Source organism: Rhineura floridana, chromosome 6 (genome assembly GCF_030035675.1).
Source record: "Rhineura floridana isolate rRhiFlo1 chromosome 6, rRhiFlo1.hap2, whole genome shotgun sequence".
Taxonomy (NCBI): Eukaryota; Metazoa; Chordata; class Lepidosauria; order Squamata; family Rhineuridae; genus Rhineura; species Rhineura floridana.
The window spans coordinates 35,744,768-35,804,863 of record NC_084485.1 but is presented as its reverse complement, the minus strand read 5'-3'; the positions used below and the strand labels follow the sequence as shown (position 1 = coordinate 35,804,863).

Sequence of the window (60,096 nt, the reverse complement as noted above, 5' to 3'; positions counted from 1 at the left end):
TGTTAATCCATTTTCCCCATAACTTACCTTACCACAAAAAGTTGATTTTTGGGGGGGGGGAGTTGTATAAAAGCTCCAAATCAACTTTAACTGTGTACCCTAAATTTGCCATTATGTGACTGAATCCCACCTGAAAACAGCCTGGAAGCCCTCTGTATTTCTTCCCCTTCGTTTTTGCTTCCTTTGTCTATTTTTCAGATAACAAGCATTAAGCAAAGATCGGTTTTTCTCCTAAAGATTGGTAAACATTGGTGGCATGATAACAGTAACAATGTTTGTTTGCTGTGGCTGGGATCCAACAGCTGCTTAGGTCCATGCAAGAAATTTGTGTTTGCCCAGCAGAAATTTTAACTGAATTTTCTTTCTTTCTTAAAGAAAATAATTATACCCTGCTTTTCACTGCATCTGGGTCTCAAAGCAGCTTACAAAAATAAAAATGTGCCATATACAAAATTTAAAACATCAATTAAACATCAGAGATTAACACAACATAGACTGAGATTAAAATATCAGAACAGCATGCATAGTGCAAAGAGGCCTCCTGCAATAAAACCCTTTTAACCAGGCACCAGAAATGACACATCCACACCATATATTTAAAGAACATTTGAAGCACATGGCTTCCCTGAAAGAATCCTGGGAATGGTAGTTTGTTAAGGGTGCTGGAAATTGGTAGTTCTGTGGAGGATGAACTACAATTTCCATGGGTTTTTTGGGGAGAAGCCATGCCCATTAAAGTGGTATAAATGTGCTTTAAATGTATGGTGTGTGACCCACATGCTATATCCCAAATTGGTTTTGAAATTCCCCTCAGTTTCAAAAGTGCTTTACCATGCAGCAATGATGGCTGGTGCCCATTGGGACTGGTGGGGTGGAAGGCAGGGAGGCCAACAGTAGGGGGACCCAGAGCCAATGGCAGGCAGACCCAACTAATTCTGGTGTTGTCATCCTCCTCCCTCCTGAGCACTATAAGGGCAACACTTAGACTAAGGAGCAGGAAGAAGATACACACAGTGCCATCCCCTAGACTAGTTGTAAGTACAGAGGTAAGCAGGTGGGAGCTGGCTGAGGGCAGAGTGAGTTTGGTGGAGCAGTGCCCCACTTGCCCTATTAGACCAGCCTCTATTGCTCTTAAAGGAAAACACATATACCATCACTGCCACCCCCCAGGTGCTTTGACAATGTATTGCAGGGGTGGGGTATCTGTGCCCCTCTCAGAAGTTGTTGTGCTTCAGTGTCCATCAACCCGAGGCAGCATGGTCAGTGGTCACTGGGCAACTCACTGGGGCTTCATGGGAGCTGTAGTCCAGGAACATCTAAAGGGCCACTCTTGATGTACTGCAGCAAATGGCTCACGGAAGTAGTTCTTCAGATTCTTTGGAACCTGCTGTAGGATCTTAACTATTTTGCCATTTGTTAAGTAATTGAAACCCCACCCCTTCTTATGCTCAGAGGGTAGATGCTAATTAGCAGGGATTCTCTACCTTCTTCACTCAGGGTTATTAATATAATGCAGGCATGGGGAACCTCAGGCCTGGGGTCCAATTGTGACCCTCTAGCCTCTCAGTTTGGCCTTTGGAACTCTCCCCAGGCTACACCCTCTGTCCTCAGGCCACACTCCTTCCGGGCCCAGCCTCACTCCCCAAGTGCTTTTGCCTAGTTGGAAGTGTCCTTGAACTCTGATAATGCCTGTCTGGATGAAGGAAAGAGAGGGTAAATGTGTGTAGAAGCTAACCTACTGTACAGAGTAATATTTACATTCATTGTTCCACCCACTTTTCTCCCTGGTCCCGTCTATCACTGGCACGTGGCCCTCAGAAGGTTGCCCAGAAGAGAAGGCAGCCCTCGGGCTGAGAAAGGTTCCCCACCCCTGATCTAATGCATTAGATATTGACATTAAACCTCCAGTTTAAGCTTGACAAAATTAATGAAATGGAATACCTGGCAGTCTTGTGAATATTGATTAGGCGGACCCTACCTGTCAGCGTTTCTCAGTGTAACACAAGAGAAACTTCTTGAGTTACTGGAGGAATGTGGCAAGTCTTCAGCATGCGAAGGGTCCTTGAGCATTGGATGGTTTGCAGGACAAGTGATCCTTTTTCTCCAAGTTTCCATTTTCTTCTATTAGTGATTTGCACTGAAAAAAAGGAGAATTCGAGTCACAGGAATCCTAAAATTATAGGGTTCTATAGGGATCTGAGTCCATCTAGGCCAATGCTCCAGTTTGGTCAAAGACCCTGATTAGCCCTTATAATCCCATATCAGGGATTGCCAATTGGTGGCATGAACGCCAGATCAAGCCCCCAAAACAACTTTAGCAGGTCCTTACTAGCTTTGCCAAATTTAAAGAAGATACGGGTTTTTTTTAAATGGCTCAGTTTCATTTGTAAGAAGGTATGTGTGTTTCACAGTGGTTGTATTGACATGATGGCTCATTAATCCATAACTGGGCAATACCTTTATTGGGACTGACCAAAATGTCACAAAAGTGGCACAGCTGATGACTTCATCCAACTGGAGAGCACATGTTCCACATCTGTGAAGATGGACAGCTAGGTGATGCCAACTTAATTCTGGAATGTGATCATAAGAGTGGGAATTGGATAGACTTGACTCCTAGGTAGGGATGGGGGAGAAATATGATTCAGCATACATTTAAAGCCAAACCTATCAAATTTACATCTTCCGAAACAACGTGAAAACTGAAATACAACAATTCTCTGGAATTCGCACCTTCCAAATTTTATGACGTAGTTCTCCAATCCAACAATGTTCACAAAAATGCACGTATCAGGGGAAAGTGTGGATAAAAATGAATATATTGGTGAATATAACATATACAAATGCATTACACTAGGAGAAACTGCAAAAAATGTGTACATCAGTCAAAACTGCATACAAAAATGCATTTGCTAGGAGAAATTCTCACTAAAATGCTGAAAATTTTTCATGAGGGTTTTTTATTTAAAAACTTGCAAACTGCATAGAGAACTGAATTTAAGACTGGAAAAATGAGAAACAGAGAGAAACAAAATTGACCGATCCTTCCCTACCCCTAGGCTACTTGTAGTTATTTTTTTCTTTAAAATTATCATGTGTTTCTTACAAAAATAACTTGAAGTGACGTAGAATAAAAAGTCAGGGTTTTTAGTTTTTATTGTTTTTGTATATGGTATTGTGGGCTGCCTTGAGTGGGCTATGTCAAAAAAGGCAGCACATAAATGCTTTCATAAATAAATATGAATTCTAAAAAATGCAAATGTGTCTTCAAATCAAATTATGGTTTACTTCATAGGACAATGGAACTGGTGTGTGTCTGGGGGGGAGGGAATAGCCAAAGGCTAGTGTGGCATGAAAGACTGAGAAATTTTCTGTATCTGTGTGGAAATAGAAAAGGAGAGAATCCACAACATTACATGGGAATCTGGGGATTTCAGTGAGGTTGGATCAAAAATGCCAGTACTTTGGTATTGTTCTCTGTGAGATTCCATTGCCCGGCAGGGAAATTCTACTGCTTTCATTTTGTCATTCTGTGTGACATCACGGTTGTGACATGCTTCATTCATGGTTACCTTTCCCCAGCAGCATCTTCTCTTTCACAGGAAGCACTGTGCAGCTGTAGGTTTTCTATGCAAAAGAGGCTGGCACAGCACTTTCCAGATAATTGGATTCTGATGTAATCAACTCAGCCATTAAGCTTGGGAAAGTCCCAGTTCAGCTACATTGGCTGCTCCTGTCAAAGAACCACAAACCACAGCACTTCCTCTTTTTGGCACTTCTTTGAAACAATTTGTTTCCATTTTCTAGTTCTGCTATGAACACTTGATCAGAAACTTGGAACCACAACCTAGTTCTCAACAGAGTCAAGAAACTATGTGTGGGCTCTACCACTTCAGATAGCAAGTGGGGACTCACGTACTCTAATGCTACTGCAGACAACAACAAAAATCACTGGTAGACATTAAGTTTCATGTGCATGTTCAAGGCTAGCCTCTCCCTGCCATGCTAGTTTTCTATGTGCAGGGAATACTTCTACATGGAGAGCATTCAAACATGTGAACCCTGCCCCCAGGACTGCAAGTCTTTTCAGTAGCTAACATGATCCCCTTTCATACTGATTGGCTCATGCATAGGGACCTGCCTGGGACCCTGCTCCCAAAAACGTAAGGGGCCTATGACCCCCTGCAACCCTGGATGACTACACCCCTGCTCTGACATAAAGCAAACAAAGCCACAGATGGGATGGATATTGGTCCTTAGAATTCCTCTGCCTATTCACACTATGCATGTTCAGACAAACATACCTCACACATTGAGGGGGGGGGGAGAAGAACTGATCCCATTGGTCATCCCATCCTCAGCCACAGGTTCAGTGAGCATGAGAAGCAGCCACATAAGGGTACAGATGTATATATGCAGAGCTCATGGATGTGAGGGAGGATTCCAAACCAATCAGGATCCCTTCTTGTGTGGAGGAGTTCTATATATGCCTTTAGCCACTAAATCTGGTCAATTAGAGTGAATGGGGCACTCCCCCACCAACCTCAGTCCGCCCTCAGCCAGCCCCCATCTGCCTGCCTTCCTACTTACAACCAGCCCCGGGTGTGGTGACACTGTTAGCTCCCTCCTGCTTAGTTTCATTGTTGCCCTTGTAGAACTCAACAGGTAGGAGGATGGAGAGAAAACTAGAATGAGTTGGCTCCACTTGTCATTGGCGCCACCTACTATTGGTCTTCCTGCCTTCTGCCTTAGCAGTCTCCTTTATCAGTATGTGCTGTTGAGAGGGGTGTTCTCACATTTGTCAAATATACAGCCAGCAAGGGCATGGCCAGCTGTACATTTGACAAAAAAATATTGGTAGTGGTGGAATAGTCTGTGCTGCCCACCAAACCCTTTGTGGGTTATTTTAATGGGTGGGTGTGGGGGAGTTCATCTACATTCTCCAGCATTTGAATCAGGTTCAGGGAAGGACTTCCATTAGAATGAACACGTATCCATGCTTGCAAAACGCAAGCTCGTGGATGAGACGATGGTGTCGGGTGGAAGGGTTTGGATTTGTTAGGCACTGGGGAACATTTTGGGACAAGCCGGGCCTGTACAAAAGGGACGGGCTCCACTTGAACCAGAATGGAGCCAGACTGCTGGCACTTAAAATTAAAAAGGTGGCAGAGCAGCTTTTAAACTGACTGAGGGGGGAAACCCGACAGGAGCTGAGAAAGGTCCGGTTCGGAATAAACCTCCCCCCTGGGATAAAAACCAAAGAAATGATGAAATTTTAAAAGGGGTAGGCCTAGAAGTAGGCATTGTGAGAGCAGGGGCACAGGATATAAATTCAGAAGAGCAAAATTACCACAGGCCTAACCACAAGTGCCAAAGACACTTGAAGAGAGACACTGCTTACAAGTGCCTGTACGCTAATGCTAGGAGCCTCCGAACCAAGATGGGAGAACTGGAGTGCTTGGTCTTAGAGGAGAGCATTGATATAGTGAGCATAACGGAGACCTGGTGGAATGGAGAAAACCAGTGGGATACGGTTATCCCTGGATATAAACTATATCGGAAGGACAGGGAAGGACGTATTGGTGGCGGAGTCGCTCTATACGTGAAAGGCGGCATTGAATCCAGCAAGCTCGAAACCCCAAAAGAGGCAGACTCCTCCACAGAATCGTTGTGGGTGGTGATACCATGCCCCAGGAGGGACGTAATACTGGGAACGATCTATCGTCCCCCTGATCAACATGCTCAGGGAGACCTTGAGATGAGATATGAAATTGAGGAAGCATCCAAACTAGGAAATGTGGTAGTAATGGGTGACTTCAACTACCCGGACATAGACTGGCTGCATATGTGTTCCAGTCATGACAAAGAAGCAAAGTTTCTAGATATTCTAAATGACTATGCCCTAGACCAGTTGGTCATGCAACCGACCAGAGGGACGGCAACCCTGGACTTAATCCTCAGTGGGGACCGGGACCTGGTGCAAGATGTAAGTGTTGTTGAACCGATTGGGAGCAGTGACCACAGTGCTATTAAATTAAACATACATGTAACTGGCCAATTGCCAAGAAAATCCAACACGGTCACATTTGACTTCAAAAGAGGAAACTTCACAAAAATGAGGGGATTGGTAAAAAGAAAGCTGAAAAACAAAGTCCAGAGGGTCACATCACTCGAAAATGCTTGGAAGTTGTTTAAAAACACTATATTAGAAGCTCAACTGGAGTGCATACCGCAGATCAGAAAAGGTACCGCCAGGGCCAAGAAGATGCCAGCATGGTTAACGAGCAAAGTCAAGGAAGCTCTTAGAGGCAAAAAGTCTTCCTTCAGAAAATGGAAGTCTTGTCCGAATGAAGAAAATAAAAAAGAACACAAACTCTGGCAAAAGAAATGCAAGAAGACAATAAGGGATGCTAAAGAAGAATTTGAGGAGCACATTGCTAAGAACATAAAAACCAACAACAAAAAATTCTATAAATACATTCAAAGCAGGAGACCATCTAGGGAGACAATTGGACCCTTGGATGATAAGGGAGTCAAAGGTGTACTAAAGAACGATAAGGAGATTGCAGAGAAGCTAAATGAATTCTTTGCATCTGTCTTCACAGTGGAAGATATAGGGCAGATCCCTGAACCTGAACTAACATTTGCAGGAAGGGATTCTGAGGAACTGAGACAAATAGTGGTAACGAGAGAGGAAGCTGTAAGCTTAATGGACAATATAAAAACTGACAAATCACCGGGCCCGGATGGCATCCACCCGAGAGTTCTCAAAGAACTCAAATGTGAAATTGCTGATCTGCTAACTAAAATATGTAACTTGTCCCTTGGGTCCTCCTCCGTGCCTGAGGACTGGAAAGTGGCAAATGTAACGCCAATCTTCAAAAAGGGATCCAGAGGGGATCCTGGAAATTACAGGCCAGTTAGCTTAACTTCTGTCCCTGGAAAACTGGTAGAAAGTATTATTAAAGCTAGATTAACTAAGCACATAGAAGAACAAGCCTTGCTGAAGCAGAGCCAGCATGGCTTCTGCAAGGGAAAGTCCTGTCTCAGTAACCTATTAGAATTCTTTGAGAGTGTCAACAAGCATATAGATAGAGGTGATCCAGTGGACATAGTGTACTTAGACTTTCAAAAAGCGTTTGACAAGGTACCTCACCAAAGACTTCTGAGGAAGCTTAGCAGTCATGGAATAAGAGGAGAGGTCCTCTTGTGGATAAGAAATTGGTTAAGAAGCAGAAAGCAGAGAGTAGGAATAAACGGACAGTTCTCCCAATGGAGGGCTGTAGAAAGTGGAGTCCCTCAAGGATCGGTATTGGGACCTGTACTTTTCAACTTGTTCATTAATGACCTAGAATTAGGAGTGAGCAGTGAAGTGGCCAAGTTTGCTGACGACACTAAATTGTTCAGGGTTGTTAAAACAAAAAGGGATTGCGAAGAGCTCCAAAAAGACCTCTCCAAACTGAGTGAATGGGCAGAAAAATGGCAAATGGAATTCAATATAAACAAGTGTAAAATTATGCATATTGGAGCAAAAAATCTTAATTTCACATATACGCTCATGGGGTCTGAACTGGCGGTGACCGACCAGGAGAGAGACCTCGGGGTTGTAGTGGACAGCACGATGAAAATGTCGACCCAGTGTGCGGCAGCTGTGAAAAAGGCAAATTCCATGCTAGCGATAATTAGGAAAGGTATTGAAAATAAAACAGCCGATATCATAATGCCGTTGTATAAATCTATGGTGCGGCCGCATTTGGAATACTGTGTACAGTTCTGGTCGCCTCATCTCAAAAAGGATATTATAGAGTTGGAAAAGGTTCAGAAGAGGGCAACCAGAATGATCAAGGGGATGGAGCGACTCCCTTATGAGGAAAGGTTGCAGCATTTGGGGCTTTTTAGTTTAGAGAAAAGGCGGGTCAGAGGAGACATGATAGAAGTGTATAAAATTATGCATGGCATTGAGAAAGTGGATAGAGAAAAGTTCTTCTCCCTCTCTCATAATACTAGAACTCGTGGACATTCAAAGAAGCTGAATGTTGGAAGATTCAGGACAGACAAAAGGAAGTACTTCTTTACTCAGCGCATAGTTAAACTATGGAATTTGCTCCCACAAGATGCAGTAATGGCCACCAGCTTGGACGGCTTTAAAAGAAGATTAGACAAATTCATGGAGGACAGGGCTATCAATGGCTACTAGCCATGATGGCTGTGCTCTGCCACCCTAGTCAGAGGCAGCATGCTTCTGAAAACCAGTTGCCGGAAGCCTCAGGAGGGGAGAGTGTTCTTGCACTCGGGTCCTGCTTGCGGGCTTCCCCCAGGCACCTGGTTGGCCACTGTGAGAACAGGATGCTGGACTAGATGGGCCACTGGCCTGATCCAGCAGGCTCTTCTTATGTTCTTATGGACAGCCACAGGTCCTCCATCCCTAGCTTGCATTGCCCGATACACCTTGATCAAAATGTGCGATGCAAAGGAGGCCTCATAACAGCAACCTGAATCCCATTACAAAGCAAGCCCACACAGCAAACTATTGGCCCTACAGGCACACAGTGACCAAACCAGCTTTGAACTGGAGGGTGCAGACGTGGGAAGGTGAGGTGAGGGGTGTCAATTTGAAGTGCCTGAGAATAATTCAACCTGCAAACAACCCAAGCAGCATATGTTGATAGGATGGAGAGGGGTGGAACACCATCCTTCATACACTTTAACAGTCTCAATCCCTGAACTGGATTGGCTTCATTGGACTGGGGCCAGTGAAGGGCCCCTCTGAGCTCCTGGGCCCTTGGCCAGTGCCCCATCTCACCCACTGCTGGAGTCAGGCCTGAAACCAAGGTTTGTTCTTGGCTTACCATGAATCCAATCATGATCCCTGGTTCAGATGTAACACTAATCCTGGGATCACAGTTTGTTGCTCCCACTGGCTAGAGGGGAGGAACAAAGCAGGAGCCATCCGTGCATTCATCAGAAGCAGCTCAGCTGGTGGGGCGAAGCTGCAGTGCTAGCTTCCTGACAGCAGCACTGCTGCCACTTACTGGGAGGGAGAGAGATGAGACAGCAGTGAGTTTGTGGCTGCACAGATGTGCTGGCGGGCATGCTGGATTGGCTAGGCTGGTGCACCTACACAGCTTCCACTTCTCCACCAACCCTCCCCATCTTTTTCCCAGTAAATGGCAGCAATGTCGCTGTGGTAAGCTGGCATTGCAACTCTGCCCCACTGGGCAAGCTGCTTCTGGCATTCATTAACAATGGTTTGCCATGATGTGCAAACTGGGCCATAAGAATTTCCCAGTATTGTGCAGCAAGGCAAGAATATGTTTTTTCCCCTGAGGGCCAGCTACTTTAGAGGACCAGCTACTCTGTATGTCAGGAAAGTGTTAACCACAGTTTTAGTATGGAAACCACATGGTAGGAATCAGTGTAACCCAGAAAGCTCTCATACTGTAAATGGAGAGAAAAACCTTCAGTGTATGTTCAGGAAATTTTACTGTATTCATGCAAATATTTCAAGGTCGGAAAACACAGCAACAGCTAAGTTCATTTCCCATTTCGTTCACTGACCTCAAACCAGAGATCTTTATTCAATCATTTTGGTCACAGACCAGAGAAATGAAGGTGTGTGCATTTTCAGTTTGATGTTTCAATGTAAGTATTGAAAGGGTACAAAATCTCCTTCCTGATGTTATTAACTGGTTCATGATTTAAAAAGAAAGCTGTAACAACCCAATGTTGCACAGACAGACATGTTGAATTTTGCTAGTGTGAATAGTAGGAAAAGAGGAAGATGGGGGAGGGGAAATGGAATGGGGTGGCTGAAATACTGAACAGGAATAACACACTGCAACATTTTGTTGCAGGTCCCAGCTTTAAATATATAGTGTACATACCATACATTTAAAGCACCCCCCCAATACTTTGGTTATTGTTTTATTAGAACAGTGAGATATAAATAACAAATAAACTACAACTAAACTAAAAGGTTTTAATCTACTGTGGAGTGAACGTTTGCAGTCTTTCAAAAAACGGAGATTTCTGCAGAACTCGCTTTTGTGAAGGACTTCACACAACAGAATGCCCTCCAGTCAGATTCCCGTCATTGCAGCAACAGTCTCCCTTTTCCTGTTTTTTTAAATGATAATTAAGTTCTTATCCCTGTCTGTCTCCTTTTATCTCTGAATAATTTTCTTGCTTAGATTAATGGATTTTTAATCCCTGCAACAACTCTGTGACATAGGTTAGGCTGAGATAAAGTGACTGGCCCAAGGTCACCCAGTGGGCTTCATGGCTGAGTGAGATTTCAAACCCTGTCAGCCAGCCCCTACCTGCTTGCCTTCATACTTACAACCAATTGGGTTGGCTCTGCCTGTCATTGGCTCTGGCTCCACCTAACTGTTTGTCTCCCTGCCTTCTGTTCTACTAGTTCTAATGGGCACAAGCAACAATGAGGAGTGGGACCTGCAGCAAAATGTTGCAGTGTGAAGTGCTGCTATTCAGGATTCCATCTGCTCCAGTCCATTTCCCATCCCATCTGGTTTTCCATTCCTCCCCCCACCCAGGTCAGTCAGTATTAAATGGTTATTGAGAAGGTTCAGTCCTCATTGGGATGTTTTTTGGTCTTGTCCCCTTTTAGGATTTTTTCATAAAGATTTTTTTGTAGTTTAGAGACCTGAGGGTTCTCCCTGCCTCTTGTGCACAGACAGTGTCATTTAGGCTACATAACCAATAGTTCCAAACACTGGTAACAGATGGAATGATTATAATGGTAAAATTAACTAGCTACCTCTTCTTTCTTGATATTAGGGAAGTTTGCTGTGACATACAGCTCTAGATAGGAATCATAGCAAGGGTACTTTACATTCATTTAAAAAACTGTTTTCACTTTTTTTTTCTTTAAAGGTCAAAAAGAACTTGTACTGTATTCTCTAATCTATTTAGACTGTCAGAGATTCAAAACCTATGCAGGAATGTAAAATATCTACAACAAAAAAGTTTCCATTTCTGTGGTATATATTTTTGTAGTTAATCCTCCCTTTATTAAGTGTGTGTGCATGTGTACTAGGGGCTTTCCCCCTGTGTGCTTTGTGAGCTAACTACCCCTACACACACAGGGACTCCCAAACACACACACACACATACACACATACACACACACACACACACACACAAAGACTCTTCCCCAGGACTCCCAAATGCAGACACACCAGGTGCTCCCATACACATACACAGGGACTTCCAAACACACACACACACACGAGAGAGAGAGAGAGAGTCCCAGAACCATTCCCCACCTTCCCAGACAAGTCCCTGAACAGCCCCCATCCCTAGGCAACTCCCAAAATGCCCCCACCCCCAGGCAACTCCAAAACAGCCCCCCAACACTCTCTACTGGCATGTTTAGGCAGCTTAACAGCCTCCTGTCTGCCCAGGTTGCTGCTGTCAGCCCACCTCAACTGCTTACCAGCCACCCACTTTGTTGCTGCTGCCCATTCACCTGCTCCCCTGCATTCACTTGCCTGCTATCTTTGCTTCCCTCACTCCCTTGCCTGCCCGCCTGCCACTGTGCACCATCACATGCATGGCGGTGTGATGGCTTACAAAAATATAGTTTTGTGTGTGTGTGAGAGAGAGAGAGATAGCAGTTTCTAGACAATTGATTTCCAACAAAACAAACCCAAAGAGTTGACATTGTAGAGCAGGGATAGGGAACTGGTGGCCCTCCACCTGTTGTTGGACTCCATCTTCCATGCCCCAGACAGCATGGACAATGTTCAGGGATAATGATAGTTGGAGTCCAACGACATCAGGACAGCCACAGGTTCCCCATCTCTCTTGTAGAGATTTATTTCAGTTTGTAAATGTACAGCTTACTTAACACCACAATAAATGCTCTGGCAGAAAATTGTTATTTGAGAATACTCCTGCTGGCCATAGTGGAACTAATTATCTTAGGACTTTGTGATCTGGGCCTGCAGTTCAGCTGTATTTATCAGCATCTACATCTATAGCACCAGGTGTCAACTGGTATCAGAGCAATTCCGCAAAATATTAAAAGAACATTATGCAAAATGGAAAGAAAAAAGAACAATGCAAAATACAGCAGTTTAGAGAGGAGGAGACAGAAGCAGAAACAAACAAAAAGGTGTGGTTCAAATCTCTACTCAGCCATGAATCTTACTTGGTGACTTTAGCCAATTACACTCTCTTAGACTGTCCTACTGCACAAGGTCACTGTGAGAATAAAAGGAGGCAGGTAAATTGCCTTTAGCTCTTTGGAGAAAAAGCAGAACATAAATGTAAGAAAGAAATAAGGCAAGTTGCAAGGATCGAGCTGTCAAAGAAAAGTAATAACTGGCTATAAAATCAAGTAAAATTTATGTACTACTTACAGAATATTAGAGGTTAACAAAAATGTCTCTGAAATCAGGAAGTATTCTTCTGCACTGAAATGAGCAATGATCAGATAAAATCTGCTATCATAATAAATGCTTTGTTTCTGCTTTAAGAAGGCTAACATTTTCTTGCTAGACAATAATGTATACAGGATGAATTAAAGTATTAACTAATTCACTTTCTGTCTTCCATTGCATGTACCACTGAATCAACCACCAACAACAAAAAATATCTAGTAGGAGTTAAACCCTTATGTAGTTTTTGGTTTGGCATGAGACATCAAAAAACTCTTGTCTTCCTAAAAAGAGAACTATCACCAAATTAAAGAAACCTGATCCTATGTATGTTTATCCAGAAGTAAATCTGGTTGTGTTCTCTGGAGTTTATTCCTTATGAAATGTGCACAAGATCTTACAGTTGATTAAGTAAGATGAGTTTAAATTGATGGATAAATGTGCTTGAATTTGAACATAAATAGTTCTGAAGAAACAAGAATACTTCATTTTTAGTTGATGATTGTGTCATAGTACACACCATCTTAGGTATTCATTCTCCTGCAATTGAAGGGGGAAGGCCTCTTCTACAATGGCATCTGCCATTGTGTTATTAAGTAAGAATTCTATTTCGTATTATTTAAAGCATTTAAATTATTATCTTTATTATCATCATTATTATAATCATTTATTACCTTCACCCAAAGGTCCTAGGGTGGGTTACAATAATGTTAAAATATGACATTAAAAACAATTTAAAAACAACCTAAAATCCCAAAATAGGGAAAATCTTAAAAATACATGTCCCAGATGTCAAAGGCCAGGGAAAAGTGATGCATCTTTAGCATTCGCCTAAAACTGTAAGTGAAGTTGCTAGATGCACCTTGGTGGGGTGGGAATTCCACAACTTGGGGACCACCACAGACAATGCCCTCTCCTGGGCCACCATCCCCCAAACATCTGAGGGTGGCGGAACTACTAAAAAGCCCCCTTCAGCTGATCTCAGCATTTGAGAGGGTCGGTAAGGAAGAAAGTGGTCTTTCAAATATTTGCTGCCTATTAACTGGGGGCAACATTTTACTCAATCAGAAGGTTTGAAATAATTAATCAAACTGCTTAATCAACTACTGGGTATTGCAACTAGCCCAACAAAAAATATTCACCCTGCTTCAGCAAAGATGATCTGCACGCAGATCCTTCTCTCAGTGCAGTTCTGGGCATGCACAAGGGTCCTGTGTAAGATTCAACACACATATAAAACTCTCTACATCCAGCATCTGAGGCTCCACACAGTACTCCTGGCTTGAATCCTTGCAGCAAACACATGTTAAACTTTGTTCGAGCTAGTTATGGGGAAGGGCTGTAGCTCATTGGAAGAGCATTTGCTTTGCATGCAGAAGGTTTCTGGTTCAATCCCTTGCATCTACAGGTAGGGCTGGAAGAGTGCTCAGTCTGAAACCCTGGAGAGCTGCTTCCAGTCAGTGCAGACAATACTGAACTCGATGGATCAGTGATCTGATTCAGTATAAGGCAGCTTCCTGTGTTCCTAATCACTTCTCTGGGGTTGAGCACTGAGGTTCATTTCCCCCTTACCCCCCAATACATGACTGTTTACCATTTACAATTGTGTGTGTATTAATACCCATACATTACATGCAGGCTGGTGCTGTACACAAGAATATATGGAGTAAATGAGAGCTAGTGTGGTGTAGTGGTTAGAGTGTTGGACTACGACATGGGAGACCAGGGTTCGAATCCACACACAGACATGAAGCTCACTGAGTAACCTTGGGCCAGTCACTGCCTTTTAGCCTCAGAGAAAGGCAATGGTAAACCATCTCCAAATACCGCTTACGATGAAAACCCTATTCATAGGGTCACCATAAGTTGGGATCGACTTGAAGGCAGTCCATTTCTATTTTCAATAGCTGCCCCAAATCACCAGACTAGGCCTGCAATCCTATATGCACTTCTGAACTCAATGTTGACATTGCACTGTAATCCACAGATATCTTGTGTGTTAGTAGAAGAGGAGTAATCAGCATATGTATAATATATCAGGATGAGGGAAAATATTATGTTAGTAGTATGTGATCCACCCATGAAATATGAGGTTTGAAGGGAGTCCCTGAATTCACAACTGAACAGTCCTTAACAATCTTTGTGAACAATTTCAGCTGTGTGGATAGGATACTATTGCGTGGACAAAAGTAAATACTTGCAGGGAAGACATCTGCTATGCTTTTTCTGTTTTTCCTTGTTGTTCCTTCTTTCTTTAATCTCCCATTGTGAGCAGCCCTTTTCAATTTCCCTGTGAACTCTTGTCAACATTAACTCCAGCTCACCCTTTTATAATTGGTTATTATTGCTTGTTTGCTGGCAACAAATTGCACAGTACAACGCAAATACAAATAGGCTTCTAAATGGTAACATTCATGGCATGAAAGAAGATGGAAAAGGCAGGCTCATGGAAACAAAAAGGGAAGGCTAGGAAGGGAGATTATGACCTTTCTGCAAAACCTTTGTATATTAAGTGTACATTTCCTACTCATTTGGATATACACCATCCACATCTTCCCTTGAGGTTGTGTTTCTGGAGAAACAGAATTTTCCAAGCACTCAAACAAGTGTATTTTCTACTTCCAAAAACAGTATACTTCACTGATCACTTTCCATTGTGCTTGTCATGGAATTTTGTTTGTTGCAGTGGGCACCTGCTAGAAGCTCTCTGTGGCATTATTACGTTGTCACACCATTTTGTGAACTTTTTCTTTCATGTTATCTTTAATTTTGAAATTTCTTAGTGGCTCTGCAGACTGGTGCTCTGCAATCTCATCACTAGTGCACTTATGCAGGAACAATTTTTTTAAGTGTCAAAGAGTAGCCTTGTCGTTTGATAAACCCTTACTTGTACCTTTTTTAACATTTAGAGGAGTTTGCCTGTTCCCCCCACACTTCTTTCTTGAAATTCATATCTATAAGGACAGTCCTCTCTCCACTCACTTTATTCTGCATAGGGAGGGACAGGGGAGACATGCACACTCTTTAGCAATTTTTTCATGCACAGGGATGAGTACTTGTAGCCCAATGCCTCACACAGATCACATGCTTTGAATGCAGGAAGCTCCAGTTTCAATCTCTGACACTACTAAACAGGGCTAGAAAACACTATCTGAAACCCTGGAGAGAAGCTGCCAATGAGCATAATAATACTGAGCTAAATGGACCAATGGTCTGACTCTGTGTAAGGTAGCTTCTTATGTTCCTAAAATAATTGTGTGGGTTACCCAAGGTAAGGATCAAAAGGAGGCACAAAGAAGCTGTCTATGCACCTCCTGAGTGGGTGACATTCTCATACAACATGTCGGAATTTCTCTCTATTGAGAGATGTAGCAAAGTTGTGTATGTGCTGCGGAAAACAGAGTATTGAGCGAGCTTAGTGTGTGTGTATGAATCTTTGCTAAAATCCTACCTTCCCTGCAAATTAGTCAGACAGAGACTTTAAGCTTTAAAATAAGAAACAACTACTTTATTCTGGAAGTATATGCTTGATAGGAAAGAGTTCTATGTCTCGCTTAACTAGCTATGTTGGAGAAGCGAGCACCGGTCCCAGTACTCGCCCTCATCCTGGTTGAGAGGAGAAACAAAGAGAAGATGTCTGCTCCCCTCTCGAGAGAAAGAGAACTAAGAAAGGCGGGAAGGAACTGAGACTCAACATTCCTTTGCCTATCAGTCTAGCAGGAAGGGGAGAGCGGCAGGATCAAAGGGATAGGTATAGCCTCAACCAGCAAGAGGTCTAGCTCTCTCTACCTACCTTTATTAACCCCATGCAGCCTTAACCCACCAAGTTGGAGTTGAACCTCATACATTCCAACACAACAGTCCCTCACTTCTGCCACAGCCTGCTCATCCAGCCTTGGACAAGTCACTCTTTCAGGGCTGTTTTGCACTGAATGCAGCAGCAATCTATTTTAAGGAATCTGCCTGGGATTATAATAAAGGGAAGCAGTGGCGGCTTGTGACTCCACATCAGTGAGGCAGTGGAATCCGCTCCAGGTTTTAATCAAATTTTCAAAGAGCTGTCCAAGGTACCACCACTGAAGGGTAGCCATCTATACTGGAGTCCATAACTGTATCTGCTGTTCACCTTCCTTTGCTGAAACTTGATGTGAGCTAACTGCAGCACATTGGGGAGGGGGGGACTGCATCTGGCCAGTTCAGTTCATGACAGCCAGGCCAGAAATCATGCAACTTAAACAGGCTGCCTGAAAATTACAGCTGCCATGTGAAAAGGCCTTCAGTTAGGGTTGCCACATGGGCAGAGGCTATGTACAGGACAGGTAATCATGAGGTAAATTTCCCCATAATTGCAACTCCATGGTGAGGAAATATCACACCTATGGAATTTCCATATGTCCCACAGCCAGCCACACTGGGAGTCTGCCAGGAAACAGTTCCTGTCAGCCTTTGTCCTATCTGAAAAATAAGGACCCACAAGGTTGTTGTTAGGGGTGTAATTCTTAGAACACGAAGGGTCTCACAGATCATGCAAGGTACCCCACGGACATTGGGTCCAATTGCCGCTCCTTGTGGGTCATCACTCAGCATTAAGCACCCACGCCAAGAGGCGAGCCAAACAAACATGTGACAAAAATATGGTGCCTGATGGTCCTATCCGCAGCATACATTTAAAACACATCCCTTCCCCCAAATAATATTGGGACCTGTAGTTTCTTAAGGGTGCTGAGACCTATAGTTCTGTGAGGGGTAAACTACCATTTCCAGGAATACTTATGTATGGCGTGGACCAATGATATATAATGTTTTGGTGAAAAGACAGCTAAAACATAACGTTCATTTTCTATCTGTTTCCATTGCTTTCCTGTCAGTCTAACACAAGACTGTTAAATACGGAGACCTCAAGATAATACGGGCTAGATAGGGTGGACCCACTTTTAAAAATTACTAAGTAGCCCACCCCTGGTTGTTGTGTGGGTGAGCCCCGTAAAGATGTTTTAAAAAGTACACTGCGAAGGAAGAGGACTGTGGTTAAGAGACGGGGGAGTTCCCGTCGTCGCCACCGCCTCCCACGCAGAGGCCCCAGATTCGGCTCCTCCTCCTCCGAGGGCCGGGCCAGGCCGTCTATAAGAAAGCTGAGCGCCGGCAGGGGGGCACTTAGTTACCCCGTGGCTGAATCAATCCGTTCCCTTGCGCCCTTCGCGGATCTTAGAACGCCATGCAGCCCCGCCAGCCCGCCGGCCTGTGCGCCGCCGCGCTGTTTTTGCTGCTCTTGCCTGCCGTAGTCACCGAGTCGGTGAGTGGTTCGAGGCGTCCTCGGGGCTGGGTTGGTAGTGATTTGGCGGGATGGCTGTTTGGGGAGCGGGCGGGAGAGAAGAGGACGCGGTTGCGAGGGAGCAGTCTGTCGGATTTTGTTCTTCCTCGTCCCTTTTTAGAAGAGGGAAAAAAGGGGTTTGATAATCTGAGAAGGCACTTCTCTCCCTACCCACCTTCTTAGAGTGAGGGGTGAAGAAGGAGACTCTAGCTCCCCGCTCCCTAATTGCTTTTGGGAACGGGACTTTGGAAGGAGGGCTTGGCTCTCCTTAACCTTTCATGGCATTGAGTGAGGGTGAGGTAAGGGGGAGAGAGGGAGGGGTGAGGTAAGGGGGAGAGAGGGAGGGGTGAGCTCGCCTCTCCCCCCCTCATGTAACGTGGGGGGAAAGTTTTGTTGCCTCGTTTAGGAACATGGGGTGGGGCTGAGTTCACCTCTTTGCCTTTCCACGTACGCGCCCCTCTCCAAATTCTTGGGAGTGTGCAGTGCTTCACTGGAGAGGAGAGGGACCGGGGGCTCCCTGCATGGACATTAGAAATAGGCACATTACTTCACTTCCCCCCCCGTCTGTCTAATTCCTTATTAAGCTAATTTGTTGCTTTCCTCTCCTCTCTTCCACCCCACCCCCCCCAGGTATAGTTCAGCCTCACTTGACCCCACGCTAGTTAACGCTGGGGAATGTTTTTCGTCAAACCCTGCCGGCTGTTTAGCACTTCTTTTTCTTACACATTGAAATGAGGCTAATGTTTGGGGTGCAGGTTTCAGGCCGCCCACCCCAAGAATTCCTTCTATGGGCTCCCTTCCTGTATGGCAGCGGGGTGACTTTCGTCATCTCCTTGACTGTCTTGTGGCTTTCTTGCCCCCCTCCCTGCTTTTTTCCTGCTGTCTCTTCCCAAACCTCCAAATACCAGCACATTTTGGCAAATAACGTGCTGTGCTGCCTTATTTAGCATTTCCTCCAGCTCATAGCTGTGGAATGAGTAACCGCTGACCCAAAGCCTGGCTCTGTTGCAATTCCCTAACGTCATACAGAACCCATTAAGTGTAATCCCCAGGGCTCTGGCATGTTACAAATCTGGGGTTTTCCTGTAAATCTGGATTTGATTGCTAATGTTCTGCTACAAGAGGAATCCTTGGAAATCTTTTTCTCCTCCTTCTCTCCCCCCCTTCCAGCCATACACCTTTAGCTGTTTGAACAGGTAGTTTTTTCTCTGGTAAACATCCTTGCCTCTCAACCTTTGACCATGCCAAATACCCTTTCGCTATGTGTATTGTTAATCCAGAAGATGTTTGCTAAGGCTGTGTAAAGCCAGAGGGGTTGGTGAGCCTTGTTTCAATTAACTTCATAATATGCTGGCAGCAGAAATTTGGCATCTAAGGTGGGAGAAGATCAGTGGAATAGAGGAATAATTCAGGCTGAATTATCACTCCCAGCGTCTGCATCGAGGAAAGATGTGCCATTATTTCAGCAGCTTGCATAACACCACTCTGCCTCTTTTTGGGGAGAGTGGTGGTGTTTACAAAATAGGGCTTGACTTCTTTAGTGCCTCCCTCTTTGGCTTATTTAGGACCTACCTGTACTCCCTCCTCTTGCCAGTTCAAACCTCTGTATTTCTTAGACCAAAAGCACAGTTTTTGTGGAATTCCCTCCCCATAGAGGTGCATCTGTCACCTTCATTATATATTTTGTGTGTGCTAAAGATGCATCCTTTGAAACTCGAGATATATATTTTAGGACGCACCCTGTTATCTTGACTGCCATTTTTAAACTAATTTTAATAACTGAATTTCAAATTTGTTTGAAACCTGGCCTTGTGGTGAAGGCTGGGTAAGAAATTAATAAATAGTAACTAAAGTGATTATCATATAAACCTTTTTCTGCAAATGGCATGGGTGTTCTGTGACCATCTCATTGACCAGGTGAAGCATAGATCATTTTGCTGCACTTGGGCATAGGTGGTAGTAATGTATAAAGATAAGAAGCCTGGAATTACTATGACACGTGTTTGCTGATTGCCTTTAATGTGCTGCATTTAGTATGTGCAAAACATAACTTCATAAATTGATGATGTGTTGGGATAAACTCATTTTGTTACTGTGATGTAGTAACTCTTCCTCATTTTTTTTTCATTTGTTGTGGAGTCTCCTTAATTAATGAGTACAAAAACTCTTGTGGAAGACATGAGTTCCAGGGTCTTGGTTTGTTGATTTTTCTTGAGTACGTCTGAGAGAATCTCAAGATATCAGAGCATTGATGAAACTAGGTTCTAATCTAGGATCTATCAGCAGCTTTTGTTTTGAGGTTTGCCACTATCCTTAAATTTGTTTGCAGTTATGTTATCAGTCAAAGATGCTATTGACATGCTGCTTGAGTGTTACCAAAATATCTGGCCATTAGCTCTTTAGTGACAGTCCTGGCCTGAATTAGATGGACTGCCAAAATGCAGAGGAATGTACTCCCCCCCCCCCCATTTTTGCCGTGGCCTCATTCAGGGACAGGGTGATTATTTGGAGTAGTAGTGGACTAATCCATGTAAGCTGTATTTATCTGTGGCACTTTATCTTTGTTTTTAATGCTATATTTTACTAATTTATAAAGCTTTAAAAAGTTTCACAATAATTTCATACACTTTGAGTATTGCAATAAAAAGGAAAGATGTAAATTTAAACAAATATTTCCTAATGTTGTTGCTGTTCTGCATGCATGAAGCCTTGTCATGGAGAATTCAATAGGTCTCCTATGTTACCAGAGTAAAGGAGCCAGAGTGAAATATGCCAGTTTGGCTTCCCTCTGCAGTGATAAAACAGTAGTAGAATTTCCGAAAATAATAAGTATTTGATTGGCTGAGCTTCATGTTTTGAAAAATAGTGCAGCACTATTAATGAACAAACTGGTTTGTCCCGTCCTGCTGTCATCTATCCCTCAGGCTTGTTCTTTCTATTCCTGCCCAGTTTTTTCTTCTGTCTCTCCCAATCAAATCTGCATTGTTAACCTGAATATGTAATTTTCTTTTTTGTTTGATTTGGATAGGCTCAGACAGAGCTCAGGTGTGCCCTCATATGGCTGATGTGATATAACTACTGGTTCTGCAAAGACAAAGTAGAAATTGGCTTTGACAGCTATTCCGAATGTTTTTCCTGCTTTAAGAAGTCAAACTAGACCCTAATACTGCATTTTGCCCAAGTGCCTAGAACGAACATAGGCAGTATATGGCCAGGGGGTATGTGTAGTTCCGATGTGCCCAATGGGAACTAGTTAGAATTTGGATAATTCCAACTCTTCACTTCTTGGAGTTTCTAGTCCTCGTGGTTGTAGTGTGGTCAGATGCTGAAGAACTAGAAACATGGTAGCAAGTGCAGTTCAGATGTCTGTTTAATTCATAAGTCCATCTACCACTATTAGGACTGTCTTCAACATTTGATGGGAACAAATCCTGAATAAGAACACTGTAAATCAATATAACCATGAAAAATTGACATCTGGTAAGTTTGTCCAGATGGAGTGCAGTTCACCCCGGTCACAAGCTATTAAAAGTGTAAATTAACTGTAGCTCTAGAACGCATCTGACACATCCAGTATAACAACGTTGACAAAGTTACCTGAGCATGTTTTGGAGCAGGGGTGGGAATGTTGTTGGACTCCAAACTGCCAAAATCGCTGATCATTGGGGATGCCAGCTGAAGCAGATGGGAGTTGGAGTCCAGCAACGTGTTGAAGGATTGCATGTTCCCCATACCTGTTCTAGAGGGATAATCCACACTACTTGAAGTTTCTCCCCTTGCCTCCTTAGCAAGTCATGTTGCAGTTACATATGGGTATATGAGAGGAAACAAGGGATCCACAAGACTATGTGATTGGCAAAGCATGACCCTATTACTATGTAGAAAAAAGAGAGGCTTGTTGACCAATATGTGTGGGAGCTGCAGCTACAGTGCCATGAAAACGTATTTTCCCCCTGTCTGATTTTCTGCATTGTTGCATATTTTTGGCACTGAATGTTGTCAGATCTTGAACCAAAACTTAACATTAGAGAAAAGGGAAGTGGAGTGAACAAACACAAAATTTTAATACTTATTTTATTTATTTGTTAAAGAAAATTAAGCAACACCCAATGCCCCCATGTGAAAAAGTAATTGCCCCCTTGGACTCAAAACTTGGTTACGCCACCTTTAGCAGCAATGACTGCAACCGAACGCTACCTGTGGTTCCTGATCAGTCTCTCACAGCACTATGATAGACTTTTGGCCCACTCCTCCATGCAGAACTGCTTTAACTCAAGTGACATTTGTGGGTTTTCGAGCATGACCTGCTCCTTTCAGGTCCTGCCACAACATCTCAATAAGGTTTATTGTACTTTCACTCGGCAATTCCAAAACTTTAAATTTCTTGTTCCTCAATCATTCTGATGTAGACTTGCTTGTGTGTTTCGGATCATTGTCTTGCTGCATGACCTAGTTGTGCTTCAGCTGATGGACAGATGCCTTGACATTCTCCTCTAGAATTCTTTGAGACAAAGCAGAATTCATGGTTCCTTCAATGATGACGTCGTTCAGGTCCTGATGTAGCTAAGCATCCCCAAACCATGACTCTGCCACCACCATGCTTGACTGTTGGTATGAGGTACTTCATGAGGAATGCAGTGTTTGGTTTTTGGCAGACATAATGGGACCCATGTTGCCCAAAAAGTTCCATCATCTGTTCCAGAACTCTTGAGGATCATCTAGGTGCTTTTTGACAAACTCTAGACAAGCATTCATGTTCTTCTTAGTGAGCAGTGGTTTTCCCCTTGCTACTCTGCCATGAATCCCATGTTTGCACAGTGTCTTTCTGATGGTGGATTCATGAACACTGACCTTGGCTGAGCCGAAAGAGGCCTGCAAATCCCTGAGTGGTGTTCTGGGGTCCTTCGTGACTTCCTGGATGATTTTATGCCTTGCTGTTGGAGGGATTTTGGCAGGAAAGCCACTCCTGGGAAAATTCACTACTGTCCCAAACCTTCTCTATTTGGTCAATATGGCTCTGACCACAGTCAGTTCGGTGGAGCCCCAGAGCCATAGAAATGGCTTTGTAACCCTTTTCAGACTGATATGCATCAACAACTGTTTCCTGGAGGTGTTCAGGAATTTCTTTTGATCATGGCATGATGTGGCTTTGGAACCTGTGTGCTGGCAACTTCATTGTGATGGCAAGGGCCAACGTTAGTCAGATTTATATTGGGCAGGGCTAGCCCAAAGCAGGCCTGATTGTTTACCAAGATGTTAAAACTTCTGGCCCTAATCCTTTTCATTGGGTTGAGTTAATAGGGGGGCAATTATTTTTTCACACAGGGGCATTGGGTGTTGCCTAACTTTCTTTAATAAATAAATGAAATAAGTATCAAAATTTTGTGTTTGTTCACTTAGCTTCCCTTTTCTCTAATATTAAGTTTTGGTTCAAGATCTGACAACGTTCAGTGCCAAAAACAATGCAGAAAATCAGACAGGGCAAATACTTTTTCACGACACTGTATAGGTGTTAAACTTACTACTTTTACTGCAAGATTTCCCATAACACTGTGTTGACTTACTGTTATGGCCGGAGGAGGGGACCCCATCAGACCCCCCCTCCTAGGCCTCTTTCTACCACCCCACCATGTGTGGGGCTGGGTGGGATGTGCAGTTGTGACAAACATTACAGAGGTCTGGAGACATAACTGCATGAATTGGTACCAGCTAGTACTTTGTTTCAATTTCTTAGGCTGCTTGGTTAAACCATCCACCTTTCCTAGTTAGCAGCATAACGTTTGTAGCCTGCTGATTTCTTGTATTGCTCTTATAACCTTCAAGCTTAGGTTTGTGTTATGTGAAAGAGTTCAGAGTCATGGCCATGATAATCTGTTCAATATGCTAATTGAAACATAGTGTTCAATATGTTACTCTGTTCTGGCTCAGTGTTACATTTCATTGTTGTCTCCCCCTGCTTAAAAAGGCTGAGTTGGGGAAACTAGTATTTTATTCTAACCTAACAGTTAGGACACAGAGCTAGGTGGTTGCATTGTCCGTGCCAAGAGGTCCCTCGGCATATGCTTAATTTATCAAATTTTGGTACCCCAAAATAACTCTTGCTCTCCAGCTGTCTGCTGCCATCCCTTAACTGTGTTGCCATGCCATTTGTCAAATACTCACTGGTTTTTCAAACAAAATGTTTGTAGGGCTTGAGTGAGATCTGTGGTTCTTTAAATCTTAATAGTGACTGGAATGGCTTCATAGATTGTAAGCAGTGGTGACTGATGACTGGTTAGGAAAACTCCTTTTCAGCTGAAGATGCCTGGCTGTCTCTGCCCAGTATGTCAAACTTGGACGGGAACATGTGGAAAGTGTATGACACACAATTGTAGTTTATTCTGCTTTTGGCAAGTTGCTGCATGAGACTGAAGATGAGTTAGTGGAAACTTACTCCTGGGGGTGGAGACTACCTCCAAGCATTGTGCTCATGCTGCTTCGGAATGGGGGAAGGAGAGTGGAAGGGGACAAGATAGCATTACAACATGATTAGGAATGGGCTTTGGCGAATAATAGGTACTGTGTTTATATCTGACCTCCCATCTCTGTGATGCAGAAGACAAAGAGAGCTAGTCTGCTGAGGCAATGCTTGTTGAATGAGGTGAGAGAGCCTTGTGGGTGACTGGCTAAAGAGTCTAAGGCTGAACGAACATCATATATTTAAAGCATCCAAAACCACCAAAGAATCTGGGAACTGTAGTTTACCCTCACAGAGCTACAGTTCACAGCACCCTTAACAAACTAAAGTTCCCAGAATCGTTTTTTGTGTGGGGGTGTGCTTTAAATGTATGGTGTGCATGCAGCTGAAATGCATGTCAGAAGTTTATAAAGTATCCTGAAAATGCAGCACCTCCTCTTGTATCTACACCTGACCTTCTGGCAGTTGCTTTTGAAGACATTTTGGCCTTGGGCTTGAAGTAATGCCAGCCCTCGGGAAAGAAGCCTGAAAAGATTTGCATTAAAATGGGGCTGCTGCAACAAGGCTAATGTGCTCATCTCCTCAGAACGTATCAGGGACAGATAGCCTGCAAAATATTTTCCCACAGAAGAAATAGTTACTGTGATTTTTAAGGTGTGACTTAAAAACATCAAATACACAGCAGATAACTTAATTCTAGGGCCTTTAGTGATGTTGAAATAACACCTCAATGTTGTAAGTCCTTTAAATGTCATTTTACCAAACATAAATAAGTTAAGCGAAAGCTGAGATAGGTTTATGTAGCCAGTTCAAGAGTAGGGTCTACTCTTCTGCTCCCAAGATATCTCTGACTACCTAAGAAAAAATAGCTGTTTACAGTGTAGGAAACAGACAAAGACAACTACATTTTATTTTCCTGTTTTTCTTCCCCATCCAAGTTGACAACTGATAGTTAAGGATGGGGAGGAACAGAATAACTGGAAGGGATTAAGTTTATTATGGCAAATGTAAACACTTTTTTGAAATAAGTTAAACAAAAATTGCATGATTACTTGCATTTTGGTAATGAAAAAATTAGAGATTTGCAATTAAGACCAAGTTCCATTAAACTTAATGGGATTTATTTCTGTAAACATGCAAGGAATTGCAGCACAATTCCTTGCATGTTTACAGAAATAAATCCCATTGAGTTTAATGGAACTTGCTGTTAAGAATATAAGAAGAACCTGCTGGATCAGGCCAGTGGCCCATCTAGTCCAGCATCCTGTTCTCACAGTGGCCAACCAGATGCCCATGGAAAGTCCACAAGCTAAATGGGTGTAGGAGTACAGGCTTTGGTGTACAAAGTAATTAGTATGAACTATACTTGGCAGAATCTAGGTAGAAGCTCTTGCAAGTTCCCATCTACAGTGAACAGGTCTAGTATAGGACTAGACACTTGGCATGTGTTTCTGTGCAGTGAAGGACAGAATATGTGGATATGCTGAATCCAGCAGAAGAAATTGCAAGAGAGGTATGTGCATTTGGCCTTACCCATGGAAAGATCTGTGAACAAAAAATTACACATGTGTAAGTGTGCATTTCATGGATTGTCTTAGAGAAACTGTGAATTGCTATTGTGAATTGTCAGCAATCCTCCCTTTTTGGAATCATTAGTAATAAGTAGCAGGTCTTGTGCTTGACTTAGATTTCTGAGAATTGTACATTCTTTGGAAAGCTCCCTGATTCAGTAGCTACACTAAGCATGTGAATGAGTATTCTTTTCATATACAAGTGACACTGATTCAGCCTTCGTTGGTATTGTAATTCTAGCATGTGATCACAGAATATGACTATGTAAAAGAGGAAAATGGCAAAGAACAGAACTCTCTAGTCCAAAAATCCCAAGCTGAGGTAGACACTTGCTTCTCCTTAATCAGCATTTTGCAACTGGCAAGATTATATTATGAATGCCTCTAATTTTGACTCATCAGGGTTGACTGCTGATGCTCTGTTATGAACATAAGAGCCCTGCTGGATTGAGCCAAAAGCTTAGCTAGTCTAGCATCCTATTTCCCACAGTGGTCAATAGATGCCTCTGGGAAGGCCACAAGCAAGGCAAGAGCTCAGTAGCACACTCCTGCTTATATTTACCAGCTACTGGTATTAAGAGACATCCTGTCTCTGATATGGAGGTGATATACAGGTAATAGGTTTAGCAGGCAGTGATGTATCTTAACAAACATAGGGAAGAATGAAATGTGTAACATGATTGGTAATGTCTTGAGTCCTTGTTGAGAATCTTTGCTTCCATCTAACCCTGCAACATTATGTGGTGGAGTTGAGAAGTTTTCAAGATTCCCTTTCTGAACGCTAACAACACAGGTGTTGTATTCAGTGCAGTGCTATGCAGGTCATTCCATCAGAGCAAGGATTTCTCCTTGCACAATGGAACGATCTCTGCCCATGTGCCCCCCTAAATCTGATCTGGGGTTTGCCTCCAACCCTCCAGAGCAGATTCAGGGGTAGTGTGGGAGGAGGAGAGTGGTTGAAATCTTGTTGCTGTAGCATGTGAACTAGTGCAACTTTTTAGTTGAATACTGCCCAGAAATTTTATGGAAGATGTTTTCAAGGTTTTACCTATTGATCAGTTACAGGACTTTCCATGTGCTTGGGATAGATTTTAGCTAAATAAACAAAAGGCCAGCAGCCAACAAAACAGTAGTATGAGTGAAAATGCTGCAAAAATGGAATCATAATTGGAGCTAGGCAAAGGACTTTGTTTTGTAAAAAAGCAAAAAAAACCCACCCCAAACTCATATGCTGTCAAGAATATCAAAATTATTTGGATAAGATAAAAGTGTGATTGGCTATTTTTGTGGCCATCTTGACTTCTTAAAAAACTTATTGGCAAGAGAGAATAAGAAAGTAAAGCAAATATTATTGTCTTTATTATCCTCAGTGTGGCCTCTTCTTTCTGTTGCTCTGATGTGCTTTTCAGAGGTACACTCCCCTGTTATATGAGGATAAGGTGGATAGCAACTGGGGAAAGCTATCTTAATTGTGGCATCCTGGTAGGACACTGTTTCCCCAGGAAGAATTACATGGTTCCTAGACTAATATCCTTTAGGTGTTAGGTGAAGACTTTTTATTTTCCCCAACTTTTTAACATCTGACAAAATTAAGTTCTGCTGGGTTTGTTTTTAGCACAATATTATTATATTGAATTTATATCCCACCCGTCCTCCCAGATTAGCCTAGGGTAGCATTCTGTTTTATTGGTTATTGCTTTGTGGTTTTGTGTGTTTGAGAGATGTTGTAAACTGACTTGGAAATCTGTACTGAAGGGCTTGGGCTCCTTCTGGGGGGAAGAGCAGGATATAAATCAAATAATAAATAAATAAATGTAGACATTTCTTAAATGTATATATGTAACATCTGTTAAACTCCTTTTTGCAAATCAGTACTTCAGAAAAGTCTTTGGACCACTCTGTCCCCCTGTTCTGCACTGCCCACTTCTGGTTAACCCTGCCTTAAAACTATTTGCTGTTGCACAAACTTGGTGGGGATTCCTGTACATGAGCTTCATTTAATTGTAATAGCTCCCTAGTTCAGCTGACTCCTATCTTTGTGTGGTCCATGTTACTTCCGCTATAAGACTGCAAAGGTTGGTTCAGTGCAGTACTTACTATAGCAGTGGAAAGTACTTGATGTATTGGTCTTCAAACCTTATATATTTCCTATATCATTCTTGAACTGTGGTTTTGTAAAACAGCATTGCCTATAATAGTCAAGTCTTAATCAGGTCTAGATGAGGAAGGCTGTGCTAATCTCTAGGCCTCCTGATTAGATTAAATTATGTAGAATAGACACTTCTGCAAGGTATAGAATAGGAATTCAGCTGTACAAACAAACTTAGATTGCCTGCAGATTTGCTAGAAAGGTAAAGTATTGCTGTGTGAAAAATCTTTCCTGATCCCTTGCTTATCAAACTTAAATGGGGGGTGGGACAGATGCAGGAACAACTAAACCGAGCAACCTCTCAGTTGAGGGTGGTAGTCAAAACTGTAGACTAAACATGGAAATAGAAACCATATTTGTGTTGGAGAAACCTCAAAGGTGTCATGATGGCAATATGTCACCTCTAGGATTGGAGGCAACATGCCTCTGGAAACCAGTTGTTGCAGAACAACAGTAGGAGAGTTCTTTTCTCTTATGTCCTGTTCGTGGGCACCTCATAGGCCTCTGGTTGGCAACTGTAGGAAACAATGTTAGACTAGACCGTCCTGTGGTCTTATCCAGCTGGGCTCTCGTTTTCTTAAACTTCTGTAATTTGAATGTGGTTTTTCCACACATTGGCAAGCAATCATGCCCAGATCACCTAACAAATATCTTGGATGCACTCCTGGCTGGTTAAAGTGGACTTGCTGTTTTTTACTAAGAAAAGTGTAACGTTTTGAACTCCCTTCCTGTGCTGTTTTGCTTGGCATCTCTGAAGTTTGCAGATGGTCACAGGAATACTACAAAGTGTGTTTTCTTAGACAGTTGCATTTGTATAAGCTGGATACATGGGGAAAATACTTACTTTGCTCTTTTGGTTGCTCCTAATATGGTGCTTGAAACATGGCAGACAAGTGCAGAGCAAGTCCAGGTGTGCAAACCTAAAAGCTGGCCTCTTTGGCTCACACAGCATGGGCTCAATTCATAAAGGCCACGGTCTCAAAACATAACTGTAGCATTTTGCTCTTAGTAATTTTTGGGACTTTTTGCACAGTAAGACCTAGTTTTGATATGCAAGACAGTTGAAATAGTGCATGACTGTAATTTCACCAGAGTGTCTGCTGACAGGAGGAATCCCTAACTTCCTTGGAACTGACAAGTCACAAGATTGAACCAAGTAATACTTCTGCTTTCCTGCATAGCTGCTCTTGTAAGACATGACATCTTAACATTCCACCCTTCACCTTAGCCCTTAGCAAAGGCTTTTTGAAGGAAGTCCGGTGAGTCAGAACAGACTTGCTGAGTATAAATTTCCAAAACATTTTGAAAGTTGCAAGCAGCCCTTTTCTAAGCATGGGCTTGATAATCCAATAACCTGAGAAGCACAAGGTTTACCTTGGCTGAGGCACTGTTGGGACCATATGGGCTGCGAAGCTGTTATGTGACACTGTGTGTGTGTGTGTGTGAGGGGGAGGAGAGATGTAGGGGGAGTGCCAGCTTCGACTTGTAAGGGTTGCCTTTACCGCTGTTGTCAATAGTGTCCTGTCTAAACATATTCTGTTTACTTAAGTCACGTTAGGTAAATCTAGTGAGCTTAGTGCAATTGTAAAGCTGAACTAAAGCTTATTAATGTGGGTTAATATAGTTTTGAAGCCCTGTAGGGCTAGAGAATGCTGCTGGCTAAAGCTTGCACATAGCCGGTTTGGAGATCTTTGCTTATGACGAAAGACAGGAGAAATTGGCCCAAAGGGGTGAACTGAAATGGCTGCAACATCCCTTCTAAATCTGTATAACTTTAATTATGAAAGTAGCACTCCTTTAAACATAGAATTGAAGTCCACACAAACTCTTTAGTTTTCTGCTGTTGCTGAGACACCGAGTTAGTTTAGTATTGTATGAACAAGTTGGGTTCCCTTGCTCCTCCTCTCTTCCTCATGTGTGCTTTGCTTCAATTAGTTCCTGGTTTACTCAAACCATACCTGTTCATCTAAATAAAGTGTCAACTATTGGGGGAGAGGTATATGTATGATCAGATCAAAGTCTTAAAAAGAATACCCTTGATTAAGGCTACGGCAAAGGGGAAGGAATAATGGCCGGGGGGGGGGGAATTGGGAAATGCGTGTCAACCATTAATTGTGGGTAAAATAAATACCTATCTTGTGACCTGCTAGTGTCAACACTACTGTCATTCTACCCACTTTCCACCCCAGGAAACTGAACAAATTAGGTCCAGACAGTGCAAGCTATTTACTAATACAGCTCATGCAAAGAACATACATATAAGCAAACATGAAGGCATACTGTGAAAGGAAGGTACACATGTCTGACAGTGTCTGGGAGGGGACAGGGGTGTTGTCTTGGATCCAAAAGGTGCCACTCCTATCTGACTCAGAAAGAAGTCAAGAATAAGCATGCTTTAAAAGCAAGACTGGCAAGAGTCATAGAGCCACTACAATCAGTGTTTTACAGTCTTTGGAATAGCCTTTTAAGCCCATCTGTCCACATGTGTGCAGCCATCACTTGTGTATATGTCTTCCACACCCAGTGACATTTTTTACATCTTCAGTTGACTACCGTTAGGCAGCCGTAGATGAACAGTGCCCTAGACACAACTTGATTGATAATTCTTCTGCCGTTCCTTTTCCACACTTTGCAAAAATTAGCATTCTTAATGTGTTTCCTTGAAGCTGGACATAAGAAGGATGTATAAATTCAGCATGCATATTTGCCATGTGTTTGGGGTTGCTTCTGAGAAGACTAAATACCAGGAATTTACAGCCTACGAACACAATTTTCTCTCTTGAGGAACACATTGGAAAAGAGATCTTACCCATCTGAAAATGGTTAATAGGTAACGGCCACCTCATTCATCAAGGTTGTTGGTCCAGATCCTTGTTCCCGGTGATACCAATTTGATAGGTCTGGCTGTTTACTCCCCTTGCATATGTACACATAGCTGGAAAATACAAGTTAAGACAATCTGTGGAAGTGTGCCCCATTAGATATAGTGCATGGCAGTGTTCAGTCTCTGATAGCAGTTGGATTCTACTGGCTTTCAGAGGAGCCTTGAGGAAATCTAGATTCTGGGGCTTGGATCTATAGAAGTGAGTATTTCTGAAGGTTGCTAGCATTGCAATCAGGATCCCCTTAATAAGACAGCTAACTGTCTCTGGTGTGCTGGACAGATCAATTTTGCACTAGTAGCAGTGTTGAGTATCTGAGTCTGAAAAGAAACAAGTGGCAGTAGTCAAGCTGAAACAGTTAATAGCGGGACTAAAATATACTCTGGCTGTGACAAAGGAACCAGTTAGTTCTGCTGGCCTTTCTAGGAGCCATACGCATTACATACAGCATTTACTTATGATCCCTTCGCTAACAATCATCCTTAAGAATATCTGGGTATATCTTAGTGCAGTTAATTGCTATGGTACTTAAAACATTTGATAGTCTTGCTGCAATAGCACTTGCGGGTAGCCGAATCAAGGTGTGCGTGTGTACCTGCGCACAGTCTGTGGTTGGCAGCTGAGAAGTAAATCTTTCAGCAATTTGTAGGCTAGAAAAGCTGCTTCTCCACCCCTCTGCTCCTCCCAGCAGTGTTTGTTAATCTCGCTTGGCACTAGATATGGGTAAAAGCTACTTAATGCTCAGAAGATATGGTGCAACTGGATTAAATGTAGAAGTGACAGGCTTCTGTAGTTAAAGGATTTGGCTAGAAAGCATAATTAATAGCAAGGTTTGTGTATGCTGCCAGTGCTTTATGGAGCTACATAGCCCCTCTAGTTAAAGATAAAAATAAAAACCTGTCCATCAAATCAGTCCCGGTGCAGCTACTATGTTGAAAAAGTAGGAGAAGAAATAATGGAGAAACATCAAAATCAGCATCCACACACTGTTCGCTTTCATTCTCTAAAAGCAAGCAGGGCTTTAAGGACAGGGTAGAGGCTGGCAAGCAAGCTCTGTGGTTCAGCCCCCCCCCTTCATATGCTCCAGATCTGTATGAGTTGGAATGTATTAGATCTCAGCTCTCTAAGAGAATCTGGAATATAAGATAGACAGGAGCAGTAAGCTCCCTAGGTCTTTGGAATGAGAAAATAAACCAGATTCTCTTTGTTACATTTGGAAGAAATGTAGCTGTAAAGTCCCAATTTCTAAAACTAATACCTGAAACAGTGGGAGTCTAAAGGATCTCCAGATAGAGTTGGCATTTAATTTTGCCAAAAGCAAAATTGCAGTCCCCTGTGCAGACAAAACATCTCTAGAGACTTTGGGGTCTCAAAAAATAGCACTGTCTCGTGAGCGTGTGTTGCATTTGAGGTCATTTCGTGTGCAAATGTAGATGGGACTGCATGAAGGCAGAGTGACATGTGGATCATTCAGGGTGCAGCTTTCTGTTGTGGGAATGACAGCAAGGGCCAAGCAAGACCAAACAGTGCACCTTGGCAGAGTTATGCTTTGATTTGGATTCCTGCATTGAGCAGGGGGTTGGACTAGGTGGCCTTATAGGCCCCTTTCAACTCTATTATTCTTTGATTCTATATGCTTCTGCCAAAATTGAAATATAGTCTGCCTTCCAGATGTAAGTTCTGCCAGAGCACAGAAATGGCTTGTTACAACCCTCTTTTAAAGAGTCTGTTTAGTGATAGGGACTTCCTCACATGAAGTAAACTATCCAATGTCTCATGCCCACTCTCCATGTGGTGTAATGGGTAGAGTGTTGGCTTAGGGCCTGGGAGACTGGGATTCAAATCCCCACTCAGCCATGAAACTCGCTGGCCGACTTTGGGGTAGTCACTGTCTGTCTAACATACCTCACAGAGCCGTTGTGAAGATTAAATGGGAAGGAAGAGAACCATGTACATTACGTTGAGTTCTCTAGAGAGAAGGCAGAATATATATGTAATAAATAAACTCCCTATGGTTCTAAATGAGCCAGATCCCCTACTGCATTGAAGTAATTTAGTGTAAACCTAAGCAGAATAATTAAACGGGGTATACAGGTAACATTTTCAAGAGGCTAACCTGAAGTAAAGAGCAGGCTGTGCTTCAAGCAAACAAAGGAAGTAGACTGCTCTTCAAGGTTAGACTTGTAGCTCCCTTAGGGCATGGTAAGAGCTTTCTCTCCTTGGAAGTGGTGGCTGTGAGTCCCCAGCTGGGGAAGAGATTGAAAATGGTGGATGGAGCAATTCTCAAGTCCTTCCAAAAGTGCTGTGTCTTCCGGTTGTCTGTACTGTGCAGATACAGACTCTACTGATAAAGGACGTTCCCTTTCAACACCATGTGGGCCCCTCTTAAAGTTTTTTAACTTTCATAATTCTACATATTAAATATTATGCATGTAAAGAAGTTTTGTTCTTGGATTAGTCTACCAGTGCTGAGTGACGTTCATGGGACAGCTGGACCTTGGGTCTAAGACAGCCTTTCCCAATCTGGTGCCTTTGTGGCTTTTTGGACTATGACTTCCCTTTTGGGGGCAGGGTTACCAGACTGGGAAAGGCTGATACAGGAGAATGAGGTTTCACTACATTGCACTGTAACAACTTAAGTTTTATTAACCTCATTTGGGTCAAGCCTTTGTTGATATAAAATGTCCTGTTTGGTCACTTTCTTGCAAATGAGCTTCTGTAATAGCTTTATCAAAGCACTCAAATGACTGTACATGTCTGACTCTAGCCTTGCTCATCCTCTGATTTGATAATATACACACCGCCCATTCCTTTCAGCCATTTTTCTAATCTGGCCTGCTTGGTCTTTCAAGCCTCTTGTTAGCAGCAGATGGGCACAGAGGAAAGTTATATCTGTGATTCATCACAATGAATATAGTCTGAGTTGGCATATAGGTGTGCCCCATCAGTCAACACCTGCTTGCTTCTGTCTACCTTAAAAAGAGGACAAAAGCTGGTCACAGCACAGGGAAGGTCTCTCTCTATGTTCAACAGTGAAAAAAGCAGATAAGAGAAAAATCAACTCATTCAAAATGTGGTGTTGGAAGAGAGTTTTGCAGATACCGTGGAGCACGGAAAAGACAAATAATTGGATGTTATAACAAATTAAACCAGAACTATCACGAGGGCTGTGGAGTCGGAGTCAGGAGCAATTTTGGGTGGAGTCGGAGTCGGTAGAAATGTACCGACTCTGACTCCGACTCCTTCATAAATGGCAAATGTATATTAACTAGTAATAACAAATTTACTGTAGTAAAATGGTAGCACAAGGCATTTCATCACCACCACGTGAATCCAGAGCTTGGAAAAGTTACTTTTTTGAACTACAACTCCCATCAGCCCCAGGGATTGGGCTCGTGGGAGTTGTAGTTCAAAAAAGTAACTTTTCCAAGCTCTGGATTCACGTGGTGGTGATGAAATGCCTTGTGCTACCATTTTACTACAGTAAATTTCTTATTACCAATTAATATACATTTGCCATTTATGAAGGAGTTGGAGTCGGACAGCAGAAAAATAGAGGAGTCGGAGTCGAAGGTCTGGCGTACTGACTCCACAGCCCTGACTATCACTAGAAGCTAAAATGGTGAAACTGAGGTTATCATACTTTGGACACATCATGATAAGACATGATTCACTAGAAAAGATAATAATGCTGGGAAAAACAGAAGGAAGTAGAAAAAGAGGGACCAAACAAGAGGTGGATTGATTCCATAAAGAAAGCCACAGACCTGAACTTACAAGATCTGAACAGGGTGGTTTATAACATGCTATTGGAGGGTGCTGGTTCATAGGGTCACCATAAGTTGAAATTGACTTGAAGGCACATAACAAAACTTGCAGAGTTCAGTTTTTCATATAAGTGCTATGCAAAGTCTCTAGAGCAGCCTTTCCCAACCAGTGTGCCTCCAGATGTTGTTGGACCACAACTCCCATCAGCCTCAGCCAGCATTGCCAATGGTCAGGAAGATGGGAGTTGTGGTCCAACAACATCTGGAGGCACACTGGTTGGGGAAGGCTGCCTAGATACTGCAGCATGGCATAGTTGACAGATCTGGAATCTCCTGGCAGGTATTGACCCTGCTTGGAGGCAACCACAGTCCACTGCCATGCCTGATTGGTTTGGAATTTCTGTAGCCATTGACTGGTTCTGTAACTGGTGCTGAGCTTGCATCAGGCTAGAGCTAACAAAGATTGTACTTTGAGACAAAAGGATTTGCAGAAGGGCTTTCTGACCCCTTGTCCTCAATATGTTTACATCATTATTAGTGCCCCTGATTGATCCAATCAGTGCTGCAGCCTGTTTGGTTGCATGAGTCCCCTTCTTCTCCTGCATGAAGCTGGCCTGTGTAGCTTTTCTCCTTGATCATGGTAGGTTAATAATCTATTGCAACTCAGTAAGTGAACTGAGATACCTTGCAATAGGGGAAACCCTACCTCCTCTATCAAAGCAGATGGAAGTTTGTGTTCCAGATGGAAAAAGTGAAACCCCCAAACTAGCAAATGGCCTGTTGATTCTGGAAATGAAAGTACCCAAGTGAACTGAACTGCAAAGAAAGCTGTCTTAGAGCAGAGCTTGGAAAAGTTACTTTTTTGAACTACAACTCCCATCAGCCCCAGCCAGCGTGCTGATGGGAGTTGTAGTTCAAAAAAGTAACTTTTCCAAGCTCTGTCTTAGAGCAGTACTGCAGGCTGCCTTTGGGGAAGGGCAATAGTGTGAAGGTAGAGCATCTGCCTTGCATGCAGAAGTTCCCAGGTTCAATCCCTGGCATCTCCGGGCAGGGCTTGGAGAGACCCCTGTCTGAAAGCCTGGAGAGCTGCTGCCAGTCACCATAGACAGTGCTGAGCTTGATGAACCAGTGGGTCTGATTTGGTATAAGGAAGATTCCTATATTATTTGAGGGTTGGAAACTAAATGGCCTCTGATGGAATTATTTAGCTTGACATTTGAACCTTGGCAAAGTCACTTTGACTTTTATGTACCGTACAGCAGCTTATCTATTGCTGCTATTGCTGTGCTAATTCCATATCTGTGGCTGTTATTAGGCCCCAGCATTGAGGTCTTTTTTGCCTTTCAAAGGGCAGCTGCTGAGTTTGCTTTTTAAATTGTACGTTCTTAATGGAGCACCTAATACAAGTGAGTTGGTATTTATTACAAAAAAAAAACCCTTTGATCCTCCGTCAGTAGAATTTTCAGAGGGGGAAGCAAATAAATCTATCACTTCTAACCTTTGAATAATGTTAATTGAATTTGGAGGCCTTAGTGAAGCAAACATGCCATTTAATATATTGCTGGCTTGAGGCCCCAGTACTGTGGGGAAAGACAGGCCAGAAGTTGACTCTGCCCACTAACAGTGTAGACGTATTTGGAAAATGGCTGCAAGAACTTAAAATAGGGTTTCTACTGCCAGTTTCTTGTATGGTGTTTGTGTCTTTAAAAGCTGATGGTAGGAGAAGTTGTAGTCCCTCTTCACCTTTGCCTGGTGTAGCAAGCAGAGATTTTACTTTGCCCCGTAGGAGGTGTCAGAAGAGGGTGAGTGAAGGTCCACAGGTAGAAGAGCAGGGCAGCTAATGAAATGGGCTGCATCTTCCCCTGCGGTTTCTAAACTTTTAAAGAGTCAGGCACTAGTTCTAGGTAACGATGTGGCAACCTTCTTAAACTTAATTATCAAAGTGCTTGTATGCAACCATTATAGCATAATAATGAGCTGCCAATTATGTGATGTACTGTTAGGTAAATTTTACCAACGGTAAATTTTACAGCTTGATGCAGAAATGCATCTATTCCATAGGAGTCACCTGTGCAACCAATAAAGAAACAAACACCAGTGGCATTTGATCATCTTCTTCTAAGCTGATCAGGCTACAAAGACTGCCATCTTTGAATTCTGCCAATCTCTGGAACAACAAGTCTGGCCTCTGGTCCCTCAAGACCGTTCCTTTAAATAATATATAAATGCACACACAAAAGAGCAAAAATACAATTCTACAGTTTCATCCCATATCTACTTACAAACACAATTGTTGTTGTTGTGTGCCTTCAAGTCAATTACAACTTATGGCGACCCTATGAATCAGCGACCTCCAATAGCATCTGTTATAAACCACCCTGTTCAGATCTTGTAAGTTCAGATCTGTGGCTTCCACAAAAACAGTACCATGTCTTAAATATATTAGTTATCTCTAAGTCCTACTAATGCTCAATAAACCTCAATTCTTTCCTAATACTTTATTAAGTTATGCTAGTTCATCTAAAATAGAAGTCTTACTATATCTAAAAGAAATCTTGGAATAATCCATTTTAACCCCTTTTCTTCCTCTTTCTCTGTTTTTCATCCAGTAGAATAATTTAGCAGATTTAATTACATTCCTGCATTTAATGACCCAATCTATTACCTTCAGTACTTCTACTTTTTTCCAGTGCTGGAAATATTAAACAGTTCCTTTTTATTCATGTTTTTCTTTTTTAGGTGAGAGAAACTGAGACTATGGGGCCACAGCTGTATGTTGAGGAATTTCCCTCTGGAGCTTTGCCAGACGATGAGGACTCAAGGCCTGAGTTGGTAATTGATGAAGATGATTACGAGTTCTCAGGTTCAGGAGATGAAGAAGGTATATTTCGCTCATCATTGCCTCTAGGTCAAAGTCAAACAGCCTTTTGCATGTGTAAATCTGTGGTCTTCTTGCCTGGGCTTGTAACAAGCCATAGCTGATAAACTTGAGATGAACACATGTTGTTTGCATTGCATTGCATTGTTTCCTATTTACATTGCCAAATATCATCTGGCTAACATGGGGTGAAAGTATCAAACTCTGATTTGAGGCCTTTGTGTATGCAAACCACCCTTAGCCAGGTGTGCGAGGATGGGAGTTGTTGCTCAACTAGCTCCACCACCTCTTGCAACTTAAATGCTTTTTCAGACCTTCTAGATTACATGCCTGACTTGGAAGTAAAACAAATTCTCTTTCACACAACTGCAGTCCCAACAGTGGGGATGCATCATGTGTGTGTTTGAAACAACTAGTCTTGGAAATGTGTATCTTAACTGATCTGCAGAAACTGGTCACTCGGCAGGGAAGCTCACCACCTTGTTGTGGTTATGTTGGATGTCCCCATTAAGGTTATATTTTGGGGAAAGGCCTTCCTCTTACATTCCACCCCTGAAATTACTTTTCTTTCTTTCCGCACCCCAACTTCTGTGTTTGACTGTAGAATAGTCTCGCATCCTGTGCTCTCTGCACTTTCCAGACTCCCAGCACAACCTTGCTCCAACAACTTGGTTGCCCTATTAAACATTATGTTCTCAAGACAGAGGAAAAACAAGCTCCGAAACTAGCACACAACAAGTTGAGGCAGATCTGGTGTTTTACATGAGCCAGTTATCCTCAAGGAATGGGTGTTTGAAAAAAAAGGGCAGTGCCTCTTAAAAACAAGTCAAACTACACACACTGTGAATTTGCAATGAAAGTCCGTGTAACTGGTTGCTGGAAGCAAAATCCACTAGGTCAGAGAAGTAGGGGATAGGTGACACATAAATCAAGCTGATGACAGTATAAATTGTGGTTCCTTCATTTTGGTGAGAATTAATAGTTTTTTCTTCATTATTTAGGCTATTCAGACATTGAGGATGCCTTGATTCCAGCCACTGACAGTCCAATGGTACGTATTTACAGAAATTTTCCTGAGGAAGCTTATATTTTGGCAAAAAAGCCATTCTGTTGGTGACGTGCCATCAAAAACCTATTGTCTGCATTCATGCTTTTAGATCAAATGTGGTACTAAACCTCTGTAGTAACTTTGAAAAATGGAAATGAGAAGTGACAATATATTTATGTAACGTGTACATCTGCATAGCTTTGGCATAGACAAATGGTGCATGGTAAAGACTGGATAACTTTTAAAAGATGTGCTTCACAAGATAAATGGTGAGCAGAAATGACATGTACTGACTGACAGCAAAACAACACAGTGTAGTAACACTTGACAGCACTGTCCATTGTCAGAATGCCATGGGTGCCCCTGCTGTAGAAACCTCTAATGCTGCCTGCAAAACATAGAGCTGTTCTTTAGCAGCATCTTCTGCTGTTGGCCAGTCTTGCCACCTATTGTCTCCAGATGTGCTGACCCTTAGAAATGATCTTTCTCTTGGAACAAGAAGCAGAGACACTGGCTCCCAAATAGGCTCAGCAGTTCTCCTTTCTTTCTTTTGTGTACAGTATTTCTCTCAGCTGTGTAATAAAAAGGTAAGACTCATCGTTTCACTTTATTCAGGTCTACTTGGACAACTCTATCCCTGATTCCAAAAAAGAGACAAAGGATAGTGAGCCAGCTGTGATAGAAAATGAGATTATCGTTCCCAAAAAAGCTGCATCCCCTGAACAAGATGATCTGTCCAACAAGATCTCAATGGCCAGCACAGCCAATGGCAGCATCTTCGAGAGGACAGAAGTTCTTGCAGGTAACCACCTTTTTGACAGAAGGATAAATGTGCTGTTGGAAATGGGGCAAGAGCAACTCCTGTTTTGTTCTTTTGTTTATGTTCCAGAAAGGAGATAGAGTTAGGGTCCTCCAGATGGATAGGCTTAATTACCTTACCTGTGATGCTCTGACTGACTGACTTCCGTCGTTAGACTGATACGTCTTGGGGAAGCTTATCTGCCCCTCCTCCTTCCACCCTTTCCTCTCTTCTCTTGTTCTACTGTCCGAGGGAGAGGAGACACCTTTTCTCTGCTCTCTCTCTCCTGAGCCACGAGGGCAACTCCCAAGCCTGGGCGTTGCACCTCCAACTTGGTTAGTTAGTAAGAACTAGGAATGCCTTTCTATCTACTATATATTTCTATAAATAAAGTAGCTTTTCTTATTTTACTAAGTCTTAAGTCTCAGTGATTTCAATGCAGGGTAAAAGCCTGCTTTCTTAGGTAAACGCACACACTGACACACGCGCATTTCAGACCGCTGTCGTTCTCTGCTAACAAATACAAATTTACACAACATTTGCCACTCCCTAAAATGGGAAGAAATCACATTTTCTGAAGAGAATTTTTTTTCAGGAATACAAAGAACTTAGCAATAGTATTGCTATTGTAACAATAGTAACAGATGAGAATTGCACAAATGAGGGGGAAACAAAAGATGCTGGAGTGGTGTGGAGATAATATTTTTAACTACTTAATTGTTAAAACATCCTGTTTAAACAGCATGGCTAAACCTCTAAACATGTAAGGACATAGATATGGGCAGCTGCAGTTCCAAGATACTCAGTGTTGTATACTTGGATTGCTGCCTAAAATAAGGAATATATTTTATTTAAATTTAACCTAAACTAAAGTCTCTTGATCAAGCTTCTCTTTACATTACTGCTCTCTCTCCAATTTCATATGTGTGAGTGCAAGAAGCTGTGTTTAGGGAAGGGAGCCCTGTGCAACAATTTTAGCAATAATGAGAGAATCCACACAAAGATGGAGATTGTACCAGCAGGCCATTCCCCTTCCATGCATCCAGCTTCCATTCATTGGTTGGAATATCTGCATAGTGGCCTGCGTACATAGGTTCTGAATGCATGGTCTGTACTATGGATTTTAGTAGGAGAATGATCATGCATACTGAGCCTCTCAGCTTGGGGCGCCATGAAGACATTCTGACCAGTCTATGGAGCTCAAATATGCAAGAGTCATGGTTCCAGTAGGTGTGATCAGTCTCTTCCTCTCTCTTCCCCCCCCCCACTCTTCCCCTCTAGCTCAGTGGTAGAGCATCTTGTTAGCATGCAGAAGGTCCCAGGTTCAATCCCCAGGTAGGACTAGGAAAGATTCCTTGCTTGAAATCCTAGAGAGCTGCTGCCAGTCAGTGTAGACGGTACCTATGTTCTGACTTGGTATAAGGCATGTTCCTGGCATGCTGGAATGACTCCTGACCCTGATAACACGACAGTGTCATAGGATTGTTGTGAGGAAATGGGAAGGGGGAGAATTTGAACTACTTGGAGGAACAGAGGAACAATGAGACATAAATGTAATAACAAAACAATACAGAGTATAAATTGCAACTAAAGTTGGATAGAAAATTGCTTCCAGCTCTATTTGCCATGTGAACAGCAGAAGCTTGAGACAGAAGTTGCTGGCATGAGATGGGTTGGAAGCAGGCACAAAACTCTTCAGTTTCCACAGTATTTACTATTATTACCATCGAGAAGCTCGGTGGTGACTAGAACTACGGCCTTTTCAGTGGTGGCCCCCGAACTGTGGAACAGTCTCTCTGATGAGGTGCGCCTGGCGCTGACGCTACTATCTTTTCGGCGCCAGGTGAAAACCTTTTTATACTCCCAGGCATTTTAAAGTGTATTTTAACAGTATTTCACTATTATCTTGTATTTTGGACGTTGTTTGGTTCTTTTATTGTTTGTTTGTTTTTGGTTCTTGATTTATTGTATTTATTGTACTTATACACTGTGCTTGTTTTATCTTTTATGTACACCGCCCAGAGAGCCTTCGGGCTTAGGGCGGTATATAAATAAAATAAATAAATAAATAAATAAAAATATATGTTACTATTCCCCCCTCCCTTTTCCAGCTCTTATTGCAGGTGGTGCAGTCGGGTTGCTGTTGTTCGCTGTCTTCCCAATCCTTCTCCTGATCTATCGCATGAAGAAAAAGGATGAGGGTAGTTATGACCTTGGCAAGAAGCCAATCTACAAGAAAGCCCCTACAAACGAATTCTACGCCTAAGGCTTGCCAATGCCACAAACCCACTTGAGAGTCAGAAATGGACTTTGTAAAAAGCATTTGGACCGCGGACAAAAAGCTCTGAAAGAAATGCAGTCTTGGATCTAATGTCAAAGTGATTTTTTTTTAAAAAAAATATTTTTATGACCCTTCTCATCCCACTAGCAAATGAGGTTGCAAAGTAAAAAGGCAGAGTCCTGGGGGGGGACCCTTGTGGGATGTGGAAGTGTGTATGTGTTCTAAAACACAAAAGCAAATTTGCCAAATAACATATTTGATTTAGTGAAGGGGTTTGTATGTGAAAGTGTTTGCATCTGGTTACAGTGCTCCAACTTGCCTTGTCTGTAAAAGGTATAAGTTCATTGTGCCTCTAAGAAGATTGTCCTGTAGCAGGCCAGCTATGCATGACATTTTGTAAAGAACATATTTATGAAATCTCCTACACTAGAGTGTAACTTAATGGTGGTAGGGAGCAAATTGCTCTCTTCAGAGCTGAGCATCTCTATACTACTTGGGTCTAATTGTGAGGAATGGCTATGTGAAGAAGTGATTCCTTCTTAGGCCGGGGGGGGGGGGCTGAGTAGCCTATGAGTAAAACTGTGTGTGTGCGGCAGGGGAATTTGTCCCACTTTTTAATGGAGCTGAGTTGAAGAAATACCTTTTTTAATTTTAGGAGGTTTCATTTTTTAAAAAGTTAAGAAAAATACCTTGCCTATATATGTTTTTAGAAAATATTCCTAAATTTAAAAAGTACATTTTGTAATTCTCATGACTTTTTTTTACCCCTTATTTCCTCTTGCTGGACATATCTCTAGATGAATGACATTTTATTTCATTCATTGCCAGAACTGAAGCAGCAGCTACAGTATGTTAAAGCTTTCTACGTTCATATCATAGGTTCTTCTAGGAAACTGAGAAGAGAATATTTATATTTTTTTTTCTGGAATAAAAGCAAAGATGTTTCTGGGTTTTGTTTTTTATATAGAGCTATTTATCGTTTCTAAGATGGCTGCTCTGTTTTTGGTAACTCTTCTTTTTATATGTAAAACACTAATATAATGAAACTCCTAATGATTGTGAAAACTATTTAAGCTTTATTCTGTGTATTACACCCTGAAGGCAATAACTTCTGCTAGAATTAATGTTTATATGCAAAAATCAGATTTCTTTGAACATGACTAAAATATAATTGGGTGTGTGTGTGTTTTAGCCTTGTAATATATTATCAATGCTATAGAGCTATATTTTTTCAGTAAAATGCACATTTTTTAAATAAAAGAATACCAGAATAGGTGTTGTGCAGCCTTCCTGCAGGGGTGATGGGTTGCTCTCTTCCTTGTAGAGTTTCTCTAAATATCTACCTGTTCTAGATGGAGTCATTACTTCACAGATGTTGTTGCTAATTAATGGCAGCTGAACAATTCAACTGAGCTGAAGTCTTGCCTCTGCACTTGGCTTCACTTCATAGACAGCATGAATCCCACTGCTGGGAACTTGGGTACGTTTTGGCCATACGCTGCTATTTGCTTCTCACCTATTAATGTGTCTTGGCCAGCTCAAGGGATGACAGAAAATGCACTTGGGAAGCACCTGGTACGAAGAGTAACACCCCTGTGCAAGTTGCCATTCCCTCTTTAGGCAAGTGCCAAGAAACTCCCAACGCAGTAGCACATGCTTGTTCTACCTTTAGACTCTTAACTGAGGCTATTGGTTTCTAGAACGCTGAATGGCACACTGCTCTTCCCCTTCTAGAGAAGAGGGTCTTCAGGGACAAGCCTTTTTCTAGCTGCTAGTTCTACTTGATATCACGGCTGTAGTGCTGGTACATGTTGGGAAGAATCTTGATCCGTCTGCGGCTATGCCAGAATGGTACAGGAGTTCTTGAATGGCATGCCTGTGCTGTGAAAGAGCAGGGATAAGGAGCTTTTTAAAAATAAATTGGACCAAGGGTCTCATTCCCATCTGGGCAACCTTCCAAGGCCATATGCTAGTAATGGGCAGGACCAGAGGCAAAAGTGGGTAGAGCAATGAATGCAAATTTTGCCTTTGTACAGTAGGCTAGTTTCTATACACGCTTACATACCCCTCATACATAGCCTGTATCCAGGCAACTGAGAGGCATTATCAGTTCAAGGATGCATTCCAGCTAGCCAAAACACTCGAGGGTATGAGGGGTGTGGCCTCGGGAGAGGGGGATGTTGCTGAGGAGGGAGTGTGGGCTGGAGAGAATCCTGAAGGTCATATCAGGCCACCAGGCCTGAGGGAAGTGTGAAAATGCTGCACCAGAGCTGGGATTAGATCCTAGTTTGTGGGGTGGGGTGTGTAGAGTGGTATCATTAGGATCTTTATGATGCATCATGTGAGCTGCTGCCTCTGTGCAGTGACTTATAGTAAGGCTGTGTATTTTGTGTGATTTGGGTTACCTAGGAAAAACTAGATCACTTCAAAAGTTCCTTTTGGGAGCTCCACTTGATTTTGATCCGATTGCATCAGCATAGTCTCATCTTCTCTGACGTTAAAGGGAAATTTCAATGCAGTATGGGTGTGTGTTTTTGTGTAAGTTGCAGGAGATCAGGCATTGCACTGCACAAGGTCATCTCTACCCACATAGATCCTGACATAATCTTGAACTTCTCTCTGTTTGCATCCTTTGAGCTGTAACTTTTTAAAAGGTGACATAGCCTTGTGCCTAACTTGATGGCCTTTGTTAACAAAAGGGGCTTATGCAAGGTTCTCTACTAGTACATTACCAGAACTATGTAAGGATTGCTCTTCCCTTGTTTTTTTTAACTTTTGGCAGTGAATTCACGCTATGATTTTTATGTTCTTGTTAGACTGCTAAGATGGATGTATGGGTAAAGTTTGAAGTCTGTGTGATGGATTTTGTGGCAGCATAAGCACAAGTCTTTTCAAACTTGACTTCTGGAACTATTTAGTTTGGGGTTGGGTGGGGAGGATTATATACTTAACACATTTCTATAACCTTGGCTTGGAAAGCATGTCAACCTCTTGATTGCTCAGATGAGATTTCTTGTATATTTGCTTTTGTTTTCACTGTCACTGATTTGATAAAATAAACTGGTACTTTCTAAAAAAACAAAACAAAACCCTGCTTTCTCTTGCATGATTGTACTCTGCAATGAACAGTGGGAAGGTGTTGACTCATCTCCCTCTACTCACAGGGACAGTCCCAAAAGTTCTAGGTCTGTACCCCAGAGTCAGCCCCTGCTTGTGTGTATGATGCCTGTGTTGAGTCAGACGTGATGACCTCTATGAGGAAGAGGTAGAAGTGCCACTTTTGACAGGGCCTAAAGATGGGCCTCTTGCCTTATATTGCCTAATATTTTGCCATGATTAAGTTCTACCTACTCCCTTGGCTTTATCAAACATGTTTGAGAAAACCATCTACTAGAAGCTATGTTGGTGCAGGGTCGATTTCTATAGGTCTTTTGTACACTTGATGGGAGAGTCATAGTTCAGTGGTACAGCACATGCTTTACATGCCTTGGCAAGGTACAGGTTTGATCCCCAGCATCTCCAGGTAGAGCTAGAAAAGGCTTCTGTTTGAATGCCCGGAGAGCTGCTGCTAGTTGATGTAGATAATGGTGCCATTCCCACTTCCCAATAAACCATAACTTTTTGTGATGTACATGAGCTATAGCAAACCTTGGGCTCATGCACTGCTGTATCCCAACCCCCTGTGTAACCAGAAGAGGGACTTCAGAATTTCTTACTTCCACTTCTACTTAACCATTGCTTCCTGTTTCATCCATGGGGACCATGATTAACACTTTAATTTTAAACAAACCAGCTTGGTTTGAAATTGGCTTGTTTTGAAATAGAAGCTACCTTGTTCTGACAACGGGAATCTTTTTGTTTACTGCAGCTTCCCAAAGTCCTGCTGGCCAGGCAGAAAGAGAAGAGTGTGCAAACCTGAGATGCACATCATGATAAAGCAGGCATAGGAAGCCTGAGGACAAAAAGTGGCCCTCCAGGCCTCTCTACATGACCTTCAAGGTTCTCCCCTGGCAATGCCCCTACCCAGTCCTTGGAACTTTCCCCAGATCAGGCCCCACTCTGTGCCCTCCGTGACTGCTTTTGCCTGGTTGGGATGTGTCCTTTAACAGTGATAATGACCCTTGTGGGCCTGGATAGAGAGAGGTGTGTAGAAGCCTCTAATATTTGAATGGCTGGAACGTAGACTTCCAAAGGCTACATCTGTTCCTGCAGATTTTGCCTTTGGCCCTGCTGGCATTTGGTCCCCAGAAGGTTGCCCATGAGACAATGTGGCCCTTCTGCTGAAAGGCTCTCCACCTCCACAATAAACCATGGATTATCATTATGTGCTGAGCCAGCTATACAATTGTTCTGACTCTGGTATATCATAGCTTCCTATGCTCTCTGCCCTTTGCAGTCAAGATGATCAAACCTGTTTCAACACTTGGGTGAACAAAAGGTATGTGGAATCAGGATGGTGATGAGTCTCTCCTTTAGTCAAGAGTAACACCCTGCAAGTATGTTGTGTCCAAACTAGTTCTGGATACCACTTACGAATTTTATTGGTCAATAGTTACTATTAGTCTTGAAGGGAGAGATGCATATGGCTGGGAGGGACCTAAAGCCATCTTGCAAATACCCAAAACTTGTCAGGCAAGGAAGATGTTGGGGGACAAACAATGGAGGATGGCTGTTGCGTTGCCCGTAAACTTTCTAGAGGTATATGCTTTCAAATGGGTAGCCATGTCATCCTGTTGCAAAAACACAAGACTTGCCTTTGATCCGTGGGTAGGGAAACATTTTTTTCAGCCTGAGGGCTGCATTTCCTTGATGGCAATCTTGCAAGGAGGCTGCATACCTGTGGTGGGTGTGGTTGGAGTAAAAAGTGGGTGGAGCAACAGGTGTCATTCTGTTTAGCACTGTATACTACATTCTAGCCATCCTAGATAGAAGTTTCTAAGCACATACACTTTTGTGTTCTCCATCCAGGCAAGCAAAAGGCACTATCACAGTTCAAGGAGGCATCTCAGCCAGGTAAAACCAGAAGGGTACAGAGTGGGGCCAGTGAGGAGTGTGACCTAGGAAGAGTCCTGGGGGCCAGAGGTTCTCCACTCCTGCTTTACCTGCAAGAACCTTTATTTTTCCACAGATGTGTGGTCACTGTTGGGAACAGACTACTGGTCTAGATGGTCTTTTAGTCTAATTTGGCAGCAAAGCTCTTATGTTAACAGTCCCATATAGACATAGGACAGTTGGATGATGATAGCAGAGGAATGCCACTGTCCCCCTTGCCCAGCTGCATGCCTCCTGATTATAAAATATCAAGGAAGTTTTTTTTATGACATAATTTTGAGAGGGATATTAGGACTTTTGCTATAAGCAGCTCGTAAATGGCACTTACTCTGATGTACCTTTTTGGAGGTCTGGGAAAGCCAAGACCTTGCATTGGGAGTTCCCCTTCTGCATAAAGAGGTTTCTTATTCAGGCTTTGCTCTCCTTGTGGAGCCAAAGAAATTGTCTGAATGCGCCAAAAGCACTGGGAGAGACAATGAAATAGCAGCAGTATAATGGCATGTTGCTTTGCAAAGAAAGCCCAGGATAGCTTGGCGTGCTGTGGAGCCATTTCAGTGCGTTGAGACCAACTCTAGTTGCTTTGCCACAATCCAATGAGCAGAGCACTTTCAGCCTCTACCACTTTTGCTGCTTTCCAAAAATTGTGCCGTCCGCTGTGTGCCAGGCATATAAAAGGCTGCTTTCTTGCTGTGGGTCTGGTAAGGCTGTCTTTCTCCACCATTCACCCATGAGAGAGGTAAGGTAACCTGGTCATTTTTTTACCTACAGGTGCTTCACATAGCAAAGATCAGCTGCACTGGGAAGAGAATGCACAGCAAAATCCCGCAGGGCTGAAATTAATTCACACCCTCACAGATTCCAGCCCACATTGCTATCTCTGTCATTCTTCCCCATACTTCCGCGCCAGGGTATGGCTGAGAAAATGTGGGTTTGCTCTCCTAAGTATAAAGCCTTGAACAGGAAAAAGGGTCTCCTCAGTGGTGGTGCCCCAATGATGGGACCTTTCCCCCCGGAGAAACTCACCTGTCACCTACTTTGATATTCAGATGTCAGGCAAAGCTCTCCTTGCTTTCCAAATTTTTCTTTTAATCTTTTGCTGTCTTATGCTCCTTGGGGTTTGCTGCTTCTTGTTGTTTCTGTAGTTCTAGCTGAATTGTGGGGCTTTAGATCCACAGCCACTGTAATTCAGCGGAGAGGCATTGGTCCTAGCAGTCAGAGGAGAATGGTACTATGAGTATGTACTGAAGTAGAGATTCTTGATCTGGTTATCTCTGTAGCCCAGTAAGCTGGTTGCAATTTGGCAGTTGTCACTACCATTGCGTGATGAGAGTCAGAATATTCCATGGAGCTTGGTAAAAGTTCAGTGAATGGCGCTGGGCAATGGACATATATGCATTTATATTTATATAAGTTTATATCCCACCCTTCCTCCAAGAAGCTCAGAGAGGTGTACATAAATATGATTGGCACAAGGTCACCCAGTGGGCTTTGTGGCAGAATAGGGATTTGAATCTGGATCTCCCCCAGCCTAGCCTTACCACTATACATCATGTATTATCTTCCACCTGAGACTACTTAAACTTGTTGAGAAGGGGTTAAAGGTAAGAATTGCAAAATATTTGACAATTCATCAGCATCTAAAACACCATTACACTTTCTACATCTGAAAGTGTCTCGGAAAGATCTGGGAACAGCCTACACGAGAAGTGGCTAGAAGGTATGTATATTGGGATCTGCTGTAAATCTGAGTGATTTGCAGTAGAATTGCAAGGATTCTGACTTCTAATTGTTTAACAGCAACAGCAAAAGGGCATCCCTTTCTTCTAAACAAGGCTGCTGAGAAAAGACTTGGAGGGAAAACCAGGAATGATTTTTTAATGTGATGTGACTGTGAGTTCAGTTCTGGTCTATCAACAATTCTTTTGGCTGGGCAAGTTTTTTAATTCTAACTATGCTGCCCCCCACAACCCCAGCCATTATTTTGCACATGGCTCAAATTGGCATACCTCAAAGTTCAAGTAAAAATACAACGTAGACCCTACAAAGTTGAAATCCTCCCATGTCTGGCCTAGAGGGCAATAGAGTTTTGAGAGTCGGTCTATCATAGTGGCTAATGCTGTACACATATGCACACACCTGGGAGTAAGTCCCATTGAACATAATAGGATAGACGTCTGTGTAAATGTGCATTAGGAGTGTGCTGTAAGAGTGCAAGCTAGAAAGTGTGCCATTTGAAACTTGCCACATCCAGGATGTCATTTGAAATCCTTGCCAAGTGATTGTTTCCCAACTTTATCTCTCCCCCCCTCTGCAAAGTAGAGATATCGTTAGCCTACCTTAAAGGTCTGATACACGGATTAGTGAGAATATACAGTGCTCGAAGACTCTGAGATTTGCTACTTAAATGCCAGGTCATATATTTTCCAAATTTTCCTTTTCGTCTTTGGCTGTTCTATGTTCCTTGGGATTTACTGCTTTATCAGTTGTTTCTATAGTCATTTTAGCTGAATTGTGGGGCTTTAAATGGGTTTTAATAAAAGGCAGCATAATAAACAGCCATAGTAGATAAAATCACGGATATGCATGCATATCCTTAGCTGCCTTTTAAAACCAAGCCCAGTGACCTTTTTCCCCAGGAAGAGGGCAATTTGGAGCAGAGAAGTGCTGTGCACCTCAGGAGAGTTCATGAATTAACAAGGTTAAGCCAGTTTTACCAAGGCCTTTTTCAGCTTTGACTTCAGGTTCATGAAAGCAGCCTATCCCCGTTCCACTCATTGGGATTGCCCTGCACACGTGGAGCCACAGCACTTGCATTCAGCACTGCTGAACATCTGTGAATTGGATCAGGTGCAGCAATACACATAGGGTGTTGAGACCTGTAGCCCTGTTACCAAATCAGTCCAATGACTGCCACTCATAAAGATCTGTAGGTGTTCATTTGAGATCAAGAGAGACTATTATTATTATTATTCCAGATTTGTCCTCTGACCCCCCTCCCTTTGAACTGGGTTGGGGAATCTGGTACTCCCCTTAGAAGTTGCTTGGACTATATCACCATTGTCCCTTGCTGTTTGCCATGGTTGCTGGGGCTGATGGGAATTGTAGTCCAATAGCAACAGGTTCCCCATTACTGCTTTAAATCATGCTTGTTTGAATACAAGAGATGGGGCCTTTTCTGCAATGGCACCCAGACTATGGAACTTCCTCCTTGCAGAAATCAATTGAGCCTCCTTACTCCATGATTTTAAGTATGCCCAGTGGTCAGATTAGTCAACATCCAACTCAAGTGCACGGAGTACATGATTTGTATATAGAACGCCCCAATATGGAAGGGGGAATAGAAGTATATCTAGGTTTAATTAATTCATTTATAGGTAGAGTGCCACTTATGCAGTAAAAAAAGGAGACAGATTTACAAGACATTTGCATATGTTAATTCATGTGTACAGGTGCACAAATTTAGAACTAACTACTACAATTTAAAATGCAATACATCTCACCATAGTGGGGAAGATTGTGACCAGGTGACCTGCGTGCTTGCTCAGTCTGCTGACCAGGTGCACTGCTAACTGTTGATGAGCAATTCTCAGGTCTCCCTTCTTAGGGTTCTTAAAAGACTCAAAGCGGAGTGTCCTGACAGCTCTTCAGATACAGGATTGTCCTCTGAAGTAGGACACATACCTACACTATTTCTAAGAACTGTATTTCATACACACTCGTTTTTACTACATGTGCACCTACTCTCTCTCTCTCTCTCTCTCTCTCTCTCTCTCTCTCGTTTGCAACAATGAGAAGTACAAAGCTGCATTTTTAATGTATCTTGGGCAGAGCTTGGAAAAGTTACTTTTTTAAACTACAACTCCCATCAGCCCTAGCCAGCATGGCCACCGGATTGGGTTGATGGGAGTTGTAGTTCAAAAAAAGTAACTTTTCCAAGCTCTGATCTTGGGCTTCTAATGCAGTAATGTAGGCTTTGGTTTTGACATTTGCTTGTGCTTCTCTAGAGCTGATGGTATTTGTCAAAGTATCAAAGCACAGCTCTCAGTGGGAAAATGTCAAATACTTGCCATTTATCAGTTGTATTCCCCTCTGTGAGGAAAATAAAAGTGGTGAGTTGATACTAGCTGTATATATTTAATAGATGAATCTACAAAATTTTAGCAGCTAATACCAGTGTGTGGGTATATATGTGTGTGTGTGTGCAGGCCGGCACAAGGTTGGGATGGGCAGATTTGCAGTCACAAATCACGCTCCACAACCTGACGCCACTACAGATTGTGGGGCTCCACCCTCCCAGACCTAGCCTGTAGATCTAGGCAGGGGTCCCTCAGGAATGGCCAGGGCCTTTGGCCTGTGTCCCATTGGTTGCCTGCTGGTGCTGGGCCTATGTGTGTGGACCCACTCTGTTCTTCTGATTGTAAATTGTTTTAACTGATTTTAAACTTACATTTTTTATATTGATGTAACTTACCCTGGGATCTTATGGTTCAGGACAGCTAAGAAATTCATTGAAGGACAACGATGATGACGATGATAAGAATAATAGTAGTTATAACCAATTTTAACACCAATTCTCTTTGGCACAAATGCATTGGCTACCAGTTAGCTTCCAATTCATTTCAGGACTCAATTCAAAGGGCTGATTTTGACCTATATAGTCTCAGGACCCCAATATCTCAAGGACCACCTCTGCCCACATGATCCTACTTGAACACTGTCATCATCATCAAAGACCCTTCTCCATGTGCCTCCTCCAAAGGAGTGTGGAAGATGGCAAGATGAGAATAGACCTTTTCAGTGTTGGCTCTCCATTTGCAGACTGATCTTCCCAGGCAACCCTCCTAGCACCATCACTGTCTGTTTTTGAGTACCAGGCTAAAATATTTGTTTAACCAGGTTTTGGCTGTTAATTTGGAGAGTATTGAGATACATTTATTGGCCTGACTACAGTGCTCATCTTGTAGTGGGATGGGTAGGTTTCATCCTTTTAAAAACAAATATTGATGGAATTGGAAGAGTGGTTTGAGGTATTTTGTTCTGTGACGGCTTTAATGTCTTTCATGTTAGTTGTATCATTAATTTAAAAGTCACTTTGGGACGCTTCTTGTGTGAAAAGTGATGAGATAATGATGGTGATGATTTAACCTTCACTATTTCAATTTCATGAGATCTGTGTAATACGGCAAGTGTATCATTAGTAGCCAGGCAGCCAGCAGTAATCCTAAATGGGGAGAGAGGATGAAGTGTAAGCTCCATACAAAATAAAAACAATCTGTCCTCCCCTCTACTCCTTTTCCTCATTGGAAATGTCTGATATGGATTCCCCTTCTTTTTCACTTGTGTGCCCCTGGAGGGAAAAAAAAAAAAGATTGCAGCACTGAAACATGACCCATGGGAGAGCAGAGGAGTGGTTTCCGGACTGACTGTTACAAATTATGTGTTTATCTCGAGTATCGCTGGCTTACCAGTGAGAGGAAAATTCCTTCTTTGTAAAAGGATCAACAACCCCTCCTCCACTCACTGGATAGGGCAAATGGTTCAACACCCTCTCCAACCCAACTCCAAGGCTACTAGGGCAATCCTAGGGAAGATCCAAATGGCAGCCTTGGTTATTTTCCTCAATGTCAAAAGAAGTGAGCAAACTTTGAAGATGCCCCCCCCACCCAGCACGCACCATCACCCCCTGTAGATCAGAGTTCAACAAATCTTTCTTTATTTGTTGAAGCTTTTTGCCTAAATACAACAGGAATACCATCTGGTGACCACCCACCATCCAAGTACCCACCCTGCAGTACTGTGGCCTTGTTCCAGTATATCCCCTGATGGTTACATTTAAGGGCGCTGCAAGACTGTCAGTATTTTGTAGGAGGGATTCAAGAACATACTGGGAAATTTAGGCTGGCACAATTGATGTGGACTAAAGCACTCTGTCACCCTAGCACAGGTGTGGGGAACCTTTGGCCTTCCAGATGTTGCTGAACTAAAACTCCCATCCTTTCTGGCCATAGGAGCTGATGGCAGTTGTAGTTCAGCAATGTTTGAAGAGCCAAAGTTTTCCCCACATCACCTGCTACCAGATACTTTTGACTGCAGATGCTTGGGATGGAACATGGGACATTCTGCATGCAAAGCACATGCTCTATCACTGAGCTAAGGCTGGGGTCTCCAACCGAGTGCCTGTGAGCATCAGTGATCCCCCAGCGTCTCCCATGACACCTGCAAAAGTTCTTAGCAAATATCCACTTAAGAAATCAGACAGGCTGTTTCTGTTTCTGCTCAGTTCCTGTTTGCACTGGCTTGGCCTCTTTTTACATCGAATAAACCTGCTTAAACATGCCAGATTTTGTTGGATACCAGGACTGGATACCCAGCCTGCTTTCTATTCTGAACAAAGCAGAAGTGCATAGAGCTTCTCTCTGAGCAAGCACAGCGCTGGCTGATGCAGCTGTCTTTTTTTTCACTGATGAAGAGGCATGCATGCACCTTTTTGTGTTCCTGTCCCCCCCCTCTTTTTTTTAGATGTAGCAGCAGTTTTGTTGGTCTAGGTACATTAGGATTGTTCAGTATTTCTCATTGTTTGATTTTACTTGAGATGGGCTCAGAATTGCCCCTTGAGCTTCTCTGGGTCCATTTGCCCCATGCAAAACTGGGAGGCAACTTTCTGTTGCTTTCTCTGTGTGTATGTGTGTGTGTATAGAGGGAGGGAGAGAGATTTGTTTGTGACAGATTCATGGTATGAATTTTTTTTTTACCAAAAAATCTGTGTGTGTGTGAGAGAGAGTGTGTGCATGCATGAGAGAGAGTGTGTGTGTGAGTGAGAGGTTGGTGAAATTTTGAGGGCTGGAACTTTGCCCTTAATTTATTTAACTTTGTGAGGTTCCCACAGGATCTCTTCTTTTAAACTTAAAAACACAACACAGAAAGCCTTGTACCTGCTTGTGATGGTGTGGCTGTCTGGAACCTTCCAGCTGGTCCTCCTCCATGCCTGAGGACTGGAAAGCGGCAAATGTAACGCCAATATTCAAAAAGGGATCCAGAGGGGATCCCGGAAATTACAGGCCAGTTAGCTTAACTTCTGTCCCTGGAAAACTGGTAGAAAGTATTATTAAAACTAGATTAACTAAGCACATAGAAGAACAAGCCTCGCTGAAGCAGAGCCAGCATGGCTTCTGCAAGGGAAAGTCCTGTCTCAGTAACCTATTAGAATTCTTTGAGAGTGTCGGAACTTCCCAGGAGGATCCCTACGCCTGTGCAGCCTCCGAGACGGGCTCCCGCCTTGGATGAAACTTATCCAGGTTAAATCCAGTCAGAAGGCTCTTTTCTGACTGGGAATAATTTCTTCCGGTTAAAGAAGAAACGTGAGATTTCCCACTTTAGCTTTGTTTTGATTGTTGGAGTCTGGAATTCGTCAGAATTGTCTGTCTTCCAGCAGCTCAGACAGAGCGAGGATTTTTATGCTAGCTCAGCTGGATAAGTGACCCGTTTTTTTTTATACGGATTAACAGGCAAACATCCTCCTGTCTACATTCATCATTTTTTTATCTATACAGCTAAAGAGATTTGTCAAAGTAACAGCAATTGAGATAACCTAGGTGAGGTAAGACTTTCCTTTTTTTGTTCGCGGAGCTAGGGGGGAAGAAAATATAAATAGCTTATCTTTTTTTTTATTGCAAAAAGCTGACATGGAAAATGGCATTCTAAAGATTACAACGGGCGAGAGATTTCTGATTGAAGGAGATAAGAAATCTTTTTGATCTATGGTTGGGATTATTTTTCCTGATCTACTTTTTTTTTGACGAATCTGCTCATTCTCTCTGCTACTAGCTATTTCGACGCTGTGAACTAAAGCTGTTCTTACACTTTCAGGCAGATAAGAGATAAGGGCTGTCTAGCATGTGACGTTAGTTTGTTGGAAAAATTAACTCCTTTGTAACTGGTTAAAGAAATAAGCTGCTCTTTGTTTGGGACATTGAAAATTGAAGGAGTTTTGTTCCTTTGGCTTTAAGAATGACAATTAAGAAGACCATGGATGTACAAGAAGGGACTTTATCTCTAGACATGTTTCAGAAAATAATGAATGGGATTAACTCAATAAAACAAGAACTGAGAAATAATAGACAAGCGTGGAGAATTGAATTTTACGAAATGAGACAGGAGCTGAAAGAAACTCAGGATTCTATGAGAAAGGAGAATAAAGATAGATCTGGAAAACAAAAAAAAGATGAAAGAGAAATTAAAGGCAAGGTTCAAACTAAGGAGACTGGCTTAATTATGGACATGAAAAAAGATTTGGATTTCCTGGCTGTGATGGATCCTGGAGACAAATATTACAGTTTGGAATTCAGCGCTGTCCCTGAAGGAATTGAAGAGATTGGAGATAAAGATATTATCGGTTCAAAAAAATTCTTGGACTGGAAGGATTTGATGGAACTTGAAATGGAGAAAGTTAACAGAATTAATCCCTGTCTTGTGTCAATGGAAAAACCTTCAAGAGATGTACTAGTGTATCATGTGGAAAAGAGGAACAGAGATGCGGCTTTGCAACAATACTTCAGTGATATGTTTGGATTTGATGGCAAGAAAATATCTGTGATGGAGGAAATTCCTACCAGACTTTTATTATATGACTATGACAGCAAGATTTTCGGGTGCGTAAAGATGGAAGATGGAAGATGGACCCAATATGGATAATGACAGAAGAGCGATTTAAAATCACTGGACTTAGTAGATTTGATGAGTTGGATTAATTGGCATGTTTATTTAGAAAAAAAAAATGATTGACATATATCTCAAGGATTGGAAACTTCTCTTTGACTTCTTGTGGAAGATTAAAATGATATGATGTTAATGAGATTTGAAACCAACTAAGATAACTGTTGGAGGAAGGTGATTTTATAATCTATTAAGAGATAGGTCTGTTACATATTATAGATTTATAGTTGAATTATAGTGTTTTGAAATTACTGGATTTAGTAGATTTGATGAGCCGGATTAAATGGCATGTTTATTTAGAAAAAAATTGATTGATATATATCTCAAGGATTGGAAACTTCTCTTTGACTTTTTGTGGAATATTAAAATGATATGATGTTAATGAGATTTGAAACCAACTAAGATAACCGCTGGAGGAAGGTGATTTTATAATCTATTAAGAGATAGGTTTGTTATATATTATAGATCTATAGCTGAACTATGACAAATCGGAAGTCAATATTTTTATATATATGTATTTTTTTTTAGTATTGTATTAGTTATTGATTTGTGTTGTTTTCTTTTTGTATTATTTTGGTTTTGAAAATTAGAATAAAAATTAATTGAAAAAAAAATAGAATTCTTTGAGAGTGTCAACAAGCATATAGATAGAGGTGATCCAGTGGACATAGTGTACTTAGACTTTCAAAAAGCTTTTGACAAGGTACCTCACCAAAGACTTCTGAGGAAGCTTAGCAGTCATGGAATAAGAGGAGAGGTCTTCTTGTGGATAAGGAATTGGTTAAGAAGCAGAAAGCAGAGAGTAGGAATAAACGGACAGTTCTCCCAATGGAGGGCTGTAGAAAGTGGAGTCCCTCAAGGATCGGTATTGGGACCTGTACTTTTCAACTTGTTCATTAATGACCTAGAATTAGGAGTGAGCAGTGAAGTGGCCAAGTTTGCTGACGACACTAAATTGTTCAGAGTTGTTAAAACAAAAAGGGATTGCGAAGAGCTCCAAAAAGACCTCTCCAAACTGAGTGAATGGGCGGAAAAATGGCAAATGCAATTCAATATAAACAAGTGTAAATTATGCATATTGGAGCAAACAATCTGAATTTCACATATACGCTCATGGGGTCTGAACTGGCGGTGACCGACCAGGAGAGAGACCTCGGGGTTGTAGTGGACAGCACGATGAAAATGTTGACCCAGTGTGCGGCAGCTGTGGAAAAGGCAAATTCCATGCTAGGGATAATTAGGAAAGGTATTGAAAATAAAACAGCCGATATCATAATGCCGTTGTATAAATCTATGGTGCGGCCGCATTTGGAATACTGTGTACAGTTCTGGTTGCCTCATCTCAAAAAGGATATTATAGAGTTGGAAAAGGTTCAGAAGAGGGCAACCAGAATGATCAAGGGGATGGAGCGACTCCTTTATGAGGAAAGGTTGCAGCATTTGGGGCTTTTTAGTTTAGAGAAAAGGCGGGTCAGAGGAGACATGATAGAAGTGTATAAAATTATGCATGGCATTGAGAAAGTGGATAGAGAAAAGTTCTTCTCCCTCTCTCATAATACTAGAACTCGTGGACATTCAAAGAAGCTGAATGTTGGAATATTCAGGACAGACAAAAGGAAATACTTCTTTACTCAGCGCATAGTTAAACTATGGAATTTGCTCCCACAAGATGCAGTAATGGCCAACAGCTTGGATGGCTTTAAAAGAAGATTAGACAAATTCATGGAGGACAGGGGTATCAGTGGCTACTAGCCATGATGGCTGTGCTCTGCCACCCTAGTCAGAGGCAGCATGCTTCTGAAAACCAGTTGCCGGAAGCCTCAGGAGGGGAGAGTGTCCTTGCACTCGGGTCCTGCTTGTGGGCTTCCCCCAGGCACCTGGTTGGCCACTGTGAGAACAGGATGCTGGACTAGATGGGCCACTGGCCTGATCCAGCAAGCTCTTCTTATGTTCTTATGTTCTTATGTTCTTATGGTCACACTTCCTGGAATGCCTATCAGACAACATGACACCATGATGTAATGCCATTCCATGGCATTACATCCAGGAGTTGTGGCTGACCAAGAGGCTTTGGAGAATCTACCACCTGTGCCGTTGGCACAGGGTGGGAAACCCATGGTTCTTCAGATGTTGGATTCCAAGTTGCACCAGCCTCAGCCAGCATAGCCAATGGTCACGGTTTATAAATGTTGTCATCCAGCAATACCTGGATGGTCACAGGTTCTTACCCATGCTTGAAGAGAGATATCACAGCCCAAAGTCAACAGGTAAAATTTTTCCTTGCCACTCCAGGAAATAATGCATCCATTGTTTTCTGCTTGCGATGGCAGTGTTTAAGTAACATAGTCTCTGTGAGGGAATTGGTGACAATTCTAGTAAATCATAAAGGCTAGCCATTATTATTTCCTAGAACTATGTTGTCATTTCATGCTAGTGTGGTGTCCCAGCCATGCAAATGCCCCTTCTTCTGTAGAAGAGATCCATGGGAAAGGGATTTTAGGTCATTGGAAGAGCACATGCTTTGCATGCAAATGGTCCCAGATTCAATCCCATGTAGGGCAAGAAGGACTCCTGCCATGGTCCTGTGCAGGGCTTTTGTGGGACACTAGCAAATTTGATCTGAGAAGCAGTCCATTGACCTTTGCATGATGATGGAATTAAATCTACCTTGGGAGAGCAAACTGTGGGGCTGGGAGAGGAGGTGACATGCTCAGGTGTACAGCAGGTATGCGCCTCAAAGGAAGGAGGCTGAGTTTTAGGCCTGAGTCCAAGTGGAGATTTCCCCCCCTTTGTAAAAACAAGTTCCAGCTGAAACCAAACAGCTTCATTCTGAAGTTAAAAGAAATCATGTCAAAGACTAGCAAGCAGGGAAAAGAATAGACTGCAACAAAGTATATTTATGTTGGCCTTCTGTCTCTTCATTACAAGATACTGTCTCCACATTTTATAACAAGTCCAATAGCCATCAACTGCTAGCAGAGTCAGAATGAAGTATGCAAAATATGCAAATATATGCAAATAAGCTTAACTTGCATAATTTACAAAGGTTGCAGAATTCATTATTGGTGGTACATAGGGATGGGGGAGAAATTCAATTCAGTTCATGTTTAAAGCTGAATTTATCAAATTGGCACTTTTTGAAACAATACGAGAACTGAAGCAGCCATCCTTCAAAATTTGCACTTATCTGAATTTTGCAATGCAGTTTTCCAACTCAGCAATGTTTGCAAAAAAGCATATATTAGGGAAAAATGTGCACAAAATGAATATATTGGTGAAAATAATATATAAAAATGCATTATATTAAGATAAATTCTTTGCAAAAATGTGTACATTAGTCAAAACTGCATACAAAATATATTTACAGGCGTGCCCCGTTCCGGACTCCCACCATAAAGCGGAAATTGCCATAAAGCGGAACCCCATTGAGTGTAATTGGGTGTGTCGCACAAAAATGCCGCAAAAGCGGCAAAAGCGGCTTTAAAACCGGGAATGAAAGCTGCCACATTAGCAGAATGTCAGGAAGCAAAGCGCCGGTAAGCAGGGCCCTACTGTATTAGGAGAAATTCACACTAAAATGCTTAAGAATTTTCATGAGGATTTTTAAAAAAAAGTTCTGCAAATTGCTGCAGAAATATGGAGAACCGAATTTAAGATTAGAAAAATGAGAACCTGAGAGAGCTGAAATGCACAGATCATTCCATCCCTAGAGGTACAAAATGTTGCCATTTCAGAGTGCAGATAATACAGACTCCTGGACATGACAAAGCCCCCACCTTGTAAGATCTCCCTGGTCCAAACCTGTATCTGATGCAGTTATGTGGAATAACAAAAGAGGCACAGAATGTTGCAGTAGGATTCAGCTTAAGAATTTCAGGGTTTTTTATTTTTAAAAAGCAAGTTTCTAGTCCTTTTGGCTGTAAAGATATGCTTCTAAATGTGAGAGCAATGCCTGCTGATACCTCAGAAGAAAGAGGGATGGTTGAATGTAATGTTCATTGATTAGCAGTTTGACTTCAGTAACATGTAGAGCTCTTTGCTTGTCACTATGACCACCAAACCAGAATAAATTATAGAAAATTGTGTGTCTGTAATTTTATGCAGAATAAAAAATGTCAGGAAACCATATTACTTTAATGCAAATGTATATCAATTTATACAAGTTGCAGAATTATTTTTTTCATGGTACAGATTTTTTGTTACATAGATAGATATATACCCTTGCTCCAAGTTCTGATTGTTCTGGGAGGAATGAGATTCCTTGCAGTTTACAGTAGTGGCAGGGATCAAGGAGTCCCTGGTTTGACCCCAGAGGCTGTCTTGGCTGTTTCTGTTCGGTCCCTCTGTTACTCCTCCCACTTTCTCCTTGCCCACTCATTGAGTCCAAAGCTATAAATGGCTGTGACTATCTCTTCATAAGGGCTGTGCTGACCAAAATGAGGCTTTCATCTTGGACTACAACTATAGGTGTTGCTCTAATAATATGTAATAAAATGGTTTGCAATGGGATGAACAGCAATTGCTGAGATCCCTAGACGTGCCTCCCAATACCCCGGGATGTGAACCACAACTGACAATATTTGGAGGGTGGGGGCAGAACTTAATCCAGGGAAAAGAGCAAATTGAAAAACCAGGATGTGGATAAGCTTGTTTAACTGGAGTTTGGGAACTCCTCCCAGAGCTTGGGAACAATTAAATGTTTGGCACACACAGCCTGTGATAGTTGCCATCTATGCCAATGCAGGACGAGTTGTACAGGAAAGAACGACACAAAAGGAACTCCACAAT

The 60,096-nt window shown here is 42.4% G+C and overlaps 1 protein-coding gene across 1 annotated transcript; it reads left to right on the top strand.

Moving 5' to 3' along the window:
• The first annotated feature begins 17,520 nt into the window (after positions 1-17,520).
• SDC4 (syndecan 4) lies at positions 17,521-44,619 on the top strand. Its single transcript, XM_061631452.1, has 5 exons — positions 17,521-17,694; positions 37,278-37,419; positions 38,418-38,467; positions 39,080-39,266; positions 41,375-44,619. The coding sequence occupies exons 1-5, from the start codon at positions 17,617-17,619 to the stop codon at positions 41,527-41,529; spliced, it is 612 nt and encodes a 203-aa protein (XP_061487436.1). The 5' UTR covers positions 17,521-17,616; the 3' UTR covers positions 41,530-44,619.
• The last annotated feature ends 15,477 nt before the right edge of the window (positions 44,620-60,096 follow it).

Excerpts from the sequence above, each read along its gene's own strand:
- SDC4 (XM_061631452.1), top strand. The coding sequence starts at position 17,617 with ATGCAGCCCCGCCAGCCCGCCGGCCTGTGCGCCGCCGCGCTGTTTTTG. Across the intron at positions 37,420-38,417 it reads AGGTTCAGGAGATGAAGAAG|GCTATTCAGACATTGAGGAT; the intron begins GTATATTTCGCT and ends TTCATTATTTAG. Across the intron at positions 38,468-39,079 it reads CAGCCACTGACAGTCCAATG|GTCTACTTGGACAACTCTAT; the intron begins GTACGTATTTAC and ends CACTTTATTCAG.